Raw genomic sequence first — 70684 nt, 5'->3', positions numbered from 1 at the left:
CAGAAGACCAGCATGCTGAAGGTGATCAGCTTGGCTTCATTGAAAGCCCCAGGAAGATTCCTGGCTAGGAAAGCCACCGTAAAGCAGATGGCCGCTGGGAAGCCCATGTAGCCAAGGGCACAATAAAACATGGCCACAGACCCTTCATTACATTGCAGGATGATCTCTCGGGGTTGGGAGTGCATGTCAGACTCCGGGAAAGGGGGAGACATGCCCAGCCAGATGGTGCAGATGACAACTTGGACACCGGAACAGGAAACGACAATGGTGTTGGCCAAACTCTTCCCCAGCCATCTCCTCACCCTGTTCCCTGGCTTTGTGGCCAGGAAGGCCAACACCACAGTGATGGTTTTCGCCAACACAGAAGAAACAGCAACTGAGAAGATGATGCTGAAGGCTGTTTGCCTGAGAAGGCAGGCCACTTTCCTTGGCTGGCCAATGAAGAGGAAGGAGGACAAAAAGGAAAGCAGAAGGGAGACAAGCAGAATGTAGGAGAGATCCCGGTTGTTGGCTTTGACTATTGGAGTTTCCTTGTATTTAATGAAGGTTCCTAAGATGATGCCTGTTGATAAAGAGAAGAAGAGGGAAATAGAAGCCAAGAGGATCCCCAAATAGTCTTCATAGGATAGGAAACTGGTAGCCTTGGGGATACATTTTTCTTGCTCCTTGTTTGGATGACGATCTACTGGGCATTTTGAGCAGTGTTCTGCATCTGAAAGGAAGAGGAGACACTTTGGTAGCTAATATAAAGCTTGTAATTATGGGTGCTAGTCTGGCTTTTTTATATATATGGTTTATCTTCATGGATCAGCACAGCTGACAAAAGTTTAATTTTGCATCCCTCATGAGCTATCTTTAACCTCAGCACATCTCCCATCCCATTTGGGATCTGATGAAATAGGTGACACCCTGAACCTAACAGCTATAGAAACTCTTATCTTATTTGCTAGGAAGATCTGGTTATCAGCCCCTGTAAGCAGGAATCAGGCAATGAAGGTAATTTATAAGACAAGTTTATGATTTAAGAACTTATTATATTCTTAACTTGGAACATTGGTGTTCTATGAACCAACCATAAACCATTGGGATAGGTGAGCTGATAGCAAATACCTGGAATTCCTTAGGAGTTTGCACTGTGTCATCCCTTAATTTATTTTTTTTGCATTTATTTATTTTTTGACTTTACACCCCACATTTCTCTCCAAGTCACTCCACAACAACCCTGTGAGGTAGGCTTAGGCTGAGAGGCATTGTTGGCCCAAGGTCACCCAATGAGTTTCATGGTTGAGTGGAGATTTGAACCCTGGTCTCTCCCAACTCCTAGTCCAATACTCTAACCATGACAACCAGCTTCCATTCCCAAGGATACCTGTGCACCGTGAGTGCAAGGAGCTTCTGGTGCCTGGTGTTCTGCAGTGTGAAGCCCCCCTGAAAGAAGTCTGAGACCCACTGGCAGTCCCCAGCCTACCCTTTGAGAAATGCTGAGTTATGGGGCTTAACATTACAGAAGCCAATGATGGTCTTGTAGTAAGGTTAAAGCTTCCTGGGAAATGATATACAGTGGTACCTCGCTAGACGAACCTCTCGCGGCATGAAAAAATCGCAAGACGACAGCGTTTTGCGATTTCTTGGCAGACTCGCAAGACGAAGTTTTCTATGGCCATGCCATAGAAAACTTCGCAAGACGAAGCAGGGCACCGCGAGGAGAAAGTCACACCAAGAGCCTGTCTGCCTCACGCTTCTGCCGCCACCATTACCCGGAACCCGCCTGCCTCGTGCTTCCGCCGCCACCATTGCCCGGAGCCTGCCCGCCTCACGCTTCCGCCACCGCCATCACCCGGAGCCCGCCTGCCTCATGCTTCCGCTGCCGCCATCGCCTGGAGCCTGTCCACCTCGCGCTTCCGCCGCCCGCCATCGCCCGGACCCTGTCCGCCTCGCACCTCCGCCGCCCGCCATCGCCTGGCTTCCACAGCAGCCAGATCCCCCCTCACTCACCTTAAGCCTGCCTGCCTGCACCCGAATGGGCTGTCTGTCTGGTTGGGCTGCTGGGGAAGGAGGGAGGGAGCCTCTCCCTGGCCCTCCTCCTGCTTCCCCCTGAAAAACTTCCGGCCGTGGCGGGTGAGTCGGCACCTTTTTTTGCGCTCCCCCCCCATAGGAACGCATGAATTAAATTTCAATGAATTCCAATGGGGAACCGCGCTTTGCAAGACGAAATTATCGCAACACAAAATGACTCGTGGAACGAATTAATTTCGTCCTGCGAGGTACCACTGTATAATCAAATGATAAGGATGTTTAAAATAAGCTTTGTAAAAAAAAAACCCCATAAGGTTTTCTTTTGGGAATTATAGGGACAGAACTACCTAAACTGTAAAGGTAAAAGGTAAAGGACCCCTGGGCAGTTAAGTCCAGTCAAAGGCGACTATGGGGTTGCGGTGCTCATCTCGCTTAACTGTATAGAAACTTATTCATGTATGCTACTACAGCAGCCAAGAATGCTACTTGCCCCCAAATGGCAAGAAGCAGAAGCCCCAGCAAAGGAAGAATGGAATACTGTACAAAAACGTATGGAATATGCAGAAATGAATAAGAAATCAAGATAACAAACTTTTAATAAAAGAATGGAAATGGTTTACTGAATATTTACAGATAATACCGGTAACATTGGCAGGATTATTGTAACAGCCTGCAGTTTCAAAAGAGTATATATTTAAAGAAGATGAATAAATGAGCAAATTAAGTTAATTTGGATATGCAGAAGATATTAAAAATAAATTTAAGGAACCGCAGAAAGAGGGGGAAGGAAGTCAGGTTTTGAAATGTCAAAATGATTGTTAAATTAGTGAATTGTATTCCTGAAAAGTATAAATAATTAAAAACAACAACAACACATTACAGAAGCCAAGCAAGGGTCCATATTCCGAAAAATGTCTTTCAGGTCTTCATAGTATGTGTCTGAGTGAAGCTTTGCCCTGTTTATGTTCTCCCAATGAATTTCCTTTTCTCCTGAGATCACCCACCTTCCGAAATGGAGACTGTCCCTTCTGCGCATGGAGCACAAGCGTAGCAGCAAACCGGCTGTCCTTCTTGAGCCACCTTGGCGTATCCAGGGCGACAGCTGTTGGTACATCTGGAGCAAGGCACGGTCTAGCCATCCGGAGAAGGTGCATCAAGAAAAAGTGTTAGGGGTCTGGGAGTGAATTGGGTCCCCAGGAAGATAATTGTCCCCCCCCACCCCACACCGGTATGCTGTTTGAGCTTCAGCTTTCAGGTGATTGGTGTGAAATTGCCCCTCCTTCCAAAGCAAATGGATTAAAAAAAACAAAAAGATGGCACAAATAATAATAATAATAATAATAATTTATTATTTATACCCCGCCCATCTGGCTGGGTTTCCCCAGCCACTCGGGTGGCTTCCAACAGAAATATTAAAATACATTAATTTCTTAAAGATTAAAAGCTTCCCTAAACAGGGCTGCCTTCAGATGTCCTCTAAAAGTCTGGTAATTGTTTTTCTTTTTGACATCTGGTGGGAGGGCATTCCACAGGGCGGGTGCCACTACCAAGAAGGCCCTCTGCCTGGTTTCCTGTAGCTTTGCTTCTCGCAGTGAGGGAACCGCCAGAAGGCCCTCGGCGCTGGACCTCAGTGTCCGGGCAGAATGATGGAGATGGAGACGCTCCTTCGGGTATACTGGACCGAGGCCGTTTAGGGCTTTAAAGGTCAGCACCAACACTTTGAATTGTGCTCGGAAACGTACTGGGAGCCAATGCAGGTTTTTCAAGACCGGTGTTATATGGTACTAGTGGTTTTCAGCCCGTTCAATAACGGGCGCTAGAATCCTGGGGTTCGGAGAAGCGCTTGCGCAGCGCTTCTCCGAACCCTGGGACCTGTCCTTGCTGTCGGCGGCAGGGGGACAGGAACGGAGGAGGAGAAAGCGCTGCTTTTTCCTTCTCCGTTCCTCTCCCGCAGCCGCCGACAGGAAGCAGATATCCCAGGGTTCGGAGAAGCGCTTGCGCAGCGCTTCTCCGAACCCTGGGACCCGTCCTTGCTGTCGGCGGCAGGGGGACAGGAACGGAGGAGAAAGCGCTGCTTTCTCCTTCTCCGTTCCTCTCCCGCAGCCGCCGACAGGAAGCAGACATCCCAGGGTTCGGAGAAGCGCTTGCGCAGCGCTTCTCCGAACCCTGGGACCCGTCCTTGCTGTCGGCGGCAGGGGGACAGGAACGGAGGAGGAGAAAGCGCTGCTTTCTCCTTCTCCGTTCCTCTCCCGCAGCCGCCGACAGGAAGCAGACATCCCAGGGTTCGGAGAAGCGCTTGCGCAGCGCTTCTCCGAACCCTGGGACCCGTCCTTGCTGTCGGCGGCAGGGGGACAGGAACGGAGGAGGAGAAAGCGCTGCTTTCTCCTTCTCCGTTCCTCTCCCGCAGCCGCCGACAGGAAGCAGACATCCCAGGGTTCGGAGAAGCGCTTGCGCAGCGCTTCTCCGAACCCTGGGACCCGTCCTTGCTGTCGGCGGCAGGGGGACAGGAACGGAGGAGGAGAAAGCGCTGCTTTCTCCTTCTCCGTTCCTCTCCCGCAGCCGCCGACAGGAAGCAGACATCCCAGGGTTCGGAGAAGCGCTTGCGCAGCGCTTCTCCGAACCCTGGGACCCGTCCTTGCTGTCGGCGGCAGGGGGACAGGAACGGAGGAGGAGAAAGCGGCGCTTTCTCCTCCTTCCTTCCTCTCCCCCAGCCGCCGACAGGAAGGACGCGCGCACTCTCCCCCCCCCCCGCCTCCTCCAACCGCCGCTCCTCACGGCCAGGGAGGGTTGTGAGGAGGCCTTCGCCGGCCTCCACCCCGGCGGGAGCGGCGGTTGGAGGAGGCAGAGTGGGGGGAGAGTGCGCGCGCGCAGTCTCTGCTGTCCAATCCCTGTATCCCTGGGGCACATGCGCAGTGACCCAGGGACACACGGGACATCTGGACGCAGGGACAACATGGACATTATATGGTATTGGAGGCTGCTCCCAGTCACCACTCTAGCTGCCGCATTCTGGACTAATTGTAGCTTCCGGGTCACCTTCAAAGGTAGCCCCACACACAGCACATTGCAGTAGTCCAAGCGGGAGATAACCAGAGCATGCACCACTCTGGCGAGACTGTCCGCGGGCAGGTAGGGTCTCAGCCTGCGTACAAGATGGAGGTGGTAGACAGCCGCCCTGGACACAGAATTGACCTGTGCTTCCATGGACAGCTGTGAGTCCAAAATGACTCCCAGGCTGCGCACCTGGTCCTTCAGGGGCACAGTTACCCCATTCAGGACCAGGGAGTCCCCCACACCTGTCCGCCTTCTGTCCCCCACAAACAGTACTTCTGTCTTGACAGGATTCAACCTCAATGATAATATGCTCTACCTCATCAAACCATAAGGGCCACACAATGGCTTCCAGGTTAATGGTGAGTTTTACATCAGAGGGTGCCTCTCCCTCTACGCTCCCGACTTTCACTCTGGCAAAAGACTCATTGGGAAACAGCACCCAGTTCACAATGTCATAGTCGGCTGCCAGCTCCCCGTTCTCATCCAGATGCAGACCACCTTGGGTGGTGTTAAACGACTGGGCTTTTCTTAAGTAAGGGTGAAGCTGGAACGATAGAGGAAACACGGAAGCCCATTGAATATCTCAGCCCTGCTCATTTTGCAATCAAATCCCCTATGAATTGGACCACTGCACTTCTGGACTCAAAGGTGCTTAGATTTGCGGAACTGTCACATTGTGGTTTCATATGGGAGCCCCTGTCCTTTGGAACTCGCTGCTCCTTGATACTGGTTGGGTGAGTTTGCTGTATTGCCTTTTTATTCTAGTTAATAAGCAGTATATAATTTTTTGTAAATTATATGGAGGTTGTAGAGGAGGATTGGTCGAGAATTTACAGATATTAAAATTCTAAAATGTGTTATAATTATATTGTTGAGTTAGCATTAGATATAAATGTCAAGGTGAAGTTGATTGGTATGTTAAGGAAGTAATAAGAGATATTATTTGACAGTGAAGTTAAGCAGAGAAGGATATGTTTATATAACCTATAAATAAGATTGAAAACAAGATGTAGAAAGTACTAAAGACGATATACATTGTAACACAGTTGGGAAGTACTGGAGGAAGCCAACAATGTAAGAACATATGATAGATAATTAGAGTCTTTTCCCTTTTCTCTCCCCCCCTTTTTATTGTTGTTGTTTTGGTTTTCTATACTCTTTTTTTGTATGCTTGTATTGTATTCCTTTTCAGGTGTGTGTTTTTGGTGTTTTTTCCCTTTTTGTATTTTTAAGCTTATAAAATAAAAAATATTTCATAATTTTTATTTTATTTTTGTAAATTGATAAATCTCTTACTAGAGAGAAAATATGTGAGAATTATGGGCAGATGCACCTTTCCGTCAACCCAGGAGAGTCAGAGGGTGAGCATTAATTTCACTTAAGAAATTTGGATCTCTGACTTAGGACACCAGGGAAGACAACTGAACAGGTAGGTGAGTGTCTTCTGGTGTCACCAGAGCAAGCTAAATGGTTGACCTGCAGCAGGAGACTTACAAACTGAATTTGCCTCAGAAATGAGCAAACATTTTGCTAGGGCTGCCATATCTCTAGGTTTTCCCTGACATGTCCAGGAATCACTCAGAAAAAGGGCATTCAGGCAGATTTTTGCTGAATCAGCAAAATGCGAAGATGATGATGAAGAAGAAGAAGAGGAGGAGGAGGACGAGGAGTAGGAGGAGTTTGGATTTGATATCCTGCTTTATCACTACCCAAAGGAGTCTCAAATCGGCTAACATTCTCCTTTCCCTTCCTCCCCCACAACAAACACTCTGTGACCTAAAAAAAATATCTGAAAAAATCAAAGGAAAGCCCCAAAAATGATTTTTTTTTTTTGGTGGGGAGATGTTCCTTCAAAAAGCCCAACTACTCTGTCTGGATTGTCACTTTGGGAACATGGCAACCCTACATTTTGCATATGGGACAACAGATTGCAATTTGAAGTGCTGTTGCAAAAGGAAAGGGGAATACTGTACCTGCCATGGCTGCAGTTTTTGAAGTCCCAAACTGTTTGTCCTGCCCACCATCAACATCAGTTTGGATCTGGAGGAATATGCCGAGTTTAAGGCAAGTGCCACAGCTTGGACTCCGTTGTAAGTAATGTAGTTGTCTTGAGACACAACTCTTTCGATCTCCTCTTGGGGGAGAATCTCCAGTTTCTCCTTCTCTGTGCATCTTGTCCAAACTTCAGTTGACAACACATCCTCTGAACATGAACAATGAAAAGAATTATCCCAAAACTCATTTGTTTCACTGGACCATGCCTCATAGAAGTCACGCTTTGCCCCTTTTCTGGCCTTCCTTACTAAGGACAAAGAACCATGGATTTGGATGAAGGAATCGCTATCGTAAGACAAAATGGTGTTCATGTCCCCAAAAGCTGTAGTGATCCAAACTTTCGTCCTAGCTAGCTTCCGTTGCAACACAATGATTGGGCCAAATTCATAATCGGAGCCCCCACAATAAACAAACACATTGACTTGTTGCCACATGACAGGTAGCTCATGCCATAAGTACTTTTCCACTAGAGTCTTTTGTAGTATTCTTTCCACAAAAGCAACACAAATCCCACTGCGGATCATCGGAGGTGTGAAGGCATTCATGAACCTTTCTCCAGTGTCATTGTCTGGAGCAAATATTCCGATCCACGTCCATCCAAAATGCAGGAGCAGCTTGATAATCCCCAGGTACTGGGTTACTTCCTTTGGGACCATCCGGTAGACAAAAGGGAACTGGATTTGATTGTGAAGAGCAAAGCCATGACTTATCTGGTTAAGTAAGGAAGTGAAAGTTTGTTTTCAGGGAAATTATGGCACTTTTGTTAACCTGGAAGTGTTAAGAGCCATAGAATCATAGGATCATAGAGTTGGAAGAGACCACAAGGGCCATCGAGTCCAACCCCCTGCCAAGCAAGAAACACCATCAAAGCATTCTTGACATATGCCTGTCAAGCCTCTGCTTAAAGACCTCCAAAGAAGGAGACTCCACCACACTCCTTGGTAGCAAATTCCACTGCTGGACAGCTCTTACTGTCAGGAAGTTCTTCCTAATGTTTAGGTGGAATCTTCTTTCTTGTAGTTTGAATCCATTGCTCCATGTCCGCTTCTCTGGAGCAGCAGAAAACAACCTTTCTCCCTCCTCTATATGACATCCTTTTATATTTTTGAACATGGCTATCATATCACCCCTTAACCTTCTCTTCTCCAGGCTAAACATACCCAGCTCCCTAAGCCGTTCCTCATAAGGCATCATTTCCAGGCCTTCGACCATTTTGGTTGCCCTCTTCTGGACACATTCCAGCTTGTTAGTATCCCTCTTGAACTGTGGTGCCCAGAACTGGACACAGTACTCCTGGTGAGGTCTGACCAGAGCAGAATACAGTGGTAATATTACTTCCCTTGATCTAGATGCTATACTCCTATTGATGCAGCCCAGAATTGCATTGGCTTTTTTAGCTGCTGCATCACACTGTTGACTCATGTAAAGTTTGTGGTCTACCAAGACTCCTAGATCCTTTTCACATGTACTGCTCTCAAGCCAGGAAGAAGCTCAAAGAGATTGATCTTTGTCAAGTCCTTGTCAAAATGAGGGAGGGTGGAGAAAATCTCCAGAAGTGGACTGAGCACCAAATTCACCCATAGTTTGCTTGTTTATGCAAAGTGGTCTTGCTTACAACAAGTTTCTGTGGATCAGCCTATGACCTGCTAACTGGGCACTGCTAAAATGTGCATTCACTCAACTGTAGGTATTTCTACTAGGTCTTCCTGTATGATGGATGTGTTTGACTGACCTTAAAAGACTGAACAGAATGAGACCATATCTGGAGTCCTGCGTCCAGTTCTGGACTTTTCGCTGTGTCCAGAAACTGTCACCTTATGAACCTGTTATACCACCATGTCTCATCTGAGCAATTTACTTCATAACGGATGAATGCTCCATGAAACCATCTTTTCTGCAATGGACTCTGCATATGTGCTGAAAACCAAGGCTCTGCTCAAGCATGTAAATGCTTTTTGATGCTTTTGATGCTTTGATGTAAATGCTTTTTGATGTCTTGGGTCTTGCTTCCTGCCTTTCTCTACCCCCTACCCTGAAACTCAAAGCCTTTTTACTAAATAAACTTCCTTTATATAAAATTACAATAGACTTCATTCTTTTCAGAGACGCATTTCTGTAGCATTTCTCCCCAGAATCCTTTAATGTGTGCTGGATTGTCCCTTGCAATCAGTGAAGTATTGTTGTTCCATATCCTCTGGGCTGAATCTCCTTCTTACTAATTTTAGAGTAGTCCTAGAGAAAAGAAGTAGAATCCTGCCCCTCCCCAGCAAAAGCAAGACAATCTAGGGCAGGCATACAGGCAAACTCGGCCCTCCAGACGTTTTGAGACTACAATTCCCATCATCCCTGACCAATGGCCCTGTTAGCTAGGGATGATGGGAGTTGTAGTCCCAAAACATCTGGAGGGCCGAGTTTGCCTATGCCTGACCAAGCCAGATTTAGCCTTTTAAAAAACATTTTCTGGGAAACTTTTCAAGTTCCTACCTGTGGGATTTTGTAGATGTCTGACATGCTTGCAATCTGGATGAAGATGTCCGCTTCAGCCCCTTCAATAACAGCCAAGAGGTTCTTCTGTCGCTCACAGTTATAGTTTGGAATATTCTTTACCCCTCCAGAATGGCCATCAAGGATGGCACCAGAAGTAAGTCTGCCATCACAGAAGCTGTCAAAGAGGTTGTATCCTAAGGTGATGTTGGGTAAAACTGTGGGATCTTGATTGATCTCATGAACAACTAGCAAGAAGGACAGGATATGCCAATATCTTGTAGAACCGAACCTGCAAACAAAGAAACCAATAGTACTGGATAGACTGCCGTTCTCTTTTCAGTGAACACAAAATATCACGTTATTTCCTTTATCAATCTAAAGGCCTTTCCAGGCAGCATAAATCTTAAAATAGCTCATCCCCAAATATTGGTCTGTTTCTGAAGGGAAGCCCATAGCCTTCAAAGATCAAAATCAAACATAATTTAAAGAGATGTGAAATGTTAGGAAACAGCTGATCTTGGCTGCTTCCAAGTGGGAAAATACCTAAACACCCTGCAAGCAAATCAGCATGAATGTACAGTAGGTATAATAAATGTTCATTGTTGTCCACCAACAAATGAGAAACAATCAACAATGAAGACATATTATAACAGCAAGCTAAGCTTTGTACAGTACAGGTAAATGAAGGCGAACGCTGAGTTAACAGGCTGCCTGAAGAAGCCACCGGACTCAAAATAGGGACAAAATTTGATCGGATGGGCCAGAAAATAGAGGGTGTCCCTAGTGCTTGGGGACAGCCAGGGTGCAGATTGTTGTTTAGTCGTTTAGTCGTGTCCGACTCTTCGTGACCCCATGGACCATAGCACGCCAGGCACTCCTGTCTTCCACTGCTTCCCACAGTTTGGTCAAACTCATGTTCGTAGCTTCGAGAACACTGTCCAACCATCTTGTCCTCTGTCGTCCCCTTCTCCTAGTGCCTTCCATCTTTCCCAACATCAGGGTCTTTTCCAGGGAGTCTTCTCTTCTCATGAAGAGGTCTTGAAATATCTACATTGCCTCCCAGTACGTTTCCGAGCACAATTCAAAGTGTTGGTGCTGACCTTTAAAGCCCTAAATGGCCTTGGTCCAGTATACCTGAAGGAGCGTCTCCACCTCCATCATTGTGCCCGGACACTGAGGTCCAGCACCAAAGGCCTTCTGGCGGTTCCCTCGTTGTGAGAAGCCAAGTTGCAGGGAACTAGGCAGAAGGCCTTCTCGGTGGTGGTGCCTGCCCTGTGGAACGCCCTCCCAACAGATGTCAAAGAGGAAAACAACTACCAGACTTTTAGAAGACATCTGAAGGCAGCCCTGTTCAGGGAGGCTTTTAATGTTTAGTAGATTATTGTGTTTTATTATTCTGTTGGAAGCCGCCCAGAGTGGCTGGTGAAACCCAGCCAGATGGGTGGGGTATGAATAAATTATTATTATTATTATTATTATTATTATTCTTATTATTATTATTATGAGGTGGCCAAAGTATTGGAGCCTCAGCTTCAGGATCTGTCCTTCCAGTGAGCACTCAGGGCTGGTTTCCTTCAGAATGGATAGGTTTGATCTTCTTGCAGTCCATGGGACTCTCAAGAGTCTCCCCCAGCACCATAATTCAAAAGCATCCATTCTTCGGCGATCAGCCTTCTTTATGGTCCAGCTCTCACTTCCATACATCACTACTGGGAAAACCATAGCTTTAACTATACGGTGCAGAAAGGGCAGCATAAAAATCCATCAATACATAGGTACCTACAGAATAAACCTGGTCAAAGGGTGCCGGGAGAAGATGTATGGTTCAGCTAAACCACCTTTTGATGAGATGATTCCACTAATGAGATGGTCTCCTGTCCTGTAATAATTTGCAGGCTGATTTGGATAACGAGGCAGGAACAATTGGCAGTACTCTCTCTCTGCTCCATGGACGGCCTGGGGCATTAGCAGCAACAGCAACAGCAGCAGAGCTATCATTCTAGCGGTGCCTGTGGATGTCACCTTCCTTGTGGCAGCAATGACATTAAGGACACAGCTGGATTCCTGCCATGGATTCATATCTCAAGTCAGGAAGAGAAAGCTTCTCAACGGCACAGTCTCTGCCTTCCCTCGATCTCAGACCAGATTCCCACTGGCACAGGGCTTAGTCTTTCTCCCCCCAAGAAATTTGTTGGAGGAACTGGAGATGGAGGAAGAGGTTCCTTTCCTTCATGGGCACAAATCATGCCATGTATGAGATAAGCCCACAGGTGCAATGTTAGCCAAGCAAGCCAGTTGCTAATGTCAGCATATTAGTCAGTGACGGAGTCTTGTGAAAATGACTCAAAGTCTGGGTTATGTCATGGAATTGCTGGAGCAATAGAAAAACACCACAAGCTGTATATATATATCAGCGTCTGGAACTGTATTACTGAAGCCTGATCTTCTACAGCAATATCTCAACAGTATTTACATCACAGTTCTTCTTTCTGGCATGTTGCAGGAAGTTGCCACATGTTGTTCTTGATTCAGATGTTTGTATTATTGGTCTCGGGGGAAATCCCTGGAGCTTTGGCGTGAGGGGAGGAATACACCATTATGATTTTCATAATTATAAAGGGGAAGAAGGTCCACCTCTGCAACCTCTCTCCATGGCTCAAGGAAGAGGTGCAGAGCTGGAGGAAAAACATGTTTGTGAGATCTCACCGATGAGGCTCCATAGTTTGAGATGGGCCAGCCAGCTGGCAGGTGAACTTGGCACACTTTGTATTGAAGAAATCATTTCATAGAGGCAGGATCTAAATGCTCATTCTCAGCAGCGTAGCTAGCCGCTTGGGTGCAGGGGGCGGGGGGCGGGACAAGGCACGCGCAGGGTGGGCCAGGGCATGCCAGAATCTCAGTGCCTTAGCCCCGTTCCACTATGGCACCCTGCAGGCCTGTGTTGCTTTTTCGAGCTGTGCAGAGCCTGTAGGGAGACTGCCTGCTGACTCCCCCTCAACTGCAGAGTGGCTCAGGGGGTGGCAGTGGGCAGATGCATGCCCCCACACTGCCCTTTTGGGCATTGCATAGCCTGCAGGTGCCCGAGCCTGTTGGGATGACGCTCTCTTGGAGACGCTGGACTCCAAGGCTCCTCTGGAATAATAATAATAATAATAATAATAATAATAATAATAATAATAATAATAATATATATTATTATTTATACCCCGCCCATCTGGCTGGGTCTCCCCAGCCACTCTGGGCGGCTTCCAACAGAAAAATAAAACACAGTAATCTATTAAACATTAAAAGCCTCCCTGAACAGGGCTGCCTTCAGATGTCTTCTAAAAGTCTGGTAGTTGTTTTCCTCTTTGACATCTGTTGGGAGGGCGTTCCACAGGGCACCACCGAGAAGGCCCTCTGCCTAGTTCCCTGCAACTTGGTTTCTCGCAATGAGGGAACCGCCAGAAGGCCCTCGGTGCTGGACCTCAGTGTCCGGGCTGAACAATGGGGGTGGAGACGCTCCTTCAGGTATACTGGACCGAGGCCATTTAGGGCTTTAAAGGTCAGCACCAAGACTTTGAATTGTGCTCGGAAACGTACTGGGAGCCAATGTAGATCTTTCAAGACCAGTGTTATGTGGTCTCGGCGGCTGCTCCCAGTCACCAGTCTAGCTGCCGCATTCTGGATTAGTTGCAGTTTCCGGGTCACCTTCAAAGGTAGCCCCACATAGAGCGCATTGCAGTAGTCCAAGCGGGAGATAACTAGAGCATGCACCACTCTGGCAAGACAGTCCACGGGCAGGAATGGCATGTCCCTTCACTCCAGAGTGCCTATCTGTGACCCTCCTCACTTGAGAAGAGCACACAGGTCTTCTAGCATCATGCAGCCAAGAAGAGAGAAACATCCGTAGTTCTAAGCTATGTTTATTTTACAAGCTATATACAGAGCCTTCATAAGCACGTCGGTGTTCTCTGAACAAGAGTACAGTGGTACCTCGGTTTAAGTACACAATTGGTTCTGTACTTTAAGTACACAATTGGTTCTGTACTTACACAATTGGTTCTGTACAGTTTAAGTCTGTACTTAAACTGAAGCGTACTTAACCTGAAGCGAACTTTCCCATTGAATCCGTTCCAGATGGGTCCGCGGAGTACTCAACCTGAAGCGTACTTAACCCGAAGTATGAGTGTAATTGGCTCTGGAAGTCCGTACTTAACCTGAAGCGTACTTAACCTGAAGCAAACTTTCCCATTGAAAGTAATGGAAAGTGGATTAATCCGTTCCAGATGGTCCGCGGAGTACTTAAACTGAAGCCAGCGTACTTAACCTGAAGTGAACTTTCCCATTGAAAGTAATGGAAAGTGGATTAATCCGTTCCAGACAGGTCCGCGGAGTACTCAACCTGAAGCGTACTTAACCCAAAGTATGAGTGTAATTGGTTCTGGAAGTCCGTACTTAAGCTGAAGCGTACTTAACCTGAAGTGAACTTTCCCATTGAAAGTAATGGAAAGTGGATTAATCCATTCCAGACGGGTCCACGGAGTACTCAACCTGAAGCGTACTTAACCCGAGGTATGAGTGTAATTGGTTCTGGAAGTCCATACTTAACCTGAAGCGTACTTAACCTGAAGCGAAATTTCCCATTGAAAGTAATGGAAAGTGGATTAATCCGTTCCAGATGGTCCGCGGAGTACTTAACTTGAAGCGTTCATAAACTGAAGCGAACTTTCACATTGAAAGTAATGGAAAGTGGATTAATCTGTTCCAGACGGGTTCGCGGAGTACTTAAACTGAAAGTACTCAAACCGAAGCGTACTTAAACCGAGGTATGACTGTACAGAACTGTGACACGACAGAAGTGAAAGTAACATACAATAACAACACTTAGGCGGAAGAGATAAGACAGACTTCCATTCTCACACTCTCTGAGACACTCATGTGATGTACACCAAACCTAACAGTCCTTGCTGTAGCAGCTAAGAATAGCTAAAATCCTAACAGAGCCACCACGTAATTCCCAGGAGAGACACAGTGCCCCCACCCCTCCTAGCTACAACTCGGCTCATTTTTTTAGGCTCCATTTCAACTACCACATACCGGCATTGTGCAGTGTGCCTATTCATTCCTCTTCCCTCCTCAAGCAAGCAGTAATGCCTCCCTTCTTCTGAGCATGGGGGAGATTTTACTATCCTATCGGTCAGAGTAAATCCACCATTTTTGTTGATTCTCTCGAATCAATCACAAACCATGGATGCTCTGAAGCAGGGGTCAGCAACCTTTTTCAGCCGTGGGCTGGTCCACTGTCCCTCAGACCATGTGGTGGGCCAGACTATTTTATTGGGGGGGGGAAATGAATGAATTCCTATGCCCCACAAATAACCCAGAAATGCATTTTAAATAAAAGCACACATTCTACTCATGTAAAAACACCAGGCAGGCCCCACAAATAACCCAGAGATGCATTTTAAATAAAAGGACACATTCTACTAATGTAAAAACACGCTGCTTCCCGGACCATCCGTGGGCCGGATTGAGAAGGCAATTGGGCCGCATCCTGTCCATGGGCCTTAGGTTGCCTACCCCTGTTCTGAAGGATATTATCCTGAATATTTTGCAGGTCTGAGGTTGCCTCCTACTGAATTGCTCCAACTCGCCCAGTATTCTTTACCCTAATAGGAAAAGAAATTGAACTTGTCCCTCAAAGCCATAGAATGCACAGCTTCTATGAACAGACGTTGCCTGACTGAAGGAGCAACAGATGCAGAGTTAATTGCTGATTTGTTGTGAATTTACGAAAAATTAATGTACGACCAAATATTAGTAGATCTGCCTCATCTGAATGTATCCCCCCCTCTCGACAATCAGTAGATCAGCATATATTGCAATGAATCTATTGATATTTTAGTAGGCCTGAGAACATTGAAATAGGCTCAGGGTTTTACCCTACCAGAGAGGGTCTAGGCTACGCCGGTTCTTAGAGCCAACAAAGACATCAGTGTGTGGAAAAAGCACAGGTTTATTCAAGCTGCAGCACAAATTGGCCCACTCTCCAAAGAGTGAGCAAAAAGCACACCTTTCAAGGCACTTTCATAGCATTTTTTTACATGATTACTTCATGCATGAGCCTTTCAACAGGCCTGCCTTCAGATGTCTTCTAAAAGTTGTATAGTTTTTTCTCTACTTGACATCTGATGGGGGGGGCGTTCTGCAGGATGGGTGCCACTACTGAGCAGGCATATGGTATGGAAAAAGAACAGAGAACTGGGAAATATTTTAGGAAGCAGGAGGTTCTATATTTTTTTTTTGAGAATTTTGTTTGCCTCCAAAGGAAGCCAGGATTCTGGCCCCTTTTCTTTCCTTAGAACATGGTCCCTTTCTTTAGAACTAAGTATCAAATGCGATCTTTTGTTTTTGTTGAAAGGTGCTCTTTTGTATTCAGATCAGGCCTTAGTATAATAATGTAACACTTGGGGATGAAGATGCAGCCCAGAAGCCCAGCACTGGAAGTCAAGATAGAAAAGATTTGCACGGCTACCATGTACTTCCCCTTGGTGCTCAGGTAGGTGGGCACAAAGGACACCCAAACACTGCAGAAGACCAGCATGCTGAAGGTGATCAGCTTGGCTTCATTGAAGGATCCTGGAAGCTTCCTGGCCAGGAAAGCCACTGTGAAGCAGATGGCAGCCAGGAAGCCCATGTAGCCGAGGGCAGTGTAAAACATCGCAACAGATCCTTCGTTACATTGCAGGATGATCTCCCCAGCCTGGGAGTGCTTGTCAGAATCAGGGAAAGGAGGAGAGATCCCTAGCCAGATGGTGCAGATGACAACTTGGACACTGGAACAGGAAAGGACAATGGCATTGGCAAAGGTCTTCCCCAGCCATCTCCTCACCCTGTTCCCTGGCTTTGTGGCCAGGAAGGCAAGCACCACCGTGATGGTTTTTGCCAACACAGAAGAAACAGCAACTGAGAAGATGATGCTGAAGGCTGTTTGCCTGAGAAGGCAGGCCACTTTCCTTGGCTGGCCGATGAAGAGGAAGGAGGACAAAAAGGAAAGCAGAAGGGAGACAAGGAGGATGTAGGAGAGGTCCTGGTTGTTGGCTTTGACTATCGGAGTTTCCTTCTTTTTAATGAAGATTCCTAGAACAAACACTGTGGTTATGGACAAAGATAGGGCAAAGGAAGCTAGGATGAGGCCCAAAGGTTCTGTGTAGGCAAGGAAAGTGGTAATTTTGGGGACACATTGATCTTGGCCCTTGTTTGGATGCTGATCATCTGGACATTTGGTGCAATAGCCTGCATCTGAAAGGAAGAGGAGAGGATTTAGTAGCCGTAACATAAATAAGAGAACCAGGCCTATATCTTTAGAGATTAGCCTCTCCAAATCACATTTAAAGCAGAGAGGGATTAAAATCACAAAAGGGTATACCTGCTTTGGGCAGCCCCCTCCAAACGGTCTCTCCATCAGTGTGCATTCCGAGGCAATTAAAAAGAAAAAAACCTAACACCATGTAATTCATTGTGGCAGAGATTCTCACACCTTATCTCCCTAGGGCCGATTTAAAATGGCTAGAAACTACTAAGGACAACAGTCATAATTTAGATGCAAACTATGACATTCTTTCCACGTTGCAATGAGTTCCATAGTCCAACTTTTCTCAAACTGAGCATAAGCACTGGTTCCCTAGGCATTGTGACTCAACCTTTCCCTTTTGTGCAGGATACCTTGATCTAATAACTCTAAACAGAGAAGCATTCCCCTCCCCTTCTCTCCTCTACATGCCTCTTGCCATTTTTATTAATATCCTACCATTTTCTTCTGCCTTTCTCCTTTCACACTCAGTGTGCATTGCAGGGCTTTAGACTAGATGACCCTTGGGGTCCCTTCCAACTCCATGTCTCTACGATTCTATTTGTGCTCTGCTACCTCCCCCAAGTGCCCATTTTTATCCACCTCTCCTCCGTGCATCTTTGATGGGCACAGCTTCCCTCTCCACCTTTCTCTTTTTTTCTCTTACTGTTTTCATTGTCAGCCTTTTATTGGATTATCATTATTTATTTATTTATTATTTATACCCCGCCCATCTGGCTGGGTTTCCCCGGCCACTCTGGGCGGCTTCCAACAAATACCAAAATACATTAAAATATCACAGATTAAAAACTTCCCTAAACAGGGCTGCCTTTAGCTGTTTTCTAAATGTCAGGTAGTTAAATAAAAAAATTCCTTCAGTAGCACCTTAAAGACCAACTAAGTTTATATTTTGGTATGAGCTTTCGTGTGCATGCACACTTCTACGAAAGCTCATACCAAAATATAAACTTAGTTGGTCTTTAAGGTGCTACTGAAGGAATTTTTTAATTTTGCTTCGACTCAGACCAACACGGCTACCTACCTGTCAGGTAGTTGTTTATCTCCTTGACATCTGATGGGAGGGTGTTCCACAGGGTGGGTGCCACTACCGAGAAGGCCCTCTGCCTGGTTCCCTGTAACTTGGCTTCTCGCAGTGAGGGAACCGCCAGAAGGCCCTCGGCGCTGGACCTCAGTGTCCGGGCTGAACAATGGGGGTGGAGACGCTCCTTCAGGGATACTGGGCCGAGGCCGTTTAGGGCTTTAAAGGTCAGCACCAACACTTTGAATTGTGCTCAGAAACGTACTGGGAGCCAATGTAGGTCTCTTAGGACCGGTGTTATGTGGTCTCTGCCCTATTTCTGTTCTCCCAAGGAATTCCCTCCCCCCCTGGAGTCACCCACCTTCCTGGGTGGAGATTGTCCCTTCCGTACACGAAGCACAAGCGTAGCAGCAAACCGGTTGTCCTTCTTGAACCACCTTGGCATATCCAGGTTGACAGCTTTTGGTACACCTGGCGTGAGGCATTGTCTAACCATAAAGTGAAGGAGCATTGAAGGGAAACTGTTAGGGTATGGAAGTCAGTCATAGGGTTTGGAGTGACCCTAATGGATTCCCCTACCCCCCTCCCTTTTAGGTAAATATTGTTGATGCACTTGACTAGTGCATGGCTTACAGTGGTCGGCAACGTGCGGCCTATAGGCTGGAAGCGGCCCACGGAGGCCATTTAATCGGCCCACGAGCTGCCCCAGAACCGAGCTGCCCGCTCAGCGAGTCCTGGCACGCTGCGCTAAACCGGCGCAGTGCGGCATGGCGACTCGCTTCTGCGGCACCAGAAATCACATCTGTGCAGACGCAGACCCCGAAAATCGTGGGTGTGCATGCACAGACTCCAGAAACCGCAGGCGCTTGCACTCATTTGGGCATGCTATCCGGCCCACGGAGGGATCTCCGCGGGACTGATCCGGCCCAGGCAAGGTAAACCTTGCTGACCTGTGGCTTAGAAAGTACTTTGGCATACATAATTTTGCTGCTCCAATTATGGCAGAGCAGAGGGCCAAGGAAAGATCATGTGTTGGATACTAAGCTAGGAGAGGAAATAGTTGTTAAGAAAAGGGAATATCTGACAGTTTTATTGGCACTGGAAGGAGGGCACCGAGTCAGAGGGTGACTGGTGACTTTTGGAATCCAGTGTCCAGTTGCCACTCAGATCATGCACATATTACATTAAAGAAACACAGCTCACACAACTCTGTATGCAATTATATAGAAATTTCCAAAGACAAAATGTAAAAATAAGTTTCCATTTCATTAAATATAGCTTTTACATAATGTACTCAATACCAAAATCAGGTTCAAGTGCAATATGGGATGTCTCAAAACCAAGTTCCATCCAAACGTTCCTTCATTCAATAAAGAGAAAAGAATGTCTACAAGTGTATGTGTTGCTGAAGGATAATCCACAGACTGGAAAAAACTGCCCACATTACCGGGAGTGTTGTTGCATTGCTCATAATCATTCAAACCATAGCGGCAGTGATCCAGTCATGTGAAATCCAAGTGGGACATTGAGATCACCGGATGGAAATCCCTGTTTCAAATGTATTCCTCCGGTCAGTCCACAATGGAATGGAAAGACAGCAAAACACATGCTCAAGTAGATAACTCAGCTACATAAACTTGAAAAGGCTCTCTGCTCATTCTATAATCCCTGAGATCAGCCCTAGAGTCATGCAAAAATCAATCGGATAGGAATAAGTTCATTTTCTGAATCATAAAGAATAAACCCTGTAAATTATTTGAGCTTAATATACAGGTGAAACGAAAAATTAGAATATCGTTGAAAAGTGCATTAATTTTAGTAATGCAATTTTTTATTTTTTTATTTTTCTTTAAATTTTTACAAATGCTTTCTTTTGGAGATTCCACAGTAATAAAACAAATAGTTACAACAATACAAAAATAAACAAAAATAAACATCGCTATTACATTTCATTAATTACATCCCATTTATAATTGACCTGCCTAACGACAAATAATTACAATTACAACAAATAAAGGCTTGACATATCTTGCTTTGCATGTCATGCGTCTATCTCATATATTGGTTTCACCTTTTAAGTTGCATTTACTGAAATAAATGCACTTTTCGACGATATTCTAATTTTCCAAGTTTCACCTGTATACCACCAAGGGACAGGCAATCAATTCATTCTGCCTACCTTGTTGAAATGTGAAGGCCAGACAATGGCTTCTGGGTTAACAGTGAGCTTTAAATGTGAGGCTGCCTGTCTCTCTACACTCCCAACTTTCACTCTGCCACGAGATTCATTGGGAAACAGCACCCAGTTCACAATATCATAGTCAGCTGCCAGCTCTCCATTCTCATCCGAATACAATCCACCCCTGGAGGTGTTAAACAACTGGACTTTCCTTAAGAAATGGTGGAGCTGGGATGACAGAGAAAACACCAGCATTAAGAAAGCACTGAAGCCGGTTGTATATTGCACTCTAATCTCCTATGGATTGGGACCAGTGTCACATTTGGACTCATAGTGGTTGACTGCTGTTGGCTTTCCACAGTCAAATCTGAGATTCATTCTTAAATTGTCACACACACACACACACACACACACACACACACACACACCACTTTCTCCTTCAATATTTTGGAGATCAGCTGAGCCAGCTTCATCACATATAAAAACTCAGTGTGAACCCTAAGGTCGTATTCTAATATCAGGTAGGGTGAAGCCAGCCACTTGAAGCAACAGATTTGGGGCGCCGTGTAAGTGAAGGACAATGATTCCAGAATTAGACAGTGGGTTGCAATTAACAAAAGGGAATACCTGCCATGGCTGTAGTCTTCCATGTCCCCAACTTTCTCCTCTACTCATCATCAACACCTGCTTGGATCTGGAAGAATAGGCAGAATTTAAGGCAAGTGCCATGGCTTTGACACTGCTGTAAGTAACGTAGCTGTCTTGAGACAGGACCCTTTCAATCTCCTCTTGGGGAAGAACCTTCAGTTTCTCTTTCTCTGTGCATCTTGTCCAGCCTTTCGTGGGCAACACATTCTCTGGACATGAACAGTGAAATGATTCCTCCCAAAATTGTTGTATTTTGTCAGAGAATGGCTCATAGTGGTCACATTTTGTCCATTTTCTAGTCTTCATTGTGAAGGACAAAGAACCATGGGTGTAGATGAAGAAATCAATATCATAACTCAAATTCATGTTGATGTCTGGAAAAGCTGTTGTGATCCAGACTTTACCCCCAGTTTGTAAATTTTCAAATATTTCCTGTATGTGGAATATTGGCATAAAATCATAATATGAGTCCCCATAATAAACATATACATTGACTTGTCTCCACCTGGCAGGTAGTTGATTCATTTGGTACACTGTCTGGTGTTGTATTCTTTCCGAGAAGGCAAAACAAATTCCACTGCTAGTCATCAACGGTGTCAAGGCATTCAAGAACCTTTCTCCATTGTCATTGTCTGGAGCAAATAGGCCAATCCACGTCCATCCAAACTGCAGGAGAAGTTGGATAATCCCCTTGTACTGGATTTCTTCCTTTGGGATCATCCGGTAGACAAAAGGGAAGCAAATTTTATCATCAAGAGCAAAACCATAACTGACCTAGTGAGGAAAGAAAGAATACCAGGTATATGATCATACCCTTTCAGCTATGGTTTTCCCAGTAGTGATGTATGGATGTGAGAGCTGGACCATAAAGAAGGCTGATCATCGAAGAATTGATGCTTTTGAATTATGGTGCTGGAGGAGACTCTTGAGTCCCATGAACTGCAAGAAGATCAAACCTATCCATTCTGAATGAAATCAGCCCTGAGTGCTTACTGGAAGGACAGATCCTGAAGCTGAGGCTCCAATACTTTGGCCACCTCATGAGAAGAGAAGAATCCTTGGAAAAGACCCTGATGTTGGGTAAGATGGAGGACAAAATGAGAAGGGGACGACAGAGGATGAGAGGGTTGGACAGTGTTCTCGAAGCCACCAATATGAGTTTGACCAAACTGTGGGAGGCAGTGGAAGACAGGAGTGCCTGGCGTGCAGTGGTCCATGGGGTCATGGACATGACTAAACGACTAAACAACAACATCTGTTCATAAGAAACAAAAACCTGAAAGAGTTCAACTTGTCAGCGGAGGATGAGTAATGGATAACCTTTCATTTCACTAACAGATAAAAAAGAAGTATCTTTGAGGACACCACTATGAGGGCCATAGCTGCCAAGTCTCCTGTTGAAAAATGCGGGATCAGCAGCGGTGCGGCACCAGAAGTTGCTTCTGGACATGCATAGAAGCAACTTCCGGTGCCGGCGCTGCCTGATTTCTAGTGCCCAGACATGGGCAGAGCGGCACCTGAAATGGAGCCTCCCTGGCAGGTAGGAAATCTGGGGGTTTTCTGGGATTTTTTTCTATTCGGGATAACAGCGGGAAATGGATTAAAATCCTGGGGTTTCCCGTGAAAAACGAGAGACTTGGCAGCTATGATGAGGGCTGAACCTCCTCCTTACCTTCACTGAGCCCACTGTAAATGGTGGTTTTAAGGCTATATATTGTTCTTCTTCAGCACACTAGCTTCTGTGTGTGTGTCCAGAGAGAAGGGGGGGGAGTGTCTTGAATACTTAGGAGAAACATCACTTTCATGAGATGGTATTGAATATCATTCAAAAATCTGCTAAACTAAGGCATAGGCTTGTGGATGGACAGAGACTTTGTGCCTGCATTTCAAGTGGTGTTGATTATCGTTCAGAATCAAGTAGGAGCATTATAAAACATGCAACTTTATTTATATAAGCTTTGTTTCAACTCCGAATTCTCTCAGACCCTCCTGGTCTGTCTATATATACTTTTTGTGTTGAGTAAATTCCTGGTTGTGCCTTCTCTCTGGGCTTCTCTCTTCGTCTGCTGTCCTCACCCTCTTAATTAGTTCCACATATATTTAATCTCGCTTGAGAACACCTCAGAGGCTGTGAGAAGATCGAAGGATTGCAATAGAACTGTTGAAAAAGATCTGGATTATTTTTGGACTACAATGATTGGAAAAGATTTGGATTTCATTGACTAGAAAGGCAGTAATTATCGATGATCAGAACCCTCAAAATTCCTCAGAATTTGAAGCGTGGGAGGTCAAGAAATTTTTATAATTTGGCATAATATTGGGATTAATGGATATGCATTTGTATAATTTGGAATAATTGGTATGATATAATTGGTTGTAAGTGAGAAATTTAATAAAAATTGATTTGAAAAATAATAATAATTAGTTCTACATATGTTTATGCAGGGTGGACAAGATTTAAACATCTCTTTGGATGATCATTCTATTTTTTATTTATTAATATTCTTATTTTTGTGTGTGTGTGAAATAACTTTTTTTTACAAAACCAAACAACGTATAACAATGTATAAACATATGAGAAACATTAAGAGCATTGATTAAATCTCTCTTGTGCTGTAAAATATTTGTTCTTCTTATGAACAGAATTATAGACCTCCAAGCCGGACTGAAGACTTGGATGATGCCTTCCTAGAGCAGATTATCATCAATGCATTCAAAAAGGAGAGATACAATAGTAATGGGAGACTTCAACCATCCCAATATCTGTTGGAACTCAAACCCTGCCAAGAATGTAAGGTCCAACCAATGCTTCCATTGCCCCACTCACAATTTCCTTTCCAAGGAGGTGGAAGAAACAACAAGGGGATCATCATCTATCTTGGACTTGGCTCTCACTAGCAGGGAGGAACTGCGCCATGAATTGGCAAGTATTGGGAAGCTTGAGGGGGGTGGCAATCGTCATGTTCCTGGGTTTCATTATACAGAGGAAAGGGATATGCACTCTGCACGAGGAAGGCTGATTTCAAAAAGCTTAAGGAACTACTGGGTGAGAGCCCAGAGAAGGGAGTCCAAGATGGGTGGAAGTTTCTTACAGCTGAAATATCGAAGGCACAAATACAGACAATTCCATCAGGAATAATAGAATAGAATAGAATAGAATAATTTATTGGCCAAGTATCAACCATACTTGGAATTTTCCTTCAACTACATTGCAATGTAAAGAAAATAAGAAAGTACCTCATACAACCACTATTCATACAACCTCACAATACAACAGCACATTGAAAAGACCCCATACCACCAACTGACCTCCCTTCAACCCACAACTACAGATTCAACAATTTGATGGCACAAGGAAAAATGCTACTGGTATTCCTGTGCCTAGACCTTTTAGTATATGGAGTCCTGTACCGACGTCCGGATGGGAGAAAGAAAAGTGGGAGGCATCGAAAGAAACCATCCACTATTATGGAATCTCCAAGTCCATACCTGTGGGATTTTATAAATGCCTGCCATGCTTGAAATCTGGATGGAGATGTCAGATTCAGCCCTTTCAATAACAGTCAATGCATTCTTCCTTGTTCCACAGAAATAGTTTGGAACACTCTTTTCTCCAGTAGAACGCAGGTTTATCATGGCAGCGGAAACCAGCCTGCCATCAAAATAGGTGTCAAAGAGGTTGTATCCGAGGGTGATGTTGAGTAAGAGATTGGGGTCCTGATTGATTTCATGAATGGCAAATAAGAAAGACAGGACATGCCAGTATCTTGTAGGAGAAGTTCTACAAGCAAGCAAAACAAACAAACAAACAGTTATGACAACCTCCCATTTTTCTCTCAGTGGAAACAAGATGCCACATTCTTTCTTTAATAAATGAAGAGTATAATGGAAGTATAATGGAATATGTACTGTTTTGCTTTATTAGATAAGCGAAGAAAGCAAGTACAAGAATTAAGACATGATAATAAGGAGGGTGTCGTTGCAGGTAATTGGTAAGACTTCTTCAATGGGCTCAAGATCTTTTGAATATATCACCTGTTCCAGGCATCCATGTCTCATTGAGGAGAGACCTGTTAGAATAACTTGAATATGAGTTCCTGGATATGAGACATTACGGACCACTCCCTCTATGACTTCATATGTTTGTATAATATCTTGTTTTTGTACATTTTTTGTACATTTTTTTTGAAAGATTTAGCCAAAAGGCTGAACAACTTTGCCCCCAAAAGAGCAAGAACTCTCAATAACTTTCACTTATTGAAATATGGCAACCCTAGTATTTGCCATTCAGTTTCACAGTGTCACAACTGGGGCACTAACTCTACCAGTAGCTATAGGGTAGGGGTTGGGTCCTTCAGAGAGGGAAGGGAAAATCAAAAATAAAAAACCCCACATGTTTTCTGAAAGATTTGAATCAGAAATTATTTGCCTGATGACGCACTGTGCTCCTGTGCGGCCGTCGTATGCACTAAACCAGGGCTTTTCCCCCCACCAGCCAGAGCTCACTGGAACTCAGTTCCAGAACCTCTCAGGTGGGTGCCATCGCCATTGTTGGTAGGTAGGTGGGGGCCATTACACCTCTTTCATTAGAAAAATAGCATTGCACTAAACTCAGGGCGAAAGTAAGAAGAGTGGTTGACCAGGGAAACAGATAATGCTGTTGAATTTACCTAAACCTCTGAGCGGCGCAAGATTCAAGGGGTTCCAGGCGCTTTTGATATATGGTTTATTTAAGAATCATAGAGTTGGAAGAGACCACAAGGGCCATCCAGTCCAACCCCCTGCCAAGCAGGAAACACCATCAAAGCATTCTTGACATATGCCTAAAGACCTCCACAGAAGGAGACTCCACCACACTCCTTGGCAGCAAATTCCACTGTCGAACAGCTCTTACTGTCAGGAAGTTCTTCCTAATGTTGAGGTGGAATCTTCTTTCTTGTAGTTTGAATCCATTGCTCCATGTCCGCTTCTCTGGAGCAGCAGAAAACAACCTTTCTCCCTCCTCTATATGACATCCTTTTAATATATTTGAATATGGCTATCGTATGACCCCTTAACCTTCTCTTCTCCAGGCTAAACATACCCAGCTCCCTAAGCCGTTCCTCATAAGGCATCGTTTCCAGGCCTTTGACCATTTTGGTTGCCCTCTTCTGGACACGTTCCAGCTTGTCAGTATCCTTCTTGAACTGTGGTGCCCAGAGCTGGACACAGTACTCCAGGTGAGGTCTGACCAGAGCAGAATACAGTGGTACTATTACTTCCCTTGATCTAGATGCTATACTCCTATTGATGCAGCCCAGAATTGCATTGGCTTTTTTAGCTGCTGCATCACACTGTTGACTCATGTCCAGTTTGTGGTCTACCAAGACTCCTAGATCCTTTTCACATGTACTGCTCTCAAGCCAGGTGTCTCCAGGTGTCTTCATCTTTCTACCTACCTACCAGCCAGTTGTGGGAGGGTGACCCACCCATTATTATCAAGAAACTGGCCTGGCTGCCCAACACCTTCCCCCCAACTCACACCAATATAGTCTTTCACCCCCTGTTAGCTGGGGTCAGTCAGAATGCAGGTGGGGCGCAATCACCTCCTTCAGCATGTAGTTACTTACTCAAGAAACCCAATGAAAGGTGGCTGGGAGAAAACATAGGGTTCCAATACAGCAAGTTTTGGAGAGACGACTCCACTCACAAGGTAGTCTCCTAACCTATAATAATTCACTGGTTCCTGTGAATACAAGGAGAGATTGAACGAGCATTTTGCCTTCTGCATCCCCCAGACTGCCTGGCACATTACCAGCAGGAGCAGGGATATCATTCTAGCAGCACCAGAGACAGTCACCTCCATTCAGACCAGCCATTGATTCAGATTTAAAGGCAGTGGAATAAACTGGCATAGACCCAGCCTGCCCGAAATCTCACCTCAGGCTTATTAATAAACAATATTTATTTATAATTTTGAGAAGGGTTTATGTCACTTTGCAATCCATGGGATAAGTTGACTCATACGACCCTTGATGGTGGATGTTTACTGAGCTCTGGAGAAATCCCTGGAGTTTTGGTTTCAGGAGAAGAATAAATCACTATAATTTTCATAATTATATGAGAAATAAAGTTTACCACTGCAACTGCCAGGTCTGTCTGTGCAGGTGCAGAACTGGAGGGGAAACATGTTTGCAAGAAATCACCGATGGGATTTCAGAGTTTGAGATGGGTCAGCGATGGGTTGTGTGACTGAACTTTGCAAACTTTGAAATGAAGAAACACTTGCAGAAGAGGCAGGATTGAAATGGTTTTACTTTTAGGCTATATATGAACTGGGAAGGGGGATTCATCCCTCTCCTGCTACCCTGCCCAGGACTATGCAGAAACATGTCTGTTGGGTAGCCCCATTCCACTGTCCTGCCCGTCAGCATAAGACCAGTTTTTTCTTGTGGGATGATGACCGTATTGGTTGGAAGTCTGGCCAACTGAGTGCAGGCCTTACATGGGACTGAAACTGCCTTGGTAGCACTGGTTGATGATCTCCAGCGGGCTAGGGACAAAGGTGACAACTGTTTCCTAGTTCTGCTGGATCTCTCAGCGGCCTTTGACACCATTGACCATAACATCCTTCTGCACCGTCTAGAGGAGCTGGGAGCTGGGGGAACTGTCATACAGTGGTTCCGCTCCTTTCTCCAGGGTCATGTCCAGAAAGTGGTGTTGGGGGATGAGTGTTCAGACCCCTGGGCTCTCAGTTGTGGGGTGCCTCAGGGATCCGTCCTCTCCCCCATGCTTTTTAATATCTATATGAAGCCGCTGGGAGAGATAATCAGGGGGTTGGGGCTGGGTGTTCATCAGTATGTAGATGACACCCAGCTCTACCTCTCTTTAAAATCAGTCCCAGTGAGGGCAGTGAATGTCCTGTGTGAGTGCCTGGAGGCGGTTGGAGGATGGATGGCGGTTAACAGATTGAGGTTGAATCCTGACAAGACTGAAGTACTGTTTCTGGGGGACAGGAGGCGGGCGGGTGTGGGGGACTCCCTGGTCCTGAATGGGATAAGTGTGCCCCTGAGGGACCAGGTGCGCAGCCTGGGAGTAATTTTGGACTCACAGCTGTCCATGGAGGTGCAGGTTAATTCTGTGTCCAGGGAGGCTGTCTACCAGCTCCATCTGGTACGCAGGCTGAGACCCTACCTGCCCACAGACTGTCTCACCAGAGTAGTGCATGCTCTAGTTATCTCCCACTTGGACTACTGCAATGTGCTCTACGTGGGGCTACCCTTGAAGGTGACCCGGAAACTGCAATTAATCCAGAATGCGGCAGCTAGACTGGTCACTGGGAGCGGCCGCCGAGACTACATAACCTGTCCTGAGAGATCTACATTGGCTCCCAGTACGTTTCCAAGCACAATTCAAAGTGTTGGTGCTGACCTTTAAAGCCCTAAACGGCCTCGGTCCTGTATACCTAAAGGAGCGTCTCCACCCCCATTGTTCAGCCCAGATACTGAGATCCAGCGCCGAGGGCCTTCTGGCGGTTCCCTCACTGCGAGCAAAGCTACAGGGAACCAGGCAGAGGGCCTTCTCGGTAGTGGCACCTGCCCTGTGGAACGCCCTGCCATCAGAGGTCAGAGAGATAAACAACTACCTGACATTTAGAAAATACCTAAAGGCAGCCCTGTTTAGGGAAGTTTTTAATCTGTGATATTTTAACGTATTTTAATGTGTGTTGGAAGCCGCCCAGAGTGGCAGGGGGACCCGGCCAGATGGGTGGGGTATAAATAATAAATTATTATTATTATTAGTGTTTATTGCAGCTTCTTCTTCGGTAACCACTCATAGCCAAGTAAGATTGTCTTCCATGTGTCCGTAAGTGACGGTGGAGGCCAATTCTGTAGCACTTCCAATCAAGTTCCCCAATGAAGCATACAGCTAGAATTAAGTAACCCAAGAAAGAGAAAGCTGAGGAGCAAAGGCAAGGCTTGTACCAACTCACAAACTGTGTCTAAAAGGGGAAATTATTATGTACGAAGGTGGAAGATGATTTCCTTCAACTGTTTCCTTTTCAAACCCCTTCCGCCACTATTTCTGTCCAGTGTCTCCCTCTTCTGTCAAGGAAAAGCATGCATCTTTCTTGTGAGCTAGTCATAGGTGCCAATTAATTACAAGAAAGAAGATTCCACCTGTTATGTACTGAGCTGAATCCTAGAACAATAGGATTCAGAATCAGCGGGAGCTACCCAATCCAACTCCAGGTGGAAGTGAATCCGCAACCTGATTGGCCTGCTGGAGCAGCCAATCAGGCGGCTGGCAGAAGTGAATCTGCTACCTGGTTGGCCTGTAGGAGCAGCCAATCAGGCTGCAGGCAGAAGTCAATCCACAATATAATTGGCCCACAGGTGTAGCCCTGAAGTAGCCAATCACGCAAGGCCCATTGTGTAAATAATGTATATAAGCAGATGGTTTTGGGAAAAGAGCCATTCGTCTTCTCTTCTTCTCCTTGATGACTATGAGCTGAATAAAGAGCATGAAATTCACTCTCGACTCCGAGTATATTTCACTGGCAACGAAGGTGGGATCCTGCTGAGCTGACCGCCACCACGCACTGCACCGCAGCACCGCCACCTGCTGCACCGCTGCATCGCACCGTGCATCCAGGCTTCAGCTCCAGGACCCAAGGAACCCAGAATGGCAACCGACAGCAGCTTCTTGCCATTCAAACCAGCATCAGGAGACTGGGAAGGGTACGCCGCCCGTTTCAACTTCCTCCTGCAAGCGAAAGAAGTCACCAACGATGCCATGAAGAGGGCGACATTCTTCAGCGTCTGTGGAGAGGAGACGTTTGAAATCGCCCGGGCTCTCCTTGCACCTAGAGATGTCGCTACCGTCTCTTACAAAACAATAATGGAACGGCTGAAGGAGCACTTTTCACCACAGCCCTCGGTGGTAGCTTGCCGAAATGCCTTCTACGCAAAGCGGCAAGCCCCAGGGGAAACCATAACTGGGTTTGTGACCTCCCTCCGCCAAGCCGCCCGGTTATGCAACTTCTCAGAATTGGAGAACATGCTTCGTGACCGCCTCGTCGGTGGCCTGAGGGACGAGATGTTGCAACGACGCCTCTACGCCAAAAAAGACCTCACGTTCCAGATTGCTCTGGAGGAAGCCCTGGCAACCGAAGCCGCCGAGAGGTCAACGCAAGAGGCACGACCGGCCCCGCCATCCCAACCGAGGGTCTACCACAAAGACCTCACCGACGAATCCGAATCTGACAGGGAGGAAGTACACCGAGTACAGCGGCGCACTCAAGCAGCACACACACCACAGCAGCCTCGACGAGAAGGAGGGAACTGTGCAAGCTGCGGGGAGAACCACGAGAGGAGGACCTGTCGTTTCCGCAACGCAGAGTGCAGGCAGTGCAGAAAATTGGGACACATCGCCCGGGTGTGTCGGGCTCGACTCACCCGTCGACAAGCATCAGATGACCGACCCAGGAGCCCCAGGTCACACGGCACCATGCACCAAGGCAACTCGACGGAGATCACGGACTACCAGGTATTCCAGTTGCCCCATCCCAGCACAGAGAAAATTTATATAGAGGTACAGATAGAGGGAGCCCCATGCCGCATGGAGCTGGACACGGGTTCAACTCTATCCATAATCTCGGCCCGAACATTAAGGGAACTGTGCCCTAATGGGGGTCCCAAACTAAGGCCGGCCCCATTCACCCTCCGGGACTTCCAGAAACGTAAGGTCCCTACAATGGGGGTGGGGACCTTCAGGGTGCAATATCGAGGACGAAAGCAACAATTGGACTTGCTGGTAGTTAAGGGCCCCTACGTTAGCTTACTGGGACTGGCATGGTTTGGACCTCTGGGGCTAGCCGTTACCGGGGTGAACCGCACTAGCTTACAAGTGGACGTGGACGCCATATGCAAAGAGTTTCCAGGGGTTTTCGATGGGGCATTGGGACGATATACAGGACCCCCCATTGCCCTACAGCTAGACCCCGCTGTACGACCCATCAGGCACAAGGCCCGCCGGGTTCCGTTCGCCCTGAAACCCCGCATAGACGAGGAATTGGACCGGCTCGTGGAGCAAGGAGTGCTGGAGCCGGTGCCCAACGCCCCCTGGGAAACTCCAATTGTCACACCCGTCAAGCCTAACGGTTCGGTCCGCATCTGTGCAGACTACAAATGCACCATAAACAAGGCTCTCACGGCCCATGCATACCCAGTGCCAGTGGTCAGCCATGTCCTCGCCACCCTGGCTGGGTCAAAAATCTTTGGCAAACTGGACTTGGCCCAAGCGTATCAACAGTTGCCTGTGGACGAAGCCACAGCAGAGGCTCAGACGATTGTGACGCACAGAGGGGCATTCAGAGTAAAGCGGCTGCAATTTGGCGTTAGCGTGGCACCAGGCATATTCCAGAATCTAATGGACTCTCTCCTTAAAGGGATTCCTGGCGTCACCCCCTTCTTCGATGATGTACTGATCGCCGGGCCCACACCAGAGGAATTTGAGGACCGCCTCCGCTCCGTCCTGCACCGTTTCCAGACGGCGGGCCTCAAGGTGAAGCGGGAAAAGTGTTTACTGGGAGTGCCGCAGGTGGACTTTCTGGGATTTAAGGTGGACGCAGAAGGGGTCCATCCAACCGGTGACAAGGTACGGGCCATTTGTGAGGCCCCAGCGCCCAAGAGCAAGCCCGAACTTCAGTCATTCTTGGGACTATTGAACTTTTACCATGCCTTCCTTCCCCATAAGGCAGCGGTAGCGGAGCCCCTACACAGACTCCTAGATAAAAGGGCCCCTTGGGTGTGGGGCCAGCGACAAAGGGCCGCATTCCAGGCAGTCAAGGACTTGCTCGTCTCGAACTCGGTCTTGGCACACTTCGACGAGAGGCTGCCAGTGGTGCTGGCATGCGACGCCTCTCCCTATGGCATCGGCGCTGTCCTGGGACACCAACTCCCGGATGGAAGAGAGGTGCCGGTGGCATACTTCTCCCAGACGCTTGCTGCAGCCGAACGAAACTACTCACAGATTGACAAGGAGGGTCTGGCAATCGTGAAGGGCGTAAAAAAATTCCATGATTTCTTGTACGGGCGGCCCTTTACCATAGTGACTGACCACAAGCCGTTGCTTGGCCTGTTTGCCCCTGAGAAGCAGACCCCCCAAGTGTTGTCTCCACGTGTCCTCAGGTGGTCAATTTTCCTTGCCGGCTACCAGTATGCACTAATCCACCGCCCTGGGAAGGCGATGGGCCACGCAGACGCCCTCAGCAGGCTACCACTACCAGAAACAGGCCCCGACCCAGCGCCTGCGCAAGAGGTTATGACCCTGGAGCTGCTTCCCGACCGACCCATTCAGGCACAAGAAGTTGCGCACCATTCCACAAAAGATAGGGTCATCTCCCGGGTCCTGGACTGGGTGTGGCGAGGATGGCCCAGCAGCAGCCCCGGGCCAGAATTCGCTGGCTACACAAACCGCAAACATGAACTGTCGGCCCACAAGGGGTGCCTGTTATGGGGAAGCAGGGTCATTGTTCCCCAGCCCCTCCGCAAAAGGGTCCTCACAGCCCTACACGAGACACACCCAGGGGTAGTGAGGATGAAGGCCCTTGCCAGGAGTTATGTGTGGTGGCCGGGGATTGACAGAGAGATAGAGGCCTGGGTCCAACACTGCCAAACCTGCAAAGAATCCCGCCCGGATCCCCCAAGGGCCCCAGTCCAGCCCTGGGAGTCCGCCCGACATCCATGGTCACGCTTGCACGTGGACTTCGCTGGCCCCTTCCAGGGAAAAACATTCTTCATAGTGGTGGATTCCTACACCAAATGGCTGGAGGTCGCACTGGTACCGTCCACTTCTACGGCGGCAGCCATCCGGGTACTACGTAAGCTGTTTGCAACCCACGGGCTCCCTGACACCCTCGTCTCGGACAATGGAACCGCATTCACGTCAGAGGAGTTCCAGACCTTCACAGCGCAGAACGCCATCCGCCACATCCGCTCAGCACCATTCCACCCTGCCACCAATGGCCAAGCGGAGCGCATGGTGCGGACCACCAAGGACAGCCTCCGCCGCATAACACAAGGGGACTGGGAATACCGCCTTGCCGCATTTCTTCTAGCACAGCACAGCACCCCAAGCACAACGACGGGCCGGAGCCCAGCTGAACTACTCATGGGCCGGCGCCTTGCAACTAGACTGGACCGACTTCACCCCGACAGAGCTCAGGATGAGGTAGTGGTGGGGAAAGGCAGGAACCCCCGGACATTTGTGGCCCAGGACCCAGTGTATGCAAAGAATTTTGGGGCAGGCCCAGCATGGGTACCCGCCACAGTCACCAAGGTGACCGGTCCCGTGTCGTACGAGGTACTAACGGAAGGGGGGCAATGTTGGCGCCGCCACTGCGACCAGCTACGGCGACGATTCCCAGGAGGAACCCGGGAGGAGAGCGGGACAGAGGGGTCCCAAGGGGACAGCAGGGCAGTGAGGCCTGTAGAGCGAGAGGGGTGGGCAGGGGAAGCAGAAGCAGTAGGCACAGAGGGGCGCCCCGAGGCTGGAAGGACACCGGAACCAGAGTCACAACCTAGTGGTTCAGTGGCGCCAGACCAGACAGCCCCAGCACAGCCAGCAGCCTCGGAACACGAGCCAGAACCAGAACCCCTGACCAAAGAACACCCCAGGCCACAACGCACACGGAGGCGGCCAGCAGACCTTGGGGACTACGAATGCAACTTCCCGGGCAGGACTGGAACTTAGAGGGGAGGGGTGTTATGTACTGAGCTGAATCCTAGAACAATAGGATTCAGAATCAGCGGGAGCTACCCAATCCAACTCCAGGTGGAAGTGAATCCGCAACCTGATTGGCCTGCTGGAGCAGCCAATCAGGCGGCTGGCAGAAGTGAATCTGCTACCTGATTGGCCTGTAGGAGCAGCCAATCAGGCTGCAGGCAGAAGTCAATCCACAATATAATTGGCCCACAGGTGTAGCCCTGAAGTAGCCAATCACGCAAGGCCCATTGTGTAAATAATGTATATAAGCAGATGGTTTTGGGAAAAGAGCCATTCGTCTTCTCTTCTTCTCCTTGATGACTATGAGCTGAATAAAGAGCATGAAATTCACTCTCGACTCCGAGTATATTTCACCACCTAAACATTAGGAAGAACTTCCTGACAGTAAGAGCTGTTCAGCAGTGGAATTTGCTACCAAGGAGTGTGGTGGAGTCTCCTTCTTTGGAGGTCTTTAAGCAGAGGCTTGACAGGCACATGCCAAGAATGCTTTGATGGTGTTTCCTGCTCGGCAGGGGGTTGGACTGGATGGCCCTTGTGGTCTCTTCCGACTCTACGATTCTATGATTCTATGAACTCCCAGATTGAAAAATCCGGGATCGGCAGTGGCGCGCCACCAGAAGTTGCACTGCGGCCATTTTGGAACTGGGCAGAGCAGCACCGGAAGTCACTTCTACGCATGCTCTGCCCATTTCCAAAATGGCCGCAGTGCCAGAAATCGCTTCTGCGCATGTCCAGAGACTTGCTTCTGCGAGATCACATTCATCCAGTACTTTACCAGCTGTACTGGCTCCCAGTGGAGTACAGGGTCAGGTTTAAGCCTCGACCAGGACCAGGTTCTCAGTACTAGTCTCGACCTGGTGGAACGCTCTGTCTCAGGAGACCAGGGCCCAGCGGGAGTTGTCATCTTTTCGTAGGGCCTGCAAGACGGAGCTGTTCCGCTTGGCCTTTGGACTGACTCAGTCTGACCCCGGTGTTACCCTCCCCTAAGGCTTTATCCTACAGATATTTAAATGAGGTTGCACTTGTAGATTCCTAATTTCAAAACTGAATTTCAACATTGTATTTAATCTGCATTTTAATTGAATTGTTTCTTTTCTGCTTGCTTTGATATTCTTGTTGTTAGCCGCCCTGAGCCCGGTCTTGACTGGGAACGACGGGGTATAAATAAAATTATTATTATTATTATTATTATTATTATTATTATTATTATTATTATTATTTTATCCTGGTCCTTTTGTCCTTGAGTCTTCCACCATGTTGCTGCCAGCAGAGCAGGACTGAGGCCCAGTCTGCAATGTGAGCCCTTCTCTCTGATTCCAATGCCTCCTCCTCACTCACAGTTGCAGAGGAAAATTGGCCCCTGGCGTTACCATGGAAGCGACCTAAGCTAGAGATGCAAGCTCAGCATTATGACATCATGTATGATGTCACAAGCAGGATAAGCTCTGCTCATGTTCTCAGAAATAAGAGCTGCCACTTTTCTTGCTGGCAGAGCTCTTGTGCTGCTAGTGAGTGCCTCAGAGGGTTCCTTTACCATAGCTGCCAAGTTATCCCTTTTTTACAGGGATTTTCCCTTATGCTGAATAGGCTTCCTCGTGAGAAAAGTGAAAACTTGGCAGCTATGCCTTTACTCACAGACAATCCTCATTAGATTTGGATGCTATGGAAAGGTTCCTCAGGAGAACTGCTGTCTGTCAGTCAGCCACTAAAACTGCAGGAGGCTAACAAGAAAGACAGAAAATGAAGGAGCACAGCAGACCACACATTAGAGCTGCGGACGCTACCCAGCTCTACCTCTCTTTCAAATCAGAACCAGTGAAGGCGGTGAAGGTCCTGTGTGAGTGCCTGGAGGCGGTTGGAGGATGGATGGCGGGTAACAGATTTAGGTTGAATCCTGACAAGACAGAAGTACTGTTTGTGGGGGACAGGAGGCGGGCAGGTGTGGAGGATTCCCTGGTTCTGAATGGGGTAACTGTGCCCCTGAAGGACTAGGTGCGCAGCCTGGGAGTCATTTTGGACTCACAGCTGTCCATGGAGGCGCAGTTCAATTCTGTGTCCAGGGCAGCTGTCTATCAGCTCCATCTGGTACGCAGGCTGAGACCCTACCTGCCCGCGGACTGTCTAGCAAGAGTGGTGCATGCTCTAGTTATCTCCCGCTTGGAGCCAAGTTGCAGGGAACTAGGCAGAGGGCCTTCTCGGTGGTGGCGCTTGCCCTGTGGAACGCCCTCCCAACAGATGTCAAAGAGGAAAACAACTACCAGACTTTTAGAAGACATCTGAAGGCAGCCCTGTTCAGGGAGGCTTTTAATGCTTAATAGATTATTGTGTTTTATTTTTCTGTTGGAAGCCGCCCAGAGTGGCTGGGGAAACCCCGCCAGATGGGCGGGGTATAAATAATAAATTATTATTATTATTATTATTATTATTATTATTATTATTATTATTATTTATCAATTGAAGGCCTCGTGGTCAACTTGGCATCTCTGCATCACCAGGTTGTATTTTGAACTTGGCAGAAAATACAAAGAGCAAATCTGCACCCCATTTGAAACTTGAGATAGGAGAGACCCTTGTGATTTTTCCCTTCAAACCTTCTCCTCAGATTATGAAAGGTGGGGTTTAAGGGTCATGATTCCTGACTGGCTCTCTCCTCTCCTGTTGCCACACTCAATAGTGTACAGGACTTCTGTGCCTTTAATTACCCTGCTCTCTTTTGAGTCTGGAAACCTTAAAGAGAAACCAGCAGAGCCTTTGTTTAATTTCCAAGCAACCTATTGAGTCTGGCAACCCTACCTGTGCCTGTCTGATTTGACCAACAGAGGGTCTTCTTGGTAGTGGCACCCGCCCCATGGAACGCCTTCCCACCAGGTGTCAAAGAGAAAAACAACTTACCAGACTTTTAGAAAACATTTGAAGGCAGCCCTGTTTAGGGAAGTTTTTAATATTTAACAGACCATTGTATTTTAATATTTTGTTTTATACCCAGCCAGATGGGCGGGTATAAATAATAAATTATTATTATTATTATTATTATTATTATTATTATTATTATTATTATTATTATTGAGTCATTAGTCCATCTAGCTCTATTGTGTCTATCACAGGTGCACAGGGGTTCTTTTCAGCCAGGGGACATTTGCCCAGCCCAGCCTGGGAGATGCCAAAAATTTAACCTGGATCCACTGTTTAACCACTGAGCTACAGCCCTTCCCTGTTGGAAAGGATTGTTGAGAATTCCATTCTTCCCGAGCTGCAGAAGTGTGGGATTATTACATGTCACATGTCTGTTTACATTCCAGCACTGATCATTGGAGTCTTGTGAGCGGAAACTGAGATGTGCTGTTCCGTTTTGTATTGCTATTGCTTTTGCAGTTCTCTCTCCGAGGAAGAAATACAGAGAGAGAAGCCATGTTTTTCTTTGTTCTGTTACGTTTGATTTAATTGGCAATAAATTAGGGTTAGATGTTACTCCTCAAGGCTGAGCTTCTGTTTGAACTCTGCTTGTCGTGTGCTCATCAGCATGACAGAAGACCAGAGAGATGAATCCTGGACGATGCTGTGTTGGGACGGAGGCACCGGCCTCGGCATTATCACCCAACAGGAATATCGGTATCCTCTCCTGAGCTGTGACATCTTTTTGGTTTATGCTTCAGCTCTTTCTCTCCATGCAGAAGTTCAGAGAATCCCTAGAATTACCTACTTGCCCGCGGACTGTCTCGCCAGAGTGGTGCATGCTCTAGTTATCTCTCGCTTGGACTACTGCAATGTGCTCTATGTGGGGCTACCTTTGAAGGTGTCTCGGAAACTACAACTAATCCAGAATGCGGCAGCTAGACTGGTGACTGGGAGCAGCTGCCGAGACCACATAACACCGGTCTTGAAAGACCTGCATTGGCTCCCAGTACGTTTCCGAGCACGATTCAAAGTGTTGGTGCTGACCTTTAAAACCCTAAACGGCCTCGGTCCAGTATACCTGAAGGAGCATCTCCACTCCCATCGTTCTGCCCGGACGCTGACGTCCAACGCCGAGGGTCTTCTGGCGGTTCCCTTGCTGTGAGAAGCCAAGTTACAGGGAACCAGGCAGAGGGCCTTCTCAGTAGTGGCACCTGCCCTGTGGAATGCCCTCCTACCAGATGTCAAAGAGAAAAACAACTACCAGACTTTTATAGGACACCTGAAGGCAGCCCTGTTTAGAGAAGCTTTTAATCTTTAAGAAATTAGTGTATTTTAATATTTGTGTTGGAAGCTGCCCAGAGTGGCTGGGGAAACCTAGCCAGATGGGCGGGGTATAAATAAATAAATAATAATAATAATAATTACTGTATTATTATTATTATAACACCAGATGGAGACACCTAGCAAGAAAAAGTAAGATCTGTACCAAATTCACAAACTATATCTGGTGGAGAAGAAGGGTGCATTCAATAGCATTACACATAGTATTATCCTTAAAAGCTGTAACTGCTCCTTCCTGAATATATTACGAATTAGATGCCTCATTTAGTTTTCATTGTGAGATGCTCCTTTGTATTCAGTTCAGATCTCAGCACAATAATGTAGCACTTGGGAAGGAAGATGCAGCCCAGAAGCCCAGCACTGGAGGCCAAGATGGAGAAGACCTGCACGGCTACCATGTACTTCCCCTTGGTGCTCAGGTAGGTGGGAACAAAGGACACCCAAACACTGCAGAAGACCAGCATGCTGAAGGTGATCAGCTTGGCTTCATTGAAGGCCCCAGGCAGATTCCTGGCTAGGAAAGCCACAATGAAGCAGATGGCAGCCAGGAAGCCCATGTAGCCAAGGGCACCATAAAACATGCCAACAGTTCCTTCATTACATTTCAAGATTATCTCTCCAAGCTGGGAGTGCATGTCCAACTCTGGGAATGGGGGAGAGATGCCCAGCCAGATGGTGCAGATGATAACTTGGACACTGGAACAGGAAATGATAATGGAGTTGGCCAGACTCTTCCCCAGACATCTTCTCACCTTGTTCCCTGGCTTTGTAGCCAGGAAGGCCAGCACCACCATGATGGTTTTTGCCAAGACAGAAGAGACAGCAACCGAGAAGATGATGCTGAAGGCTGTTTGTCGGAGAAGGCAGGTCGCTTTCCTTGGGCGGCCGATGAAAAGGAAGGAGGACAAAAAGGAAAGCAGAAGGGAGAAGAGGAGGATATAGGAGAGGTCCCGGTTATTGGCTTTGACTATGGGAGTTTCCATGTATTTAACAAAGATGGCAAAAACAAAGCCCATGGTTAAGGAGAGGAATAGGGCAAAGGAAGCCAAAGTGATCCCCAAAGGTTCTTCATAGGCAAGAAAGGTGATAACCTTTGGGACACATTGATTTCGGTGCTCGTTTGGGTGCTGATCTTCTGGACATGTGGTGCAATAGTCTGCATCTGAAAGGAAAAGGAGAGCGTTCAGTAGTCCTAACATGAAGCTTAGAACTATAATATTATGTATTCTGTTACATTCCATAATATATATGTTTCAGCATGATAGTTTATACTCCAGAATAAGCTGAGTAGAATCAGGCTCATATCTTTTGATATTCATCTGTCCAAATAATATATAAAGTAGGGTGGGAATGAAATCAGCAGCATCCATAAGACCCTCTCTGTGCTTTCTGTCCTGAAATGTTATTTATTTCATCTCACATTATTCAATTCATCGAGAAACAAGTTATCACACTTTCTTTCTGCAGGACCAATGTCAGGTGTCCAGGTTCCCAGCTTGATAACATATTAAGCGTAAGTAGTTAAAAGGGAGGGTTTATTGCAAACCCTAACAAACAGATAGCTCCGGGCGACTCTAACAAAGCCACTGGCACTATCATTGAAGATGACCCTTCTGAAGACTCCTTCCTGTGTCTACAGAATATATTGGACTGTCGCCCCTTACGTCTCTTGTTTGGCTTCCTGTCTAGCAGCCCTCCCATTTGATGCCGACTCGGACTTATTGGCTCAGCTCCAGCCTCTTCCTTTTCCGACAAACTATCTCTGTGAATGTTCGCGCCTGTTTGAGCTTCCTGAGAGCTTTGGCTGTGTTTCAGCCTGCTCTTAGTCATTCCCTAGGCAACCTGCATTCCAATGTCCGAAGGAGGCGCACTGGGCACTGGCCGCTGTTCAGCCTACGTCAGATCTATCCCTCTCTGTTCTGCAGCCAGCTGTAAAGTTCCACTAGGAGCTGGCTCATTCTTGGCAACGTATTTGAGATGGCTGGAAATGCCTGAGAACAACAATCACACACTATTTCTAAGCATTGTGACTCAGACTTCCCATTTTGGGCAAAATATACTGCTCCAATTGTGACAGTCGCCTGCACTGAAGATGGTGCGTGGTAACATGACCAAATATATTCATGTGCTAATAGATACATCTCTCACTGTTATTAACATAGGAGGGAGCTAGAATTAACTATTTGTGGTAGTGCTTATGATTAAGCAGCAGCAAAGTATAGTACTTTTGTGAACGCTGTCCAGTGTTCACTCATTCCCTACCCAGAGGTTCAACAAATGAGGAAGCACCTCTTAAATAAAACTAATTTGTTTATTTGTTTACACTCAATCATTGTTTAAAGCACGATGGTTTCGCAACTGAGGAACAATACTTAGGACTCGCCCAGAATTCATTTTGTTCCACCTTTCTACGCACAAAATGATCCATGGTTTTTTCCATCCCTTGTGCTTTCCGAGAGGAAACCTGCATTTTAGCATTGAATCAGAGCAAATGACAATCACTGACTTGGAAAGCATGGATATGTGCCTAAGAAAGCATGGGGCAAAAAGTAAATGTAGACGAGCTCTGAGTCACCCACCTTCCTGTGTGGAGATTGTCCCTGCAGCACATGGATCGCAAACATAACAGCAAACCGGTTGTCCTTCTTGAACCACCTTGGCATATCCAGGGCGACAGCTTTCGGTACACCTGGCACGAGGCATGGTCTGACAATTAAGTGAAGGAGCATTGGGGGAAAGGGTTAGAGATGTGAAAGTGAGTCATAAGGTGTAAGAGGACCCTACTCCATTATAGGTAAATACTGTTTTTTAAAGGTATTTTTTATTAAAGATTTCTTGAATTACAAAGGTGATAGGTAAAAACTGTTGATACACAAGTACCTAGTTTGAAACAACTCTGGTGTATATAATTTTGCTGCTCCAACAATGGCAGAGCAGAGGAAAGATCGCAGGCCTGATGATATAATGGTAAAGGTAAAGGACCCGTGGATGGTTAAGTCCAGTCAAAGGCGATTATGGGGTTTTGGTGCTCATCTCGCTTTCAGGCCAAGGGAGCCAGCGTTTTTCCACAGGCAGCTTTCCAGGTCATGCGGACAGCATGACTAAACCGCTTCTGGCGCAACGGAACACCATGATGGAAACCAGAGCGCACGGAAACGCTGTTTACCTTCCTGCCACAGCCATACCTATTTATCTACTTGCATGGTGTGCTTTCGAACTGCTAGGTTGGCAAGAGCTGGGACAGAGCAACGGGAGCTCACCCCATCGCAGGGATTCGAACTGCCAACCTTCTGATCGGCAAGTCCAAGAGGCTCAGTGCTTATATATTCCAGCTCCCACCAAGCCAGGATGCCATTTGGTTTTATGCAATTTTGCATCATTCATATATATACATATACATATACATATACATACACATACATATACATATATATATATATATATATATATATATATATATATATATATATTATACTGCTCACTCACTTAAAACATTATTCACATATTTAAAATGCATACTTTAAAAGGCTGGGTTTGTTTTTTTAAGTGACTAATGGGGGGGCGCAGTTGGGGACATTGCATAGGACCCCACTCCAGCATGCAGTTTCTGCTCTACCTTTAAGGGTGTGTATGTGTGTGTGTGGGGGGGGGAGTGATAGAAAATGACCACATTTTATGTATTTATTTCATTAAGTATTTATTTATTTTATAAAATGTGTGCACCACTTAAATGTAAAAATAAAGCCCCACACCCTCAAAGTGATTTTCCAATTCAAATTAATTTTCTTTTTATGCTGAGAATTGGCGGGGGAGGCCTTTGAGATCAGCCCTAGATTAGCCTGCAAATGAATTGCATAGGAATAATTTCCTGTATAATATAGAGTAAATTATTTGAGTTTAACAAATGTGACAGGGTAATGAAGCACACATAAATCTTCCCCCCTACCTCTTTAAACTGCAAGGGCCACACAACGGCTTCTGTGTTAATGGTGAGCTTTAAATGTGAGGCTGCCTGTCTCGCTACGTTCCCGACTTTCACTCTGCCTTGAGACTTATTGGGAAACAGCACCCAGTTCACAATATCGTAGTCAGCTGCCAGCTCTCCATTCTCATCCGAATACAATCCGCCCCTGGAGGTGTTAAACAACTGGATGTTCCTTAAGAAAGGGTGGAGCTGGACTGACAGGAGAAAAAGAAGAATTAATAATACCTGGAAGCTTATTGGATACCTCAGCTCTACTTACAGTGCACTCTGGTCTCCTATGAATTATGATCACAGAATCATAGACTTGTGGGGTTGGAAGGGTCCCTAAGGGTCATCTAGCCCAACCCCCTGCAATGCAGGGATCTCGGCTAAAGCATCCATGACAAATGGGCATCCAACCGCTGCTTTAAAAGCTCCAAGGAAGGTGAGTCCACAACCTTCTGGGGGAGAGCATTCCACTGCCAAACAGCTCTTACTGTTAGAAAGTCTTTTCTTGATGTTTAGTTGGAATCTCCTTTCTTGTAGCTTTAAGCCATTGGTTCAAGTCCTACCCTACAGGAGAAAACAAGCTAGCTCCCTCTTCCATGGGACAGCCCTTGAGATACTTGAAATTGGCTTTCATATCTCCTCTCAGTCTCCTCATTCCCAGGCTAAACAGGCCCAGCTCCTTCCACCACTCCTCATAAGGCACACCTTCCAAACCATTGGTCATCTTGGGTCAGTGCACTTCTGGACTCATAGGAATCGATTGCTGTTGGCTTTCCACAGTAACAGCTGAGATCCATTCTTAAGTCCTCCCTTTTCTCCTGCCAGCAGGAGCGTAGGAAGATAGGGGTGGAAGGGGCGGGGCGCCCCGAGCAGCGGGCTCCAAGGGGCGCCACCATGAGCGCCTGCCCCGCCCCCAAAATGCGTGCCCTGCCCCAGAACGTGTGTCACGCCCCTCCGGGAGGCATGCCACGCCCCCAGAACACGTGCCACGGCCCTCTGGGAGGCGTGCCCCACCCCCGGAACGTGTGCCCTGCCCCTCCGGGAGGCGCGCCACGGCCCTGGAATGGAATGCACGTCTCGCCCCTCCAGGAGGCGTGCCCCACCCCCAGAATGGGTGCTAGCCCCGCCCCTGCCCCAGGTGCTGGAGCATGAAGCTCCGCCACTGCCTGCCAGACTTTGTAAATGAGCAGAGCCAGGATCATTGCATGCACAAGCTCAATGTGCACCCTTAGGAGAATTATGCAAGCAGAGCCATTCCTTGTTGTTGTTTAGTCGTTTAGTCATGTCCGACTCTTCGTGAGCCCATGGACCATAGCACGCCAGGCACTCCTGTCTTCCACTGCCTCCCGCAGTTTGGTCAAACACATGTTCGTAGCTTTGAGAACACTGTCCAACCATCTCATCCTCTGTCGTCCCCTTCTCCTTGTGCCCTCAATCTTTCCCAACATCAGGATCTTTTCCAGGGAGTCTTATCTTCTCATGAGGTGGCCAAAGTCTTGGATCCTCAGCTTCACAATCTGTCCTTCTGGTGAGCACTCAGGGCTGATTTATTTCAGAATGGATAGCTTAGATCTTCTTGCAGTCCATGGGACTCTCAAGAGTCTCCTCCAGCACCATAGTTCAAAAGCATCAATTCTTCGGCGATCAGCCTTCTTTATGGTCCAGCTCTCACTTCCATACATCACTACTGGGAAAACCATAGCTTTAACTATACGGACCTTTGTTGGCAAGATGATGTCTCTGCTTTTTAAGATGCTGTCTAGGTTTGTCATTGCTTTTCTCCCAAGAAGCAGGCGTCTTTTAATTTCGTGACTGCTGTCACCATCTGCAGTGATCAAGGAGCCTAAGAAAGTAAAATCTCTCACTGCCTCCATTTCTTCCCCTTCTATTTGCCAGGAGGTGATGGGACCAGTGGCCATGATCTTAATACCATTCTCATAATACACATATTTTTCTACTTGCTTAGAATGAATTGAATTTGCCATTTTTCTGCCCGTTCATTCCATTTGGAAAAAGATTCTTTTTGGAGCCTCTTCTCAACCCCTCTTACTCTTAACCACCCAGAACAATTGGGTATCATCAGTACATTTAGCTTCCTCACTTTTCACGCACAACTCTAGATGATTTGTGAACAAGTTAAAAAGAAGAGCACATAAGACTGATCTGTGAGGAGGCACCATCATGTTGCAAAAGGAGAATACTGTACCTGCCATGGCTGCAGTCTTAGAAGCCTCAAACTGTCTCCTCCACCCACCATCAACATCTGTTTGGATATGGAAGAATATGCAGAACTTAAGGCAAGTGCCACAGTTTGGATGCTGCTATAAGTAACGTAGCTGTCTTGAGACAGGGCCCTTTCAGTCTCCTCTTGGGAGAGAATCACCAGTTTCTCTTTCTCTGTGCATCTTGTCCAGCCTTTCATGGGCAACACATTCTCTGGACATAAACAGTGAAATGATTTGCCCCAGAACGATAGTGTTGTGTCAGACCGTGGCTTATAGTAGTCATATTTTATCCGTTTTCTAGTCTTCATTATGAAGGACAAAGAACCATGGGTGTACATGAAAGTATTCATATCATGAGACAAGTTCATGTTGATGTCCGGAAAGGCTGTTGTGATCCAAACTTTTCCCCCAGGTTGTATCTTTTCAAGTATCCTTTGGACCCTAATGATGATGCCAAAAGTATTGGAAGAGTCTCCACTGTAGACAAATACATTGACTTTTCTCCACATGACAGGTGGTTCATTCAGCATGGCGATTTGGTATAGATTCTGATAAACTATTTTTTCTGAGAAGGCAACACAAATTCCATTGATGAGCATCAGAGGTGTTATGGAACTGATGAATCTTTCTCCATTATAATTGTCTGGAGCAAAGATTCCAATCCACGTCCATCCAAAATGCAGGAGGAGTTGGACAATCCCCAGGTTCTGGGTTTTCTCCTTTGGGATCATCCGATAGGCAAAAGGGAACTGAGTTTTATCATGGAGAGCAAAGCCATAACTCACCTAGTGAGGAAAAGGAAGAATATCAGATGTATGTTAATAACAAGTGAAAATAACTCAACCTCTGTTCAGGCCATGTCAGTGAGGGGCAGGCTACCCCCCCCATGCACCACAATCCACCAAAAGCATGTTAAAGACAGCTGTTTTTGGACTACAATGTCTATCATCACTAGTTAGCATTGGTGGGCATTGTAGTCCAAAAAAGGTTGGAGACCCAAGCTTGGGAATTCCCGGTTTGGAGCAACTCTCCTATGGGGAAAGGTTAAAATTTTTCAGATCTTTTTAGTTTAGAGAGCAGAGGAGACATGATAGAGTTGTAAAAGTATTCATGATGTGGAGAAAGGATAAAAAGACCATTTTCTCTGTATCTCATAAAACTAGGGCTTAAGGCCATCCAATAAACCTGAATCTTGGAGGATTTAGAATGCTTCTTCAAAGTGCATAGTCAAACTGTGGACTTGCCCCCACAAGATGTCAATATGTCCACAAATTTCATGGCCTTCAGAGAAGAGTAGGTAGACTCAGGGAGGATAAGACTACAAATGATCCCTAGCCAGAGGGCAGTCTGCCTCTCAATTCCAGTTGTTGGGAATCAAAAATGGGGAGAGTGATGTTGCGCTTGGGTTCATTTGCAGGCTTCCTGAAAGTGGCTTCTGGTAGGCTATTCTGAAAGCAGGATGCTGGAATAGATGGACCTATAACCTGATCCAGATGCTTATGCTTTTAAGAAGAAGAAGAATGAGAGTTTGGATTTGGGTCCCATACACTGTCCCCAACTTAGTTTCCCCATGAGTCACTTTTTAAAAATAAAGCCCTTTTAAAAAGCATTTTAAATATGTGAAAATAAACAACAAGAAGAAGAGTTTGGATTTGATATCCCGCTTTATCAGTACCCGAAGGAGTCCCAAAGCGGCTAACATTCTCCTTTCCCTTCCTCCCCCACAACAAACACCCTGTGAGGTGAGTGGGGCTGAGAGACTTCAGAGAAGTGTGACTAGCCCAAGGTCACCCAGCAGCTGCATGTGGAGGAGCGGAGACGCGAACCCGGTTCCCCTGATTACAAGTATACAGCTCTTAACCACTACACCACACTGGCTCTAAGGCACCTCAGGCAAGTTTGAGCCTATTGTAAATAGTTTTAAGGGGATCCTTCAAAAAATGGAGAATCCTTAGAGTAGGAAGGGAGCTCAGGGTTCACATAGTCCAATCGATCCACCACTGTAGTTTCCCTGACTGGTGACTATCCTGGTTCCTACCTGTGGGATTTTGTAGATGCCCAACATGCTAGAAACATGGGTAGAAATGTCCGATTCAGCCCCTTCAATAACAGCCAAGAGGTTCTTGCGTCTTCCACAGCTGTAGTTTGGAACATTCTTTCCCCCACCAGAATGCCCGTCCAGCACTGCTCTGGAAACCACTCTGCCATCAAAATAGGTTTCAAAGAGGTTGTAGCCCAAGGTGATGTTGGGTAAAATCAAAGGATCCTGATTAATCTCCTGAACAGCAAACAAGAAGGACAGAATGTGCCAATACTTCTCTTCAGAGATACTGCAAAGCATCAAATGAAACACTCGTGACAGGCTGCCATTATCCATTCAGTGAAAACAAAATGCCATATTCTTTCTAAAGGCCTTCCCAGCACCTCAAAACAGGGTATCTCTGGGTAATTGTTTCTATGTTTTTATTGGGGGGGAGATACAGATCATGGCTACAAGTTGGATAGTTATTTGCCACTTTTTGAAAAACAGCAGAGAGGTTATTGTTCAGAGAGTCTTTAAAGAACAAAATCGACTTTTTAAAGAGGTTTGTGAAATGCTTGGCAGCTGATCAAAGGGTGTGTTAAAAAGTTGTGGCTTCATGCATCTTCCTATGTTGAAATTGAATGTTCAACCTTTTACACTGGGTAAGAGAAACAGGCACTTGTTAACTTGTTCATGGACAATCTAGAGTTAGGACTGAGCCGTGAAGTGGCCAAGTTTGCTGATGATGGTAGATTCTTCAGGGTCAGTAACACAAAAAGAGATTGTGAAGCGCTCCAAAGGACCTAACAAATCAGAAAGAATGCTTGATAATTTAAGTGTTGTTTAATTAATTTAAGATATAATTTAAGATATAATAAGATAATATTTTAATATAAGATATTAAAATAGTATCTTAAATTAATTTAAGATATAATTTAAGGGTTGTTTAAGCTTTGTACAAGCAAACCACAATGAATGCTGGATAAACAACTCATATGAAATGAGGAGCCATCACACTCAATATCGGGAGAGAACCTGACATGGGGTATCAGAAACTAAGGGCTGTCCTTGGTACCTGGGAACAGTCTATACACAGGTGGGGCAGTGTTGGATCCTGGTACTTACTCACGAGGCCTGATTAATGGAGGTTGAGAGAAGAGGTGTTCCTCAAACACAGCAGCTTTGGGTGAGATGATTCCGCTAATGAGGTGGTCCCCTGCCCTGTAATAATTCACTGGTTCATTCTGAAGCCAGATCAGATTCACAGAGCATTTCCCCGCCTGAGTCCCACAGGCAGCCTGTGGCATTAGCAGCAGCAGCTGCAGAAGCAGGAGGGATATCATCCTAGCAATGTCAGTGGCTAGTGTCGTCCCTTATGACATCAGTGACTTCAGTGACACAACTGGACTCAAGACACGGATTCAGACCTAAAGGTAGGAAGAGGAAATTTCCCATGTGCACAATCCCTGCCCGCCCTCCATCCCAGACCTGGCTCTCAGCTGCAAGATATTTACTTATTATCTTGAGAAGCGTAGGCTAGGAGGTATTTATGTCGCAGTTATTCTTCCAAGCTCGTTGCAAGAAGTTACATCACGTTGCCCATGATTGTGATGCTTAGAATATAGGTCTCAGGGGAAATTCCTAGAGCTTTGGTGTGAAGAGAGGAATCATTATGATTTTGATAATTATAAAGGGGAAGAGGTTTCCTGTTTGCAACCTCTTGGGCTCTCTGCATGGTGCAATGAGCAGGTGCAGAGCTAGAGAGAAAATGTGTTTCTGAGAAATCACCAATGGGGCTCCATTGTCTGACATGGACCTGTGAGGGAGCAGGTGAACTTGGCAAACTTTGTGGTAATGAAACACTTTCACATTAGGCTGGATGAAAATGCTCTTTGTTTCAGACCAGTAGTTCCCAACCTTTTTTTGGCCATGCCCCACCTAAGGATCTCTAAAATCCTGACACCCCCCCCCCCCGGTGACATGTATTTCTTATTATTTAAAAAGTGAACTATTCATGTGCAGCCGTCTCCTAATGTTTCTGTGTGCTTTGGCGTCTGTCACAGATTGTCCTGTGAGCTGGAAGCAGTTTAGGCATGCTGGCCACATGACCTGGAAAGTGGTCTGCAGACAGACGTCGGCTGTGGACAAATGACTAGACTTAAATGCCCAGGGGTCGTTTACCTACCAGACCACTTTAATAATCATTCTGGTGTCAATCACACACCTGTTATTGTGCTGCCATCCTTCAGACCTCTCCTAGAGGAGGCACACAAAGAAGGGCCTGCTGACAGTAAGAAAATGTATCTCCTGAAGGAGTATTATTATGTGTTAAGGAGGAGGGCATGCTTAGTATGATTATGAAAACTGGATGTATGTTATTTTTATTTTTATATTTATTAGTAGTAGTATTAGTTACAGGTAGGTAGCCGTGTTGGTCTGACACTGTCAAAACAAAATAAAAAATTCCTTCCAGTAGCACCTTAGAGACCAACTAAGTTTGTCATATGTATGAGCTTTCGTGTGCATGCACGCTTCAGTGTATCTGAAGAAGTCTGCATGCACACGAAAGCTCATACCTATGCATACCTGCCAAGTTCCTGCCTGAAAAATAAGGGATCGGACCAGAAGTAGCGCTGCCGCCATTTTGGAACTGGGTGGAGCATGCTCAGAAGCGACTTTTGATGCTGCTCTGCCCTGTTCCAAAATGTCCACCGCACCAGAAGTTGCGCCGCAGCCATTTTGGAACTGGGCAGAGCAGCATCAAAAGTCACTTCTGAGCATGCTCCGCCCAGTTCCAAAATGGCCGGCACACCAGAATAAACCAGGGGAAAAAAAATCCGTTTTTTCGGCTGGGAACAGCTGGAAAAACGGGGGTTTCCTGGGGAATACGGGAGACTTGGCAGCTATGTACCTATGACAAACTTAGTTGGTCTCTAAGGTGCTACTGGAAGGATTTTTTTTATTTTGTTTTAGTAGTAGTATAACGTCCTTCATCCCAGGGCAGTTCTCAACATAAAATCACAATATAAAAAACCCACAAAATACATAATAGAAATAAGAACAAAAACCAATAATCCCCCGAGTTCCGGCCCCCATGGGTGCTCTGCCCAGGCGCGAGTTCCATGATTTAAGAGAAATAATTGGATTAAAATTCATGGACATGCTTCAAAAGATGGGGGAGAAGATACTGCCAGGAATTCCAGCTTCTGAGTGATAAGAGAATCGAGGAAATACCACATCAAGGGGGGGGGGAATGATCTGGACGGAACGAAAAGAGAAGTGAAACTTTTTATTTTCTGTACCTTAAGAAGCACTAACCACCTTCCCTGGATGGATGGTCCTCAATATTTTGAACAAAGAAGAAATTAGGAAATAAACTGTCTGGCTATTGGAGTTTCTATAATAGAAGATTGACATTCTGTATATTTTTGGAAGCTGTTCTGCTAAGTATGCAAGAGCAAAACCTCCCCAGCTGGTTATATTTTCACTGGATCTCGCTTAAATACTTTCTGGACAGTTATAAGTGGATTTATGAGCCGTGACGCACTTTGAATTCGAACAAGATAAGAGCTGCCTAATTGAAGATTCAGGAGGCAGAGAGCAGCTAAAGGGCGGGGGAGCCATAAATCTGTTATAAGAAGAGTGTGAATATTTCTATTTGGCTGTTCCCCACCTGAAAAAGCTGCATTTCTGCAATCGGTGGACTTTTTGAGGAGAAGCTGGAATACGATATCTGAGATCTTCAAGATGGCGTCTGCTCGTGCTTGAATGTCGGAGCGGCCGGAGAAGCACTCCAGTTTGTAAAAGGAGGATTTATGGGGAGGCTGGACTGGACAAAAAACCCACACAGGAAGAATGATTTTGTGTTAAATCTCGCTTGATGTCTATCTCAAAAGCTGCGACAAAAGAGGATGATAACAACTAGAAGAATTGCTGGGAAAAGATCTGGACTATAATGGATTATAATGATAAGATTTTGAAATTTGGACTAGGATGGCAGGGAGTAGCGTTACTCAGAATCCCCAGACTTTGAAGCATGGGAAGTCCAAAAATAAATAAATAAAAATAATTATGATTTAACATAATATTTGGTTTAATTGATATGTATTTGTATAATCTGAAATAATTGATATGATATAATTGGTTTGTAGTTGGGAAATTTTTATTTTTTTATTTTTATTTAAAGAGAGAGTGGACTTCTTACAAAACATCAACAAACTCATACAGGGGAGAAACCATAGAAGTGCTAGGGAATTAGATAGAGGTTCCGTTGTAGTGGATGTCTTCAAACCATCAAAAGACTCGGAGTGTTAAGAGCTTTAAGAGTGGAAACTCTACAGGCCATCAAAAGAAGAGAAATGGTTTAAATAGAAGGAATGTGGAATATACTTTGGTTATTAGAGTGTAGAACCTGTTTCTCTCCTAGTTGACAGGAAATGAATCTTAAATGCATGCAGCGTATGTGAGCTTTTGTTGTTTGTATGCAACATTGTCTAGACATGTATTTAAAGTAATCAAGGTAACAATTCACAATAGTAAGCGTAATATAATATTTAGTGTACTTTTAGATAGGGAGGGGGAGTGTGTGAGTCTGGAGTGTTGCTTCTGAATGAGGACGGACTGAGAGTGAGCTGGTTTTGGTGTTTGGTGGAGGGAGTTGGAAATGTTTGTATATGGGAATGGAGAGTTGCCCAAAGTGGAGCTGAGACTGGAGGTGTTGCTTTGGAAGCAGAGTTAATATTATAGGAGCAGCAGCATCACTCCCACTGTTATGATTGCAATAATGGAACCATGAAGACACACAAAGACTGAAAGCACCTATTATTTAGATCTTTCCAATTATTGCCCGGTTTTGAATCTTCCCTACCTGGGTAAGGTAATTGAGAGAGCGGTTGCCGATCAGCTGCGTTGGTGTCTGGATGATACTTCGGCTCTGGATCCATTTCAGTCCGGCTTTCGCCCTGGTTATGGGACCGAGGCAGCTCTGGTCGCCCTAACATATTATCTCCGTAGACAGCTGGATCAAGGCGGGTCGGGACTGCTGATTCTTTTAGCTCTGTCAGCAGCCTTCGACATGGTCGATCACAAACTTTTAGACCACCGCTTTGCCGACGTGGGGCTTCAGGGCACAGTCCGACAATGGCTGCGCCCCTTTATCTCAGGTCGGGGACAGAGGGTGGCGCTAGGGAAGGAGTTGTGGCCGCGGGACTCCTTGGTGTGTGGAGTCCCGCAGGGCACAGTCCTTCCCCCAATGCTTTTAAATATCTTTATGCATCCCCTTGCCCAGATTGTCCAGAGTTTTGGGCTGGGTTGTCATCAATATGCTGATGACACCCAGATTTATCTGCTGGTGGACGACCGCCCTGCCTCGGCCCCGGACACACTGACCAGGTGTTTGGAAGCTGTGGCTGGATGGCTAGGTGGGAGCCGGTTGAAGTTAAGTCCTTCGAAGACAGAGGTCCTCTGGCTGGGTCGGGACGACATGGGGTTGGGGGGCCAACTCCCATCACTTGCGGGGGCTCAATTAGTGCCAGCGCCTTCTGTCAAGAGTTTGGGTGTAACCTTCGATGCCTCCCTTTCCATGGAGGCACAGGTTGCAGCCACAGCTAAGGTGGCATTTTTCCATCTCCGCCACATTAAACAGTTGGTCCCTTACCACTCTCACCCTGATCTGGCCACAGTGATCCATGTGATGGTCACTTACAGGCTTGATTATTGTAACTCACTTTACACAGGGCTACCCCTGAAGCTGCCCCAGAAACTCCAGCGGGTGCAGAATGACGCAGCGAGGCTCCTTATGGGGTCCCTGCTGCGGGACCATATTCATCCAGTGTTTTACCAGCTGCACTGGCTTCCAGTGGAGTACAGGATCAGATTTAAGGTGCTGGTTTTGACCTTTAAAGCCCTCGTACCTACAGGACCGCCTCTCCTGGTATGCCCCACGGTGTATCTTAAGGTCCACAAAGAATAACATTTTGGAGATCACGAGCCATAAGGTGTTTAGATTGGTCTCAACTAGGACCAGGGCCTTTTCAGTCCTGGCCCCGACTTGGTGGAACGCTCTCTCACAGGAGACCAGGGCCCTGCGGGATTTTACATCTTTCTTCAGGACCTGCAAGATGGAGCTGTTCCGCCTGGACTCAGTCTGACCCCTATGTTTTCCTCTCTTATGGTTTTGATTTGGGCCATTTTTAAATGAGGCTGCATTTTAAAAATTTAAATTGTATTAACCTGTATTTTAACTACAGGTAGGTAGCCGTGTTGGTCTGACATAGGCGAAACAAAATCAAAAACTTCCTTCCAGCAGCACCTGGTTTTATATTTTGGTATGAGCTTCTTCAGATACACTGGAATAGAAGTCCCCAGACGCTTATATATAAAGGGTGGGCAGGGGGTATCACTCAGAAGGGTGGTGGAAATGGGTGATTGACTGATGATAGCTGTTGACTGTAAACGACTGCAAACGATATTTACAGGAAAAAGTAAGCGGTGAGATGGTAAGCCAGTGATGGTAAGCCGGTGAAAAGTAAGCCATCCAATGCTCCGCTTCTCCCCCCCTCGGCAGCCCCGCACCGAGGAGTAGTAGTAATGAAATAGGACATCCTATTTTGGGATATTTATTGGGATAAATGGTCAGGGGGCCCTTTACCTTTACCCTTTAATGGGACGTGGGTTGCACTGTGGTCTAAACCACTGAGCATAGGGCTTGCCAATCGGAAGGTCAGTGGTTTGAATCCATTGCTTTGCTCTGGTTCACCAGAAGTGGCTTAGTCATGCTGGCCACATGACCTGGAAGCTGTACGCCAGCTCCCTCGGCCAGTAAAGCGAGATGAGCGCTGCAACCCCAGAGTCGTCCACGACTGGACCTAATGGCCAGGGGCCCTTTACCTCTACCCTTTAAAACATCCTTATTTTCTTGGGATAAATGTTTACATTACAGTAATGTGGCTTAGATTCGTGGGGGATCCTGAAAGACAACAGTTCCGAGGGGATCTAGGAGTCCTGGTAGACCACAAACTTGACATGAGACAACAGTGTGATGCAGCAGCTAAAAAAGCCAATGCAATTCTGGGCTGCATCAATAGGAGTATAGCATCTAGATCAAGGAAAGTAATAGTACCACTGTATTCTGCTCTGGTCAGACCTCAGCTGGAGTACTGTGTCCAGTTCTGGGCACCACAGTTCAAGAAAGATACTGACAAGCTGGAACGTGTCCAGAAGAGGGCAACCAAAATGGTCAAAGGCCTGGAAACGATGCCTTATGAGGAACGGCTTAGGGAGCTGGGTATGTTTAGCCTGGAGAAGAGAAGGTTAAGGGGGGATGTGATAGCCATGTTCAAATATATAAAAGGATGTCATATAGAGGAGGGTGAAAGGTTGTTTTCTGCTGCCCCAGAGAAGCGGACACGGAGCAATGGATTCAAACTACAAGAAAGAAGATTCCACCTCAACATTAGGAAGAACTTCCTGACATTAAGAGTTGTTCGACAGTGGAATTTGCTGCCAAGGAGTGTGGTGGAGTCTCCTCCTTTGGAGGTCTTTAAGCAGAGGCTTGACAGGCATATGTCAAGAATGCTTTGATGGTGTTTCCTGCTTGGCAGGGGGTTGGACTGGTTGGCCCTTGTGGTCTCTTCCAACTCTATGTTCCTATGACTCTTCAGCTCCTTCTAGTTATCATATTCTGTGATGCTATGGCTCTTCAAAGGGGCAGTGGGGAGAAGGGGAAATGAAGGGGGAGAGCCCTGGATCTGGAGATCGCCAGCCCAAGGAGAGGAGGGTGGTGGAATATCTCTTTGTTGCGAACAGGGAAAACCATTGTATTTCAATCTTGCCTTTGAACCAAAGCTGTCTTCCAAGCAGCTCACATAAAATAAGCGGATAGAAGAGATAGATAGATAGATAGATAGATAGATAGATAGATAGATAGATAGATAGATAGATAGATGATAGATATAATGGCGAGGGAGAACACCATTTAGGGTTGTCGTAAGTCACTTTTCCAAGCCCCAAACCCGCATCCCAACTCCGGTCTACTCTGCAGGGCTGTTGTAACGGGGACACCATACGTCACAGCCCTGCCTCCCCCACGTTGGGAAATGGGTGGGGAAATGACCGGATCCCCCTCCTGGGAAGGGATGAAAAGAGATTAAGGACTTTTTGGGAGGTGGGGGGGGGGGTCTCTTTCCCTGCCGCCTCCAGGGATCGAACCTGGGAGATTATCAGGAAAGAAACAGGATATTCAGAGCTTGTTTGAAAGGAGGAGAATTTGTGTCTTCTGGGAGGGAGGGGGGCGTCACTCATTCCTCCCCAAGGGTCAGTGAGCTCCGCTTCCTAGAGAGGCAGGAAGGATAGGAGGGGGGCCGAGGGGGAGGGGGCCTCCATCCACATTCCCGGAAGAGGAGCAGGTCTGCAAAGGAGGAGGAAAAAGAGGTGCAAAATATATATCTATATATATTGTGGGGGGCGGGAGAGAGATAAAGATGCGCTTTTCCTCCCCCCCCCGAATCTGCAAACAGGACTGTTGGGAAGGGAGGTCAGGATTTGGGGCGGGGGGGGGAATGAAAGGCAAGTAAGGGATTTCCCCCCTCCCTCTCCCTCTTCTTTCTGTGGATCAGTCGAGCGGGGGAGGGGCTGATTCAGGCCCTGCTGGGATAAAGGAGTCCCTCCCCCAGAGGGAAAGGAAATGGGAAGAGAAGAGCGAGCAAGGGAGGGGGGAGCAGGGAGGACAAAGAGATAGAGCTGTGGGGGGGGGAGGGAGGAAAGGGGGCAGAGACCCACCCCCCAAGAACAACTCCCTTCCTGGGCGCTATCTGAACAGGCCCCGATCCATGCAATCCTGCTGCAGATCGGGGACCCTCCATTCGCAGGGTTCTCATTGCAAGCCCCTCCCCCCAAAAGAAATCAGCCTTCCTGCCTTTTACTATGGGGGTTCAGGGGGGCCTTTCTGCAGAGGGAGCACCGGCAGGGTTTGCATTGCAAGGTCTCCTTTGCAGCGCAAGGAGATGCTCAGCTGTCAAGAGGTGCTCAGCTCCCCTGCTCCCCCCCCCCGCCAGGACCCCCATCCCCAAGCAGGGCTGGGACTTGAAGCGAGGCCTCCATTCCGCATCCCTCTGCATGTTCTGGGTTCCCCCTGACAGGCATCTCTGGGGCAAGGCTTGGTGGGTCCCTCTTGTCTAGAGCGGGTGGGGGGGGCAAACTTTTGTCAAAGAGAGCCAGATTTAATGAAGTGAAGATGCATAAGGGCAGACCAAAGTTGCTGACCTTTTTTAGAACTCAGAGAGATTAGGGCCTCAAAAGGCACTTTGTACATGCCTGGTCTAGAGAGAGGGAGTCCATGGAGAGGTAGGCTAGATTGGGAGAGAATTGGTGGGCAGGGCGAAGGGGGAGCCGGCCAGGGAAACCTCTGGGCGAAGGGCAGACTGGGGGGTCGGTGGAGGGCAGAGGAAGTTGGGGGGCAGAGGGAGGGAGGGAGGGAAGCATCCATGGAGGTGGAATCGAAGCCAGCATTGGCAGGAGTTGGGGAAAGAGAGAGAGAGAGAGAGAGAGAGAGAGAGACTTGGGGGCTGCCTGCCTTGACTTCTCCCTCCTGCCCAGGAATCTCCTTTGAGTAGACCACGGAGAGATCCCTGAACAGGAGGCCTGATCCACCCACCCTCTCCTCCCTTGAAGCTCAGTCCTTGCCCTGCCAGAAGTCCCAGGTCAGCTCCTGCTTGGGGCGCTGGGGGCTCTTATAGGGAATCTAACCATGGGGGGGGGGGAGAGAGGAAAGGGAGGAAGCCCACTTTATTCTTTCCGCCCTTTGAGGCTTCTGTCTTGGCAACTACAGTCTCACCCACATGCCCGTGTTTCTGGGGAGAAGCATCTAAAGGGTTCCTACCCAGAGATACCTGTGCCCAACTCCTTCTCTCCATTCTACCAGGTTTCCATTATTGCCTCTGTATCAGTTCTCATGCCTGTGGGATTTAAGGGATTGGAAAGATTGCTAATGGTCCCCCCCCCACCTGTGTAATTATTACTACAATTGCTATTTTTATTTATTTATTGAATCCCTCCTCAAACATAAATACATATCCACCTGTGGATTTGTAGTCAGTGGTACATCTGGCCCAATATGCATCAATATACCCAAACTTTTCAGGATTACTAACATCTGGCAACCTCCATTTACTATTCATTGTGCCCTTCAAATACCGTACCCCCCTTTTCACACCCACACAGTCCTGTTCAGGGGGGGGGCATTTACCTTCCTGCTAATAATTCCCACAGCATTAACTAAGTCAGGTTTCCAAGTGGTACCAAGATACAAAAGTCTACCAATTGCTGACCTGGATTCTATGTTGTCAGGTAATGGTTTCAAATCCTGCTGATTCTTTAAGAAGTCAGTAGCCATGGGCGTTGCAACTGGGAGTGCATCTTGCATTTGCAAATTCTGGATAAGGATCTTCTGCCGTTGATTTGGAATAAATGACCCATCTTCTTTTCTTTCAACTTGGATTCCGAGGTAGTTCTGGATCTTTCCCAGTTCCTTGACCTCAACTTCTTTACTTAGGTGTTTCACAATCTGTGCATAGTCTCTTTCATTTGCTGTGGCAAGAATCGAGTCATCAGCAAAAGCTAAAATGTATGAAAAATAAATGGTCCATTTCTGATTCCAGGCTCTAGCATCAAGTCCATGAAGTCCCTTTTGCAGTTTGCTCACTAAATGTCCCTCATGTGGTTTCATAAAACCTCTGAAATTTCACCCTGAAGAAAGGCACTTGCAATGTCAATGTGCCTCATTTCCATTTGCTTGGCGGCTGCAATGCTCAAAAGCATTCTTACGCTGCTGTACCTCACAGTTGGCGCAAAGACTTCAAAATTATTTTTATTAAATTTTCCAATTAAAACACATCAAATCACATTGAAATGATTCCCAATTACATTTTATATTAGACATCCAAATTAATTATACAATTCCAATTAAAGAAAACATTCCAATTATAGCCAATTATACTTAATTTTTCGGACTCCCATGCCTCAGATTTCCAGAGCTCCCTGCTAATCACTAATACCAATTGCTTTTTAAAATTTGTCCCTTATTAAACAGCCTCTGATATAAACTTCATGTATTTTCCAAATCTACAATCCTTTTTTTGGCCTCTGAGTCTATGTTGCAAGCCGGATGTTATCCAAATATTTTCTGTCTCTGTGTGGACTTTGTCTTTAAACTCCCTCTGTTCGCTGGCCCCTAATACCATTTAAATCATAAATTATGTGTGAGGAGTATCAGAGCTAGCAGCTAAAGGGTTAAGCAGCTTGCTGTGTGACGTCTGGCCACTGGGAGGAGGGAGCAGGGGGGGATTACGTTACATGTTACATACGGGAATCTGTTCTCTTTGTTCTCTGTGTGCTGTAATTAGGTTTCGTTTTTGCAATCTGCTCGCCGCTCGCCAGGATTTATAATGTGTAAATAAAAGACTTTAGCTTAGAGGAAAGAATAGTCCTCTGTGATTTATTTGTGTGTTGCCCTCTGTGGTCAACATACCTTCCGCTGTGAAGGAGAAAATTCTGCATTTCTTTGCCAGGAGTGGCACAGATAAGGAAGCGTGCTTGGACTGTTGTAATGTTTTGGCAAAGCTCTAATGAGGCAATAAATTACTCATTAGAAAAACTTCAGATTATGTCCAAATTCCACTCCATGGCTCCTCCAAAAATAGAATTGCAGCTTTTCCAGCGGAGATTCAGCCAGTCAAATATTATCACTCCTCTTGAAATACCGATTGGCTTCTTCCCCGCCTTTAGCTGCATTCCATTCCAGAGCCATCTTCTCTTAATTACGAACTGCGACACAGATCTTAAATCCTCATTAAAGTCTCAAATCTTGAAGCATCTCAACCAGGACCAGGATTTTAAGGGAGATTTTTGCAAAATTGTCAAGATATATATAATTCCTCCATTTTCATATTTGTTTATATTTCCATGTCCACACAGTTTATCCTTTCTATTTTCCTGCTGCTCTAGATCAAGTCCGATGTTCCGTCCAGGAAAGGTATTTGATATATTATATAAGAAAAAAACAAAAAAGGTTGCACTTCCCTGTAAGGCGTCTCGGATTCTCCAGATAATCCATCTTCATTCCTTTCCTGCGATGTTCCCTCTTATCTCTCAGTGGCCGTAATTCAAATAGTTTTCTCTGCTACTCAGGGCTGTGTCCATAAGCAATAAATTTTCACTCATCATCTGAGGCATGCCCAAAACTTTCCTCTAATTAAAATTACAAGTAATGGGACCCATGTTCCTGTTGGGTGGCTTCCAGGAGTGCCGACTCCAATGGGTGCTCAGCCCAGACCCCACCCCACCCCCGCAGGGTCCGGGTGGGTTAAGGGGCATCTGCGGGCCAGCGGCCCCTCCCGTCATCCCGGGAGGGGTAAGGGAGGCTGCTTACTCCCAAGGCAGCCACCGAAAAACACCGTTGAAGCGGAGCTGATGGTATTGTCCACCATTCCCTCCAGCACATGGGCGGAGTCTGGCGCAAAGACTTCATCATAATCTTCCCCATAGCGTTGAGAAAAGCCTTGCGCTGCACTTCCTCTTCTGCCCTTTCTTAATCTGAAACACCCACTTCCTTCGTATGGCCTTCTTACCGGGAGGTAGGTCAGAAAGGGTCCAGGTCTTCTTCTGATGAAGTACAACATCTCCTTCTGTGTGGCCTTCCTCCAAAGAGAGGCTTCTGCAGTTGGCATCTCCTCCCAGGTAGAAGGTTCTTCAGAATAGAAATTGTGTGGCGGCGGCAGCGGGAGGCTCCATTAGCTAAAGTGGTACCTCAGATTAAGAATGATTTCAGGTTAAGAACGGACCTCCAGAACGAATTAAGTTCATAACCTGAGGTACTACTGTAGCTTCCAAGACTTCTCTTGCTTCTAGAAGCACTAATGTTGCTTCCAGTGCACAAAATTGTATTAATTTAACTTAGGACCCTGATGAATAGTGGGCAGGTTCATGGACATAGAGCAGCCCCCTTTCCTATGAGAAACCACTTTTTTAAATAAAAAGTAAACTCCACAGTTCAAGCGTCTTCTAAGATAATGCTGCTTCCTTAACGCTGATTAAGGGTTATGAAAGGCTGATGATGCATTACAATTATTTAACATTATTTCATTTGCCTTTCTTAAAAATCTGGAACATATGGAGGGCAGGAGAGAATGTATTAGATGTTATAATAAGAGCAGATGTTGATTGATGTGTGTAATATTCCTTTGTTTTCTTCCTAGAAAACAAATAGGATTTCCTCCCCCCTTCACCCTCCAAAGGTGACAATGGAGAAGGCCGTCAGAAATCTGGGGGGGCATTTCAATGCAAATAATGAAGAAGCCGTTAAAAAACCATTTAAATGCATGGAGTGCGGAAAGAGCTTCAGTCAGAGTGGACACCTTAGAATTCATCAACGGACTCACACGGGGGAGAAACCATTTCAATGCATGGAGTGTGGAAAGAGCTTCAGTCAGAGTGGACATCTTAGAATTCATCAACGAACTCACACGGGGGATAAACCATTTAAATGCATGGAGTGTGGAACGAGCTTCAGTCAGAGTGGAAATCTTAGAATTCATCAACAGACTCACACAGGAGAGAAACCATTTAAATGCATGGAATGTGGAAAGGGCTTCACAGAGGGTGGAAAACTTAGAATTCATCAACGGACTCACACGGGGGATAAACCATTTAAATGCATGGAGTGTGGAACGAGCTTCAGTCAGAGTGGAACACTAAGAATTCATCAACGGACTCACACTGGGGAGAAACCATTTAAATGTATGGAGTGTGGAAAGAGCTTCAGTAGGAGTGGACATCTTAGAATTCATCAACGAACTCACACGGGGGATAAACCATTTAAATGCATGGAGTGTGGAAAGAGCTTCACGGAGAATGGAACACTAAGAATTCATCAACGGACTCACACTGGGGAGAAACCATTTAAATGTATGGAGTGTGGAAAGAACTTCCCTTATAGTGGAGCACTAAGAATTCATCAACGGACTCACACTGGGGAGAAACCATTTAAATGTATGGAGTGTGGAAAGAGCTTCAGTAGGAGTGGACATCTTAGAATTCATCAACGAACTCACACGGGGGATAAACCATTTAAATGCATGGAGTGTGGAAAGAGGTTCAGTCAGAGTGGAGAACTAAGAATTCATCAACGGACTCACACTGGGGAGAAACCATTTAACTGTATGCAGTGTGGAAAGAGCTTCTGTATGGGTGGGCAACTGAATTCACATCATCGAACACACACAGGGGAGAAACCTTATAAATGTATGGAGTGTGGAAAGAACTTCAGTCAGAGTGGAAGTCTTACAAAACATCAACAAATTCATACTGGGGAGAAACCATATAAGTGTTAGGGAAGTGGATAGAGGTTCAGTTGTAGTGGAAGTCTTACAAATCCCCTAAAGACTCTGAGGGGTAAGAGCTCTAGGAGTGGAAACTCTACAAGCCATGAATTAACTCAAAGAAGGGAAATGGTTTAAATAGAAGGATTGCAGATTCTGCTTTGGTTATTATGGAACGCTTTTTAAAGTGTAGAACCTCTTTCTCTCTGAATGGACACTTTCCTTCACATAAGTGACAGGAATTCCATCTTAAAGGCATGCAGCGTATGTGAGCTTCTGTTGTTTGTATGTAACATTGTCTAGACATGTTTTTAAAGTAATGAGGGTAACATTTCACAATAGTAAGCATAATATAATATTGAATGTACTGTTCGATAGGGAGGGGGAGTGTGTGAGTCTGGAGTGTTGCTTCTGAATGAGGACGGACTGAGAGTGAGCTGGTTTTGGTGTTTGGGGGAGGGAGTTGGAAATGTTTCTACAGTGGTACCTCTATTTACGAATGTTTCTACTTACGAACGGAGCTCCGTCCGCCATCTTGGATGCGGTTTAGATAGGATTTTTTCTAGATAGGGTTGCTTCTACTTACAAATTTTTTCTCCCAATGCATTCCTATGGGATTCGACTTGCAAATTTTTTCGACTTGTGTGTTCGGAACGCATTAAATTCGTAAGTAGAGGTACCACTGTATAGGAATAGCAGCATCACTCCCACTGTTATAATTGCATGAAGACACAGAAAGACTGAAAGCACCTCCTTATATGCCCAAGGTAATTTTGAACCCCTCATCTATTCTTTTGATTTATAGATATACTAGCTGGCCCTGCCACGCGATGCTGTGGCTTAATCTTTGAAATGCAAAACAATGAAAAGGTAAACAACTGTGAAGAGCAAATATTTAAATGTATATGCACCAACAACCTTTACATATACAACGAGATTAAAAATGTTTACAAATGTTTACAACATCTCATGGTCGAAGTATTAAAAATCCAGTATAAGGTGCAATAATCAAGACTCCCCTGTAAGCCCCACTGTGGCTTAGTTTGTGAAATGGGCCCTCAAAGTCCCCCTTCAGAGTCCCCTGTAGGCCCCACTGTGGCTTAGTCTCTTAAATGGGCCCTCAAAGTCCCCCTTCAGAGACCCCTATAGGCCCCACTTTGGCTGAGTCTCTTATATGGTCCCTCAGAGTCCCCCTTCAGAGTCCCCTGTAGGCCCCACTGTGGCTTAGTCTCTTAAATGGGCCCTCAGAGTCCCCCTTCAGACTCCCCTATAGGCCCCACTGTGGCTTAGTCTCTTAAATGGGCCCTCAGAGTCCCCCTTCAGACTCCCCTGTAGGCCCCACTGTGGCTTAGTCTCTTAAATGGGCCCTCAAAGTCCCCCTTCAGACTCCCCTGTAGGCCCCACTGTGGCTTAGTCTCTTAAATGGGCCCCCCAGAGTCCCCCTTCAGAGTCCCCTGTAGGCCCCCTGTGGCTTAGTCTGTGAAATGGGCCCTCAGAGTCCCCCTTCTGACTCCCCTGTAGGCCCTAAATGGGCCTTCAAAGTCCTCCTTCAGACCCCCCTGTAGGCCCCACCTAAATTATAAATAATGAAGGCACCAGCCGAACCTCCCTGGGGAGGGTATTCCACAAATGAGGAGCCATCACAGAAAAGGCCTGTTCTCTTGTTGCCACCCTCTGGACCAGGCATCCCCAAACTGCAGCCCTCCAGATGTTTTTGCCTACAACTCCCATGATCCCTAGCTAACAGGACGAGTGGTCAGGGATGATGGGAATTGTAGTCCAAAACATCTTAAGGGCCAAAGTTTGGGGATGCCTGCTCTGGACCTTTCCTGGAGGAGCCACACGAAGAAGGGCTTCAGATGATGATCTCTGGGTCCAGATAGGTTCATAGGAGAGAGTGGTCCATGAAGTATTGTGATCCTGAGCTGTTTAATGCTCAGTATCATCACTTAAGGCTGTAAGTCCTCATCTCTCCACTCTTCCTCTGATTAAGGGATTCCCTTTCAAATTCGCTGCCAAGCTACTTCTGTCCAGTTTCTCCCTCCCCCAAAAGGGAAAAAGGAGCATCTATCTTCTGACATGCTTGTAACGAGTAAATTAGACAGTGGCCTGACCCCACACATTTCATCGACAGCCCACCAGCTGAACAGGGTTTAAGAAAGAAATATTTTAAAGTCAAATCTATCCGCAGAACTGGAAATTTTGAGAATAAGAGGCTTCATTTAGTTAACATCATAATTTAATGGTGAATAAAGGCCTCAGGTCCAGTTTGTGGCATCTCAACTTAAGAGAACTGCTTGCTAAAAAGGGCAGCTAACACGAACATCAAAAAATAATCTCTTCAATCTTAAAAAGAAGAACAGTAATTTCGTTGTTCCCGCAAGGGGACAATGACAATAAAGATATCTTAAATAAGATGTCTCACTTCGATTTCATTGTGACATGCTCCTTCGTATTCAGATCAGCTCTCAGCACAATAATGTAGCACTTGGGAATGAAGATGCAGCCCAGAAGCCCAGCACTGGAGGCCAAGATGGAGAAGACCTGCACAGCTACCATGTATTTCCCCTTTGTACTCAGGTAGGTAGGAACAAAAGACACCCAAACACTGCAGAAGACCAGCATGCTGAAGGTGATCAGCTTGGCTTCATTGAAGGACCCAGGCAGTTTCCTGGCTAGGAAAGCCACTGTGAAGCAGATGGCAGCCAGGAAGCCCATATAGCTGAGGGAACCATAAAACATGGCAGCAGACCCTTCATTACATTGCAGGATAATCTCTGTAGGCTGGGAGTGCATGTCAGAGACTGGGAATGGGGTAGAGGTCCCCAGCCAGATGGTGCAGATGAGAACTTGGACACTAGAGCAGGCAATGACAATGGAGTTGGCCAGACTTTTCCCAAGCCATCTTCTAACCTTGTTTCCTGGCTTTGTAGCCAGGAAGGCCAGCACCACCGTGATGGTTTTTGCCAACATAGAAGAAACAGCAACAGAGAAGATGATGCTGAAGGCTGTTTGACGGAGAAGGCAGGTCGCTTTCCTTGGGCGGCCGATGAAGAGGAAGGAGGACAAAAAGGAAAGCAGAAGGGAGAAGAGGAGGATATAGGAGAGGTCTCGGTTATTGGCTTTGACTATGGGAGTTTCCATGTATCTAACAAAGATGGCGAAAACAAAGCCCATGGTTAAGGAGAGGAATAGGGCAAAGGAAGCCAATGTGATCCCCAAAGGTTCTTCATAGGCAAGAAAGGTGATAACCTTGGGGACACACTGATTTTGGTGCTCGTTTGGGTGCTGATCTTCTGGACATGTGGTGCAATAGTCTGCATCTGAAAGGAAGAGGAGAGCGTTCAGTAGTCCTAACATGAAGCTTAGAACCATAATATTACGTGTTCTGCTACATTCCAAAATATATACGCTTGAAAGTACAGTTCAACTGTGGAACGAACTCTCTTGGAAGTTTGTGGGCTCCTCTTCCTTAAAGGTTTTCAAGCAGAGGTTGGATGGCCATCTGTCATGGATGCTTTAGTTGAGCTTCCTTTAGTTGCAGGGGTTTGGACTCGGGGTCCCTTCTAACTCTGATTCTTCGTGTGCATGCACACTTCTTCAGATACAGTGAAATGGAAGTTTCCAGGCACTTATGTAGAGAAGGGGTGGGGAGGGGTGGGGATGGGGAGGGGGGATCACTCAGAAGGGTGGTGGAAATGGGTGATTGACTGACTGATAGCTGTTGATGACCGGAAACGATTTGCTAAAAACTTAGTTGGTCTTTAAGGTGCTACTGAAGGAATTTTTTTATTTTACTTCGATCCAGACCAACACGGCTACCTACCTGTAACCAGAACTCTGATTCTATTATTCTCCTTGTGCCTTTTTACATTTACATTTTGTTTATATAGCAAATTCCCTCTCTAATCCCTCTTCTCTTTATTCCCTGTATTTTCTGATGGTTTTCAACATGCTGGCCTCTTAGATCTCTGAGTAAATCTCTATTCATATTCTCCCAAGGAATGCCCTTCCCCTCTACGTTACCCACCTTCTTGAGTGGAGATTGTCCCTTCAGCACACAGTGCACAAGCATAGCAGCAAACCGGTTGTCCTTCTTGAACTACCTTGGCATATCCAGGGCGACAGCTTTCAGTACACCTGGCGCAAGGCACAATCTGGCAATTAAGCGAAGGAGCATCAAGGGGAAAGGGTTAGAGATGTGGAATTGAGCCATGAGGTGTGGAGGGACCCTAACCCCCCCCCCAGGTAAATACTGCTGATGCACAAGTACGGTATCTACGGTATAGGTACGGTACGGTATCTAGTTTAGAAACAACTTTTGCTGCTCCAACAATGGCAGAGCAAAGGATGAAGGAAATATCAGAGGCCTGATAGGACAGGAAACAGGTGTTAAGAAAAGGGAATCTCTGCAGTTTTTATTGGCACTGGGTGGAGGGCACTGAGCCAGAGGGTGATTGATGACTTTATGCAGAAAAATGTCTGGATGTCGGAGCATGGAAACTTCATTAAAAATGTTAAACAAGGATGGTCAGGGATGCATGTTATTGGTGATTGTTACAGCATTTTTCATCACCAATCAAATCAGGATGCCACTGGGATCTTGCAGATTTATATCATACAGAGTTACAGTAGTACTTCGGGTTACAGACACTTCAGTTTACAGACTCTGCTAACCCGGAAGTAGTACCTCAGGTTAAGGACTTTGCTTCAGGATGAGAACAGAAATCGTGTGGCAGCGGCGTGGCGGCAGCAGGAGGCCCCATTAGCTAAAGCGGTATCTCAGGTTAAGAACAGTTTCAGATTAAGAACGGACCTCCGGAATGAATTAAGTTCTTAACCAGAGATACCACTGTAATACTATTCACTCTCACAAAAAAACCCATTATTTGCCCTTGTTTATTTTCACAAATTTAAAATGCTTTTAAAAAGGGCTTTAAAGTGACTCATGGGGAAACAAGGTTGGGGACAGTGTACCCAACCCCACTCCAGCATGCAGTTTGAGCTCCAGCTTGGTGGGAAATTACCAAATTTTCCAGTTCAAATCAATTTCCCCAACACTGTAGAGTTTATGGTGCGAATTTGGGTGGGGCAGGTGAGGCCTAGATTATAGTCTGCATATGAATAAAATAAAATAATTTACAGCATCATATAGAGGGCCTTCTCGGTGGTGGCGCCTGCCCTGTGGAATGCCCTCCCATCAGATGTCAAAGAGAAAAACAGCTACCAGATTTTTAGAAGACATCTGAAGGCAGTCCTGTTTAGGGAGGCTTTTAATGTTTAATTGTTTTATTTCATTTTTCTGTTGTAAGCTGCCCAGAGTGGCTGGGGAAACCCAGCCAGATGGGCGGGGTATAAATAAATTATTATTATTATTATTATTATTATTATTATTATTATTATTATTATTATCATCATTATCATTATCATTATCATTATTATTATAGATAAACCCTGTAAATAATTTGGGTTTAATAAATCTCAGCGGGAAAGAAGCACATAAAAAATTCCTTTACCTCTTTAAACTGCAAGGGCCACACAATGGCTTCTGTGTTAATGGTGAGCTTTAAATGTGAGGCTGCCTGTCTCTCTAAGCTCCCGACTTTCACTCTGCCTTGAGACTTATTGGGAAACAGCACCCAGTTCACAATATCGTAGTCAGCTGCCAGCTCTCCATTCTCATCCGAATACAATCCGCCCCTGGAGGTGTTAAACAACTGGATGTTTCTTAAGAAAGGGTGGAGCTGGACTGACATGAGAAAAAACATAACTGAGAAAACATGGAAGTCTATTGGATACTTGATCTCTTTTCACTTTTCACTCTGGTCTCCTCCAAATTAGGGCTAGTGCACTTCTGGACTCACGGGAATAATGTTGTTGGCTTTTGACAGTCACAGCTGAGCTGCATTCTTTTTATATATATATAAAGTTTTATTGGATTTTACATTTTTATCATATTCCAACATATCAGATCATCAAAATTAACAAGATACCCCCCCCCAAAAAAAAAACAGAAGAGGAAGTTTAGGGAAGTAGGGGTGTGTGTGGAGAATTGGGGGAAAGCTGAGTTGCATTCTTAATTGATCACTAGAGAATGATGACTGAACCATGGAATGTCTTCCGATGTCACCAAGGCAAGCCAAATAGCATAGGAGAAATACAATTTAGATATCCCTTGGAAATGCTGGCACGGGTGAGGCAATTGGATTGGATTGGATTCTGGGTGCAGGACCAGGATTCAAGGGGTGGGGAGGAATACCTGCCATGGCTGCAGTCGTTCAAGTCCCAACCTGTCCCCTCTACCCATCATCAACACCTGCTTGGATCTGGAAGAATAGGCAGAATTTAAGGCAAGTGCCACGGCTTTGACGCTGCTGTAAGTAATGTAGCTGTCTTGTGACAGGGCCCTTTCAACCTCCTCTTGGGGAAGAACCTTCAGTTTCTCTTTCTCTGTGCATCTTATCCAACCTTTCGTGGGCAATACAGCCTCCGAACATAAACAATTAAATGATTCATCCCAGAACTGTAGTGTTATGCCAGACCGTGGCTTATAGTAGTCATATTTTGTCCATTTTCTAGTCTTCATTATGAAAGACAAAGAACCGTGGATATACATAAAGGTATTAATACCATAAGATAAGTTCATGTTGATGTCCTGAAAAGCTGTTGTGATCCAGACTTTCCCCCAAGCTTGTACCTTCTTAAGTATCCTTTGTACCATGATGATTGGGTCAAATCTATTGGAAGCGTCCCCATAGTAGACAAATACATTGACTTTTCTCCACGTAACAGGTGGCTCACTCAGTATTGAAATTTGATACAGAGTCCTTTGCTGTATTTTTTCTGAGAAGGCAACACAGATTCCACTGCTGATCATCATAGGTGTTAAGGAACTTAAGAACCTTTCTCCACTGTCATTGTCTGGAGCAAAAAGGCCAATCCATGTCCATCTGAAATGCAGGAGCAACTTGACAATCCCCCAGTATTGAATTTCTTCTTTGGGAACCATTTGGCAGGCAAAAGGGAAGTGAGTTTTATCAGTAAGAGCAAAGCCATAACTGACCTAGCGAGGAAAGGAAGAATATCAGATATATGTTAATAACAAGCAAAAAAAGGGACTGACTTGACAAGGAGGAGAAGGCTATCCATGATTACTAGCCGCAAGGGCCATGTTCTCCCTCCACTGTTGAAGGCACCATGGTCTTGAAAGCCAGTTGTTGGGAATCAAAAGTGGGAAAAGTGGCTTTTTCACTCAGACCGCACTTGCAGACTTCCCAGAAGTGGCTTCTGCTTGGCTGAAAATGGGATGCTAGACTAGATGGACTTATAGGCTAAACCAGCTTCAGGGTGTTTCTATCAGGCTATTATAAATCACTAGCTGGCCCGCCACGCATTGCTGTGGCTCATCCCTGTGATTGGCCCCACCCTGTCCCAAGCCATGACCTTTCCCGCCCCCTCCTCCCCTCATCTCCCACCCAGGAGAGCCCCCACCTCTACTCTGCCTAGTCTGCAAAGCCGAGCTGAGATGTTGTGGAGAGAGAAAATTTCCTACCTGCAGTACCAGTGTAGTCGCCACTAGAGGCCGCTGTTGTGCAACATCTCCTGTGCTCCCAGAATCCCCGGCTGTCTGAGTTTTGTGTTCGGAAACAGTGGGTTTTACCTGCTTTACCTGCCATAGGTTTGACATCTGTCTACACAAATGGTACGCAAACCATCGGATATTACGGTAGCATGTGACGTTGTGTCCAAATTTGAACGCAATCAGTCAAGCGGTTGCGGAGAAAGGCCATAAAACACAAACATGGACCTTTTACATTTATATATATATATAGATTTTAGGAGAATCCAAAAATGGAGAGTCCTAGAGTTGAAGGGGAGCTCAGAGGTCCCTCCAATGCAGGAAATCCACCACTGTAGCTTCCCTGATTGGTGACCATCCTAGTCCCTACCTACCTGTGGGATTTTGAAGATGCCCGACATGCTAGAAACATGGGTAGAAATGTCCGATCCAGCCCCTTCAATAACAGCCAAGAGGTTCTTGCGTCTTCCACAGTTGTAGTTTGGAATATTGCTTTCCCCACCACAATATCCATCTAGCATTGCATTGGAAACCACTCTGCCATCGAAATAGGTTTCAAAGAGGTTGTAGCCCAAAGTGGTGTTGGGTAGAATTGAAGGATCCAGATTAATCTCCTGAACAGCAAGCAAAAAAGACAGGATGTGCCAGTACTTCTGTTCTGAGATACTGCAAAGCATTAAATACAGCAGTTGTGACAGGCTGCTTGCGGCTACTCTTGAGTAACGACGCTCCACACTTGCTTGTCTTGAAGGTGTTTTTATTGTGCATCTTATTTACAGTGCAAAGAGTCTGGAAAACATGTCTGCTTAGTCCGAGTCAGAACCTCGCAATGGGTTCTTTCTGTTTCGCGCCCAACATAACAGCTTGGGAACCCCAAAGCACCTCCCTCTCGCCCTATGGGGTGCCGTGCGCCTCAATTCAGGCGTCCGGGGGGGGGGGAAGGGCCATCCTTATGACTGCTCTCCCGTCATTTCCTCCCCAGCTGCTTCCTTCCCTACTCGGTGTTGAGGCTCTCTCATGCTGTCAGAGCCTCTCCCCCCCCTCTCTCTACTTCCTGATTCCTGTAATCTGATCCGCTACTGGACTTGCTGCTCTGAGAGGAACTCGACCTGATGAGGGGGAGCTGTTCCCTATAAGCCCTCCCCCTTACAATGCGCCTCGAAGCAGTGCATCCTCAAATAATTGTTCCTATGTTTTATTGGGGGACAAATACAGAATCATAGAATCATAGAGTTGAAAGAGACCACAAGGGCCATCCAGTCCAACCCCCTGCCAAGCAGGAAACACCATCAATGCATTCCTGACATATGGCTGTCAAGCCTCCGCTTAAAGACCTCCAAAGAAGGCCCTGGTTGCAAGTTGGATATTAATTTGCCACTTCCCAAAAACATTGGAGAGTTTATAGTTTGGGATAGAAGGTCCGCAGCTTTCAAAGAACAGAACCAAATTTATTTCAGAAGTTTGCGATATGCTTGGAAGCTGATCAAAGGATGTTATAGATTTCCCGGGTTCCACTTAACTGGGAGTGACCTCCAGTTTGCTTATTGGGATTTACTTCTAAGTGGCTGACCAAAGAGTAATGTAACTTTCACCCTTTGTTATGGGCAATGGAGTCCTTAGTGAAGGAAACCCCCAGAAGGCCTTAAAGACTTCTTGAGCCATTTCCCTGCATCTCCCTTCTGTCAGTGAAATTCACTGACAGCCACAGCAGTGAGGGGGGTGTCTTAAGGATGTGGTGGGTTTATGCTTGGCACTAGAGAAGAAATATTCAGTCTGCAGTGCCTTCTCCTTAGCAGGGTATAGATTGCTAGATGCAATTCTGGGCTGCATCAATAGGAGTATAGCATCTAGATCAAGGGAAGTAATAGTACCACTGTATTCTGCTCTGGTCAGACCTCACCTGGAGTACTGTTTCCAGTTCTGGGCACCACAGTTCATGAAGGATACTGACAAGCTGGAACGTGTCCAGAGGAGGGCAACCAAAATGGTTAAAGGCCTGGAAACGATGCCTTATGAGGAACGGCTTAGGGAGCTGGGTATGTTTAGCCTGGAGAAGAGAAGGTTAAGGGGTGATATGATAGCCATGTTCAAATATATAAAAGGATGTCATATAGAGGAGGGTGAAATGTTGTTTTCTGCTGCTCCAGAGAAGTGGACACGGAGCAATGGATTCAAACTACAAGAAAGAAGCTTCCACCTAAACATTAGGAAGAACTTCCTGACAGTAAGAGCTGTTCGGCAGTGGAATTTGCAACCAAGGAGTGTGGGGGAGTCTCCTTCTTTGGAGGTCTTTAAGCAGAGGCTTGACAGGCATATGTCAAGAATGCTTTGATGGTGTTTCCTGCTTGGCAGGGGGTTGGACTGGATGGCCCTTGTGGTCTCTTCCAACTCTATGAGTCTATGATTCTATGACTCTAAGGTTGCATATATCATTAACAAAAAAACAAAAACAAAAATAAATCTCTCTGAGAGAACCACTGTCTCCTCACTCTCAATACATAAGGTGAGCCACATCTGGGACACTAACTCATGGAAGTTATGAACAGCTAACTGATTTGATGTTTTTCCCCCCAGCAATCAGGTGGTATGCAGTTACTTACTCGGTAATCATGGTTAACGGGGGCTGAGAGAAGTTGTATGGTTTAAATAAAGCAGTTTTGGGTGAGATGATCCCACAAATGAGATGGTCCCCCGCCC

At 46.3% G+C, this 70684-nt stretch overlaps 5 protein-coding genes across 5 annotated transcripts; 1 reads left to right on the top strand and 4 right to left on the bottom strand.

Annotated features, from left to right (window-relative positions):
• Positions 1-15985: 15985 nt before the first annotated feature.
• LOC118080170 (vomeronasal type-2 receptor 26-like) lies at positions 15986-18469 on the bottom strand. Its single transcript, XM_035105098.2, has 2 exons — positions 18346-18469; positions 15986-16896 (listed from the first exon to the last, which is right to left on the bottom strand). Exons 1-2 carry the CDS (start codon positions 18467-18469, stop codon positions 15986-15988), a joined length of 1035 nt encoding a protein of 344 aa, XP_034960989.2.
• A 19466-nt stretch (positions 18470-37935) lies between these two features.
• LOC118080171 (vomeronasal type-2 receptor 26-like) lies at positions 37936-42512 on the bottom strand. The gene is made up of 4 exons (XM_035105099.2): positions 42494-42512; positions 41762-41994; positions 40395-40521; positions 37936-38977 (listed from the first exon to the last, which is right to left on the bottom strand). The coding sequence occupies exons 1-4, from the start codon at positions 42510-42512 to the stop codon at positions 38076-38078; spliced, it is 1281 nt and encodes a 426-aa protein (XP_034960990.2). The 3' UTR covers positions 37936-38075.
• An 851-nt stretch (positions 42513-43363) lies between these two features.
• On the bottom strand, positions 43364-57292 carry LOC118078452 (vomeronasal type-2 receptor 1-like). Its single transcript, XM_060269389.1, has 3 exons — positions 56362-57292; positions 46052-46291; positions 43364-44798 (listed from the first exon to the last, which is right to left on the bottom strand). Exons 2-3 carry the CDS (start codon positions 46076-46078, stop codon positions 43968-43970), a joined length of 858 nt encoding a protein of 285 aa, XP_060125372.1. The 5' UTR covers positions 46079-46291; positions 56362-57292; the 3' UTR covers positions 43364-43967.
• LOC118081376 (zinc finger protein 239-like) lies at positions 54407-63415 on the top strand. The gene is made up of 2 exons (XM_060269305.1): positions 54407-54466; positions 59287-63415. Exon 2 carries the CDS (start codon positions 59332-59334, stop codon positions 60418-60420), a length of 1089 nt encoding a protein of 362 aa, XP_060125288.1. The 5' UTR covers positions 54407-54466; positions 59287-59331; the 3' UTR covers positions 60421-63415.
• LOC132591802 (vomeronasal type-2 receptor 26-like) lies at positions 62830-63787 on the bottom strand. The gene has a single exon (XM_060272241.1). It carries the CDS (start codon positions 63781-63783, stop codon positions 62830-62832), a length of 954 nt encoding a protein of 317 aa, XP_060128224.1. The 5' UTR covers positions 63784-63787.
• Between the last annotated feature and the right edge of the window lie 6897 nt (positions 63788-70684).

This window comes from Zootoca vivipara, chromosome 2 (assembly GCF_963506605.1).
Source record: "Zootoca vivipara chromosome 2, rZooViv1.1, whole genome shotgun sequence".
Taxonomy (NCBI): Eukaryota; Metazoa; Chordata; class Lepidosauria; order Squamata; family Lacertidae; genus Zootoca; species Zootoca vivipara.
The sequence above is the reverse complement of the archived record's forward strand: the minus strand, read 5'-3'. Positions and strand labels throughout refer to the sequence as shown.

Bases quoted from the DNA above. Each gene is read 5' to 3' on its own strand.
- LOC118080170 (XM_035105098.2), bottom strand. From the start codon at position 18,469: ATGCCTCACGCCAGGTGTACCAAAAGCTGTCAACCTGGATATGCCAAG. The intron at 16,897-18,345 runs GTGGGTGACTCC...TCTTCCTTTCAG, and splicing joins GACAATCTCCACCCAGGAAG to ATGCAGGCTATTGCACCAAA.
- LOC118080171 (XM_035105099.2), bottom strand. The intron at 40,522-41,761 runs GTAGGGGGGAAG...CTTAATTGTCAG, and splicing joins GGCCCTTGCAGTTTAAAGAG to ACCATGCCTCGTGCCAGGTG. The intron at 38,978-40,394 runs GTGGGTGACTCA...TTTTCCTTTCAG, and splicing joins GACAATCTCCACACAGGAAG to ATGCAGACTATTGCACCACA.
- LOC118078452 (XM_060269389.1), bottom strand. From the start codon at position 46,078: ATGTTGGGCATCTACAAAATCCCACAG. The intron at 44,799-46,051 runs GTAGGAACCAGG...TTTCCTCACTAG, and splicing joins GCATCTACAAAATCCCACAG to GTGAGTTATGGCTTTGCTCT.
- LOC118081376 (XM_060269305.1), top strand. From the start codon at position 59,332: ATGGAGAAGGCCGTCAGAAATCTGGGGGGGCATTTCAATGCAAATAAT.
- LOC132591802 (XM_060272241.1), bottom strand. From the start codon at position 63,783: ATGGTTCTAAGCTTCATGTTAGGACTACTGAACGCTCTCCTCTTCCTT.